The sequence below is a fragment of the Rhineura floridana genome, chromosome 5 (genome assembly GCF_030035675.1).
Source record: "Rhineura floridana isolate rRhiFlo1 chromosome 5, rRhiFlo1.hap2, whole genome shotgun sequence".
Taxonomy (NCBI): Eukaryota; Metazoa; Chordata; class Lepidosauria; order Squamata; family Rhineuridae; genus Rhineura; species Rhineura floridana.
Window position 1 is genome coordinate 1,782,226 of NC_084484.1, and position 71,314 is coordinate 1,853,539.

General features: G+C 43.3%; 2 protein-coding genes across 7 annotated transcripts; one reads left to right on the forward strand and one right to left on the reverse strand.

Moving 5' to 3' along the window:
- Positions 1–7,661: 7,661 nt before the first annotated feature.
- TACC3 (transforming acidic coiled-coil containing protein 3) lies at positions 7,662–31,014 on the reverse strand. Of its 3 annotated transcripts, none has more exons than XM_061629820.1 (17): positions 30,770–31,013; positions 28,549–28,605; positions 26,443–26,605; positions 25,621–25,763; positions 24,372–25,376; positions 23,545–23,629; positions 22,514–22,652; positions 20,503–20,555; positions 18,811–18,929; positions 18,637–18,730; positions 18,096–18,266; positions 17,009–17,085; positions 15,258–15,301; positions 11,697–11,857; positions 8,731–8,837; positions 8,498–8,618; positions 7,662–7,937 (listed from the first exon to the last, which is right to left on the reverse strand). In XM_061629820.1, the coding sequence occupies exons 2-17, from the start codon at positions 28,602–28,604 to the stop codon at positions 7,869–7,871; spliced, it is 2,607 nt and encodes an 868-aa protein (XP_061485804.1). In that variant the 5' UTR covers position 28,605; positions 30,770–31,013; the 3' UTR covers positions 7,662–7,868. The 3 variants fall into 3 exon arrangements, with proteins under 3 accessions (XP_061485804.1, XP_061485803.1, XP_061485805.1); XM_061629819.1 differs by lacking the exon at positions 30,770–31,013 and adding an exon at positions 30,351–30,640; XM_061629821.1 differs by lacking the exon at positions 28,549–28,605 and having other exon boundaries at positions 30,770–31,014.
- Positions 31,015–49,699: 18,685 nt separating this feature from the next.
- TMEM129 (transmembrane protein 129, E3 ubiquitin ligase) lies at positions 49,700–58,994 on the forward strand. 4 transcript variants are annotated; one of them, XM_061629823.1, is made up of 4 exons: positions 49,700–49,886; positions 50,927–51,401; positions 54,331–54,490; positions 57,733–58,994. In XM_061629823.1, the coding sequence occupies exons 1-4, from the start codon at positions 49,751–49,753 to the stop codon at positions 57,979–57,981; spliced, it is 1,020 nt and encodes a 339-aa protein (XP_061485807.1). In that variant the 5' UTR covers positions 49,700–49,750; the 3' UTR covers positions 57,982–58,994. The 4 variants fall into 4 exon arrangements, with proteins under 4 accessions (XP_061485807.1, XP_061485806.1, XP_061485810.1 ...); XM_061629822.1 differs by lacking the exon at positions 49,700–49,886 and adding an exon at positions 49,896–50,322; XM_061629825.1 differs by lacking the exon at positions 49,700–49,886 and adding an exon at positions 50,482–50,566.
- Positions 58,995–71,314: the final 12,320 nt, after the last annotated feature.

Here is a 71,314-nt window from a genome sequence, read left to right on the forward strand (position 1 = left end):
AGTAGATGTGGATGGGGCATCAAGATTGCTATGCAGGTGAGCAACTTTACCCTCACAGTGCCTTGCAAACAGTTCACAGTGGGCCTCCGAATGGTCTGAAACTCCATTTCCTGGAGTTGATGTCAATAGACCCCTGACAAGTAGCCACTGGACAGCTACTTGAGGATGCGATGGAGGCAGAGAAGTGGGCCTTCTTCACTGCCCTCACCACCGCACAATAGGCACGGTTATGATGTTTTACTCATGCCCAATCAGCCTCCCAGCATGTCTTTCGCCACTTGCACTCTAGCCATCATCAAGCCTGTTTCATTGCCCTTAACTCACTGGTGTACCAAGGAGCAGACTGGGCTCCACAATGCCGGAGAGAGTGCTCATGGGCAACCATGTCTACAGCCCAATGGACCTCACTGTTCTACAGTGTGACAAGGGCTCCAACAGAGTCATCTGCTCTATCTACTGGAAACTCCCCCAGAGCATTCAGGAATCCAGTGGATTGCATTAGTCTCTGGGGGTGGATGATCTTAATCTGTCCACCACCCCTGCAGGGAAGGATCAGAGCTACACGTCTAAACTTCGTAGTCTGACCGTGACAATGGGGTGACATCCATCCTCCTGTCTCCAGACCACCCCTTCCTCCATCTGGAGCAAAAAACAAATCTAGAGTGTGCCCTGCCCTATGTGCCAGGCCGGTGACAACTTGAGACAGCCCCATGGTCAACATGGAGGCCATGAAGTCCCGAGCCGGAACACTAGAGGCAACCTCAGCATGGACATTGAAATCACTGAGGACTATCGTTCTGGGCTGTTCCAATACCACAGCCGAGATGGCCTCTACCAGCTCAGTCAGAGAAGCTGCTGGGCAGCAGGGTGGACAGTACACCAGCAGCAACCCTAGTTTACTGTCTCCTCGGCCCAACACCAGGTGCAGACCCTCACAGCCAGCTCCAAGACAAAGTGCTTTCCTGGTGTCAGAGATGGAAGTTCTGTAGGCCACAGCAACTCCTCCCCATCTCTGCAGCCTGTGCTGGTGTTGCACCGAGTATCCAGGTGGGCAAAGCTGGGTCAGATCAACTCCTCCCAGCTCACCCACTCAGGTCTCGGTAATGCACACCAAATCGGCACTTTCATCCACGATCAAATCATGGATGAGTGTGGTCTTATGGTGTACCAGTCTGGCATTAAACAACACCACACACGTGATACTGATGAAACCGCAAGGAGAGTTGATCTACTAAATGCAGCAGAACAGGCCAAACAGTGGCATGAGAATTGGCAGAATTGAGCACTTGACTATACAGACTTTCAAAAAAAAAATTGTTTGAGAAAAAAGCGTACTTGAATGTGGCCAGCACAAAAACCCCTGGATCTCCCCAACTGAAATTTGGCATGGTTAATCCTAAATTGAGGAGCTATCTTGTCTCCAAATGTCATGCACCTTTTTTGGTTTCTCACTGCAAGTGAATGGGAATACTGAAGATTTGGGTTCCAAATCTAGGTTGATTTGTGGCTGGATCTGCATCACTAAATCAGATAAACGGGTGGGGCTTGCAGAATCATACTGCCAAATAGAAATGGAAGAATATGAACTGTTGTGGATGAATGAGAATACACATCCTTGAGGTTCAGCAAAGCGAACCAGGAAGCGTTGTCAAGGAAGAGGAAATGTTGTCAAAAGAAAGTATTCAAAGTCTGAGTGTAAATAAACACTGATTCCCCAAAGGTCTAAGCTGGAACATAGTCCTCCATCCTTCCTTGATATCATAAGTACCAGGAACAGAACCCTTCATAATTGAGTGGAGGATCAAGTTGAATGCATCCTTCCAAAGAGAAGCAATGTCTAGGTTAAGCAATTGTTCTGGAAAGACTGTGCAGAGAGAAGGGAGAAAGTATGTCAAAAATGATGTAATTCAGTTATAGAAGCCTCCCATCTGTAGTTACATGGCCTCATGAATGCGCTTCAAATGTCAAATATTTTGTCAGATTGGGGTGGGTGAGGGAAGCAGCAAAGACTTTCTGCTCTCCCCCCAACTCTGTCAAGCAGAGTATATAGATTTTGCCTTCAGCTTCTGAAAGCAGTGCCAGTTGCAAGTTTTGAAGTCAGTTATGACTCTGGTGGCCTTTGTTGATAATTATCCACTTACAGGTATGTTGAATTTGATAGCACTATGGTGCCTATTCTGAACTGTTTCAACACATCTCTCACCAGGTCCTTGGCGCCATTTAAATCTATGGTTGCTTCTCCTCTGGTCAGTTCTATGGCAAAGTGTTCTAAAGCACAATCATTTTAGACCATCTTGAATTTTGTTGTGACTGGAACATGCACTTAACCACTTGATATGAGAAATCCCTCAAATACACCCCCCATTTGGCGTGCCCAATCTTCCTGCTACCTTTTACTTCCAAACTCTTGAAGCATGTTGCTTACTGCACTGACTTGACTCTTTCCTACAACTCAACTTTCCCCTCGCACCGCAAAAAAAAAAATCTGACTGCTGCCCCAGGACTCCACTGAAACTGCCCTCATGGAAGTCACTGATGACCTCTCCTCTGCAAAATCCTGAAAGTCTCTCAATGATCCTCCCTGATCTTTGTAGTGCCTTTGAAACAGTTGATAATCCTTTTCTACTTTATTCCTTTTATGCCCCAGGTTCGCATTTCTGTCCTCATTTGGATTTTCTTCCCCATTCTTTCAGTGTTTCCATAATGGACAGTTCTTCCTCTGGTTTCCCTCTCTATTGAGGTCTCAGGGTCCTAACTGGGTATCTCTATATACACTGTTCATAGATTATTACATCCCCTGGCTTTCAGTATCAGCTATAGTAGAGATAGAGAACCTGTGGCTATCTAGATGCTGGACTACATCTCCCATTAGCAACATCTGGAGAGCCTGCCCTATAGCACTACCTCAGAAATATTCTTCATCTAATTCTGCATCTCCAAGAACCTCTTGGATGCTGCAAGTTCAAGATCAATACATTCTAGACAGAACACTACTAACGCCAAATTTTACTATTTTTAAATTGGTTTTGATTCCTTTTTATCTAGCAGTATGATTGGTTTTAATATTGGATGTATTTGCTGGTCATTGACCAAAATAAACTTATTTACAATATTGGATGTAGTTTAATTTCATTTTAATGTAGATTCTGTATGTTTTAATTATATGTGCTTTTATCTGGAAGCCGCCACAAGTTCCAGTATTGGAAGGATGGCGGGATATAAATAAAGAATAACTAACTTCTCATCTTTTCTCCCAAGCCCACCTCTTCTTCACTCTTATCCACTAACATCACTATCCACCCTGATGATCAGTACAAAGCCTTGGATTTCTCCAGCTTCTCTTCTTTGCCCTCAATATTCACTCTGTCACCAAATCAGGGCAGTTTTCTTTACAGCATTGCTATAATAGAGCTCTTCCTCTGTCCCCTCAGGAAAAAATATGCCTCCGTCTTTCCTTTATCAACTCATGTCCATCCAGCATTTTGCTTCCAAAAATTACCAGTTGTGTAGCTCCAATGATTTGGTGCCCCTTTCCTTAAGCCCGATACCAGTTTCTGGCCCTGAAGTGCAAAGCCCTCCCATGGCCATGCTCCCCTTATTTTTCCCTCAACACACCCCTTTCCTGTCCTTCACCAACTCCAACATCATCAGCTGTCCAAAAATCTCCTACTTCTTGAAATGGCGCTGCTTTTTCTTCCCTACCGCCTCTTATGCTTGGAACTGGCTCCCAGAACACCTCCATGTGAACACCTTACTTGCTTCACAACTTCTCAAAACCTACCCTTTCTGTAATCCACTAGTCCCGATACTACTAACTAGAGCTGATGTACATGTACATGAAATAATCACATTCTTCCCCCGTTTAGTCCTGCATCAGCTTCCCTACCCTTCTTTTTTCTCCATGTCTGTCTTTAAACGTTAAGCCCCTTGGGGTAGGGACCTATCAAACATGTACAAGCGGTAAGGACAGCAAAGAAGCTCTATTTTGCTGCCTCTATTAGATCATCTTTATGCCGCCCAGCGGAGCTTTTTAAAGTCGTGCGAGGGCTCTTACACTCTGGCCCCCACGATACTATGGAAACATCTGAGACCCGCTGCAACGAAATTGCTGGACACTTTCAAGATAAGATCGCATGTATCCGCAGGGACCTTGACTCTGATGTTGTGACAGATGAATCCATTGAAGTGTCCGGAGCATGGCCTTGTCCTTCTTTATTGGATGAGTTTCAGTTGGTGCAGCTCGAGGAAGTGGACAAGGTGCTTGGAATGGTTCGGGCAACCACGTCTGTTCTGGATCCTTGCCAATCTTGGCTAGTGAAAGCTAGCAGGGCTGGGACCACCGGTTGGGCCAAGGAAGTGGTTAACGCCTCCTTGAGGGAGGGAGTAGTCCCTGGTAGCCTCAAGGAGGCAGTAGTGAGACCTCTTTTAAAGAAACCCTCCTTGGACCCAGATAATCTGAATAACTATAGACCGGTGGCGAATGTCCCTTTTTTGGGCAAGGTTTTGGAGCGGGTGGTTGCCAGCCAACTCCAGGCGCTCTTGGATGAAACCGATTATCTAGATCCGTTTCAATCCGGTTTCAGGCCCGGTTTTGGCACCGAAACAGCCTTGGTTGCCCTGTATGATGACCTTTGTCGGGAGAGGGACAGGGGGAGTGTGACTCTGTTGATTCTCCTTGATCTCTCAGCGGCGTTTGATACCATCGACCATGGTATCCTTCTGGGGAGACTCGCGGAGTTGGGTGTCGGGGGCACTGCTTGGCAGTGGTTCCGCTCCTACTTCACGGATCGTCACCAGAAGGTAGGGCTTGGGGAACATCACTCGACACCATGGACTCTCCATTGTGGAGTCCCCCAGGGATCGGTCTTGTCCCCCATGCTTTTCAACATCTACATGCAGCCGCTGGGTGCGGTCATCAGGAGTTTTGGAGTGCGTTGCCATCAGTACGCTGATGACACGCAGCTCTATTTCTCCTTTTCATCTTCCTCAGGTGAGTCTGTTGATGTGCTGAACCGTTGCCTGACCGTGATAATGGACTGGATGAGAGCTAATAAACTGAGACTCAATCCAGACAAGACCGAGACATTGTTGGTGAACGCCTTCCCTGCTCAGATGGTGGATGCTTACCCTGTTCTGGATGGGGTTACACTCCCCCTGAAAGAACAGGTACGTAGTTTGGGGGTTCTTCTCGACTCTTCCTTGTCTCTCGAGGCCCAAGTGGCCTCAGTGGCACGGAATGCGTTTTACCATCTTCGTCTGGTAGCCCAACTACGCCCCTATCTGGACAGGGACGACCTCGCCTCCGTTGTCCATGCTCTGGTAACTTCAAGATTGGATTACTGTAATGCGCTCTACATAGGGCTGCCCTTGAAGACAGTTCGGAAGCTTCAGCTGGTGCAGAACGCAGCTGCCAGATTATTGGCGAGGACCAGTCGGTCTTCGCATATAACACCTGTCCTGGCGCGTCTGCACTGGCTTCCTATTTGCTTCTGGGCGAGATTCAAGGTGCTGGTTTTGACCTATAAAGCCTTACACGGCGTGGGACCTCAATACCTTGTGGAACGCCTCTCTCGCTACGAACCTACCCGTTCACTTCGTTCAGAATCTAAGGCCCTCCTCCGGGTACCAACCCATCGGGAAGCCTGGAGGGTGGTTACGAGATCTAGGGCCTTTTCTGTGGTGGCCCCTGAGTTGTGGAACAGCCTCCCCGAAGAGGTACGCCTGGCACCTACACTTCCATCTTTTCGGCGCCAGGTAAAGACCTTTTTATGCTCCCAGGCATTTTAATCTTCTTAACTTTTTAAATCTTTTAATCTGTATTTTAATTTTTGTATTTATTTTGTTATTGCTGTGCATTTCGTTGTTTGTTTGTATATGTTTTTGTATTTTTATTATGATATATTGTATTTTATTTTGTTTGTTCACCGCCCTGAGAGCTATTTCGCTAAGGGCGGTATATAAATTGAAATAATAAATAATAATAAATAATACATACGCTATTTCTTATTACACTTATATCACATCTTTCCTTCAAGAAGCTCAAAGTGGCCAACATGGCTCTCTTCCCTGTCCATTTGATCTTCACAACAACCCTGTGAGGAAGGGTAGGCTGAGAGGCAGTGACTGGCCAAAGGTCACCCCGCAAGCTCCATGGCTGAGTGGGGATTTGAAGACTGGTCTCCCAGGTCCTAGTCTGACACTGTAACCGCCACACCATTTATGGTACTATATTACTCGCAGTGTGCATGTGTTGCATGCAGAAGGTCCCTGGTTCAATCTCTGGCATCTTGAGTTAGAAGGACCAGGTAGCGGGCAATGAGAGAGACACTGGAGACACTAGAATAATGTCTAGTTGCGAAGCTAAAGGAGCCATCTACTGGACTAGATGGAAACATTGGAAGTGGTAAAAGGCAGCTTCCAATGGAAGGGAACCTCTGATGCAAGTCTATGGAAGAGGAAGTTACTCCTTCCTAGCCCACTGGTTCCACTGGGTGTAGGACAGTTATATTGATGTAACTTACTTATTACATGCATATTTGTGAGGGCAGGACAACTGAGCTCCACTTTATGGAACAGCAAATGCTATTTTTTGTGGGTGGGGAATGTCAGTATTATATCAGACTACAGACATCATTTTCCATCTGTTTTGTATATCTTTTATTGGGTGATCATGCAGTAGATCATTTTAACATCAAGCTCTATACATGACATTTATTCACACGAGTAAGTGAGTCAAAATAGCTAAGTAGCAGTCTCAAACAACATGCAGATGCAAACCTGTGTTTTACCAGAAAACTGAACCTGAAAGTCTGTCAGCCTAGCAAAGGTGTCAAGGGTAGTGACTAATACAGTAGGGCCCCACTTCTCGGAGTTCCACTAATATGGTGCCAGCGGGGCAATCAGCTGGAGGGGGAGCTGGAGCTCCCTGTGCTTGAGCTGATCGCACCCGAGGAGGGGAAGATCAGCTGTAGTGCGCTCCAGCCGATCTTCTCTTCCTCTGGCGCGATCAGCGGGTGAGGTTCCAGACCCCCGCGCTACAGCTGATCCGCTTTTCGGCGGGGGTCTGGAACCTAACCTGCCGTATGAGTGGGGCCCTACTGTACACCAATTTAAAATAATTTCTAATGTTCGATAAGCTATGCAGGTTAGGTGTGCATTATATTGAAAATGATGCTGATAAGCCTTTAAGAAGGCAATAGATATTTTGTTAACTGAAAACATGCCATAGCTTAGTCAAAAATGGGGGGGGGGGCTTAACAGAAAACATTTCCATTTAAGTGGACTGTGTATCAGAAGGTTAGTTCTGAAAGAATTCCCAACTTAGATGATTCCCATAGAGCTGTACTAATGGAACACACTGCAGACTGGCCGTTCACACATCCCACTTCCCAAGATCACTCAGACCCTCATACATAGCCAATGCTACTCTCTAGTAAGCTGGAAGTATCAAAAAGAGGTTGTTCATTTGGTTTTCTGTGAAGAAAAAAAAACTTCTCGCAATTTGTTCCACATGGGGAGAAATATATTTTGAAGTTGTCTAGATCTATTAGCTAATTAGAGACAAATTTCAGCATGAGGAGGAAGAGGAAGGCAACCTGTAGAGCGCTTGTCATCTGAGTACTTACAGGAGTCTTAAAAACAAATACACTAAAACCTTAAAATAAAAGTGCATCAGAAATTTTATTTACAAAAGACTATGTGCCTTTGACAGGTGCTCAGTTATTTTTTTATTCCCAGTTACTTTTTCCAAAACTATTTCATACAGACCAACAATATTAGTCAAATTAGTGGAAGTAAAGCCTAGTAGTTACCTTTTATAATAAAACCATTCCAAGACTTGTGAAGTTAGAAATGGTATGATGCAACATTTAGCACATCTTTTCCATCTTAGAAATCAAGTCATCACAGATTTTTGTGAGTTCATCATTTTCCTTTGTCTGTTAAGGAAATGAAAGGGAGACTTGTCACAGATTGTTGGAGTTGCACGAACATAGTCACCCATAATTTAGGTTTTTTTACACATTAAAAAGGTTTGTGCAGTGGGCCTTATTTTTAAGTAGTAAAATACAAGATGAAGGAAAAGCCTGTGAAATGCAAGCAGCTAGGGGGTGTACATGTATGAATACCCTGTTGAAGTAGGGGCTGGGGACTCAATGTCAGGTTGGAATGAGGCTTTGCTTTAGCCATTATGAGGTGCTTTTCTACACAAGAGTGAATAGTAGCCACTTATTTGCAAGTAATAAAAGGGGGGACTCAGGACCTCACTGTCTGCCTACGTCTGGTGTATATCAATTATAGTATGTCTGTTTCCTTTCTGGAAACTCAGCAAGACCTAATCAGTAGCCTGCTCGTCACATAATTTGAGTCCAGCAGATCTTCATAAAGTTTGCAGCTACAGATTTTTTATGACAAAGCTTTTGGAAGGGAGCTTCTCTACCTTTCTGCTTGAACCACCACTAACAGCCCCAAGAAGCAACTAGGATGATTTAAGACTGACCTTCTGCTCAATACTTCTCTCTAGAGACTGGATTTTCATTTGTTCTTTGCGCAGACTGGCTTGGAGGGCCACCACTTCTGCTTTGGCTTTGCTTCTTACTTGGGCAATCTCTTCATTTGCTCTGCATCAAAAAGTCATCCAGGGACATTAGCTTCTTTTAAAGAACACTGATGCTTTAACTCAGGAGGACTGTAATCTTAAGGACAGCCTGATCTCAACACCACATTACTCACTGGCATAGCTTTTCTTCTGCATGGGCCTTCAATGCTTGGTATCTCTGCTCTTCCTTCTTAATTCTTGCAAGGTAATCCTCAACACATTTCTTCAGAGCCTCTTCATTCTAGATGGGGGGGCAGAGAAGCAAGCCATTTCAGTTTAGTGGGGGAGTCGATATCTTAAAAATAAAAAAAATTGCCAATGCAAGCCCTGATCATGAAGTTTTGGGATTTTCTTGTCAAAAAGCAAGTAGAATTTTTCAACACCTTAAATTACACATTCAACAAAATTCTGTAAGTCCTCAATAAATACAATACTATATATTGGTTTGTATGTTCAGAAAGCTAAATTGCTTGGCATCAGAACAGAACAGCTTGAAAGCATGTTTGTCACCTGGGCTAGTAAGTAATAGCACATCAGAAAAAGGAAAAGGAGAGTGTAAGACACTTGTGATAACTAAGAGGCTCCAACACCCTTCTTTAGTTCCTGTCCTGCACCAATGTCTTCACAAACACTACATTTCTTTTAATAATCCCTCCTCCTCCTGTTAGGTACAAGTGCTTTACCAAGAGAGGAAGAAGAGAGATTCACTTCCTTTCAAGTGGCAAAACTTCAGAACTATTCCTTCAAAAGCACATTTGTTCCCGAAATGCTTGCTGGTGAACTTTTTGCAGAGATTAATTTTTATAATGTTATTGATGTATGGTCCTTTACAGCAAGGAACACCAACCTGGCACCTATGGGCACTAGGCTAATGGCTCTCGTGTATTTGAGGGGGGGAGAGGATTTTTTTTTTTAATTTGGGGTGGGAAATGGCACTTTTCTGAATGTTGGGGAGGTTATTCAAGTCTGCTGTGCGCGCACATCATTAAGAAAGATGTTGTTGGGCAGAGAGAGGTAGAGGTAGGGGTGTGTATGAAAGAGAGAAAGGAGAGATGTGTGGCTTATGTGAGTGAGAGTATATAGCTTTCCTGCCATTGTGGAATTGTTTATTTATTATTTATTTATTAGATTTATATCCTGCCCTTCCTTCTAGTAGGAGCCCAGGGTGGCAATTAGACACCTGTTATTAGACAGTAACACCATAGTTGTGTGTATGGAATCAATGGTGTGTGCTGGGCTCCTGCTGGGAGGAAGGGTGGGATATAAATCAGATAATAAATAAATAAAAATCTCTGCAATTTGGACCAGCAGGATATAGGCCACTTCCCAAAGCAAGCTTGAGGTTGCCCACAGGTAGGAATGCAGCAGTGACTGTACTCTAAATGTGTTATTCCATGCACCCCTTGGCAGACATGTTGTGACTGACACCCACAGCTCTTTCTCAAAATTCAAGATATGCCTGCTGCTCTAAAAAAGTTGGCCACCCACTTTCTAGAGTAAGGCAAGCAAAAGTAAGATTCCTGTCCCGAAGAACATATAATCAAAATTTCAACTCTGAAAAAGAGAAGGGATTAATATCAGCAAATGCAGTCTTACCTATTTCAGATAGTTTCATTTCTAAGGTTTAAACCAAAAGCTTCAAAGTTTAGGAGAGAGTTTGAGGGATTAGGAAGAAAGATGGCATTATATAGAGCAGGAGTGGGGAACCTTATCCAGGTGGCTGGCTATTTTGCAAGCTCCCCCAGCCCAAATAAGCCATTCTGACAGGTGGGCAGGGTCATCCGCCTTTCAAGTCACCTGACATCATTATAACACCAGGGGACCCAAAGTAATTTTCATACGAGGGCATAGCTTGGCCCACAAACCTGAACTTCACTCTGTAGGATCACCCTGTCCATCTTATGGTGGGAAACCAGTGTCTTTATCCATCTAGGTCTGGAATTCTCTTCCCTCTTCTGACCTTCTTCACTTTCAAGTAACCCCTTACTTCAGAAAGCCAAGTCTTCAAGTGTTTGTCCAAGGTAGCATATTGGTCAGTCTGCTTAACCTTTGTGGGGACTCCACAAGAGCAGAGTCGTGTGTGTCTACATATGCCAGGGGGTCACAAAGGGCTTCTTCTCAATGCAATTCTTCTATTTTTGGAGTCATATTGGGAGAGTTGTAATAACCCAGGTAACTCTTCAGGTCCTGCACTGTGCAGGGCTCAAGACAATCTACAAAGACATGCCTACCTTCAGTCCCCTTGCTACCCTGAGCTCCTTTTGAGAGGAAGGGCAGCGTATAAATTGAGTAATAATAAATAATTATCACTAGTTCCCTAAATCTGGCTCTCAATGCTTGCAGAGCAAATGGCATTCAGGAGTTCAGTCAGCCACAATATATAAGCCTTAGTATCCAGTCCAAGCCCTCAACCCTAGTATCACTGTGAACCTTAGGAAACCTGCTCCTCTCCTCCTTGGAACAGATCATTATTAGGGCTCCAACTCTTCCATTTACCACTATTTCCATTTCCCAGATCTTACTGTCATTTCTTAGTTTGTTGCATTGCAAACTTCCCCAAATGTATCTAAGCCTCCATTGCCTGCCAAATCCCTAGTGCCATTCCCTGCTTTGTATACAGCAACAGTAATGTTTTCCATCACCATCTAACTCACTCACTGTCATAAGAACAAGTGTGAGCTATTGGTTTCGGCAGAGCGGGGGTTTTCAGCCTGTGTGTACGTTTTACTCAAACTAACCATTTTACTTTTCTGCAATTATTTCATTTTGATGATTCAAGCTGCAGACTATTTTACTTTCAGATGCCTTTTGATGCTTATGGTAGTAAATTAGTTTCTTTTGAGCCTATTTCCTAGTACAGTGCAACAGTTTCTTGCCAATTCCCTCAGTACATTGCAACATTTTTAGCAGCTTTAGGCTCAAGATCTCAAAATATCATGCCTCCATGGTGATATTTGTTACTTATGTATTAAAGTATAATGCGTGGTCAGGGAAAAACATAGGCTTGGAATCAGGAGCTACAGGCACAAGATGATGCAAAAGAGTGGCCAATATTTAAAGATACGAGATGGCTGAGAATGGCAAAGTTGGAAATGCTCACCCTCTGAAATCCTTCTATTGCCTCCTTCTGTTTTTCAAATCGTTTGAAGAGATCAGAGAAAGATTTTTCCATGGAACTCAGATCAGAGGTAACTTGCTGTTTTTCATCCAGTACTTTCTGCAGTTCTTTTTGTGCAAGCTCCTTTTGGTTCTGGGAATCCTCTAGAGAAATAGATAGGTACAACTGACACACTGCTTTTTAGCTTTGAAGACAGACAGAAGCCTAGAGATATTTGTGCAGAAGTCCCCATTCCCCATGTCTTAGAGGAGGGAGCTTTCAAGCAACAAGAAAGGCTACAGATCTTCAGAAGTGTCAGATATAGATTCTATGGTGTATCAGAATCTAGGCCACAGTGTGCAGCACACTAGATCATGGTTCAAGCAGTCTCCTCTTAAGTTTATATTCCAGTAATGAGTAAAACTGGCTTCCGTCAGTAGCTAGGGCTCCACTAGCTTCCAGGACCTTAACAAAAAATAGGCTGGCTGTCCTCTTAAGAATGAAGTATACAAATTAGTGCCTTCTCCTAGAACAGGTGTTCCCAAACTGCGGCCCATGGACCCACAGAGGACCACAAGCTTTACTCAGGTGAGCCACAGCATGACCACATTAAATACTCATATGGATTTTAATTGCATTCTTATTGCTTCTTTTGTTTCTAATTGTCAAAGTTTGCCCCCTGGGGCCCTTTGACCTCAGCAACCCCAAGGGGGTCTTTGCTTCCGAGAACAGTCCCAATTCCCTGGGCCACTGGTTCCCAGGCAAACACTCACTTTCCCAGGGTGAGTTTATACCCAAAGCCAACCCTAGAAGGTAGACTGCCACCATCCCTTTACTAGCCCACACTGAGTAAGGGGAACTCAGAGCATTAATATAAATCCTAGAGCAGACCAGTTGTTAAACTCTTCCTTCTGGAGCATTCACCTAAATTAACTAACAGTAGTCAGTAGCTTCGTGGTCAAGAACTGAATTTAGAGTCATTAACTCCAAGTAATACATACCAAATAGAGAAGGTAGTTTATTTAAAAAGAAAAGATACATGTAAAAAAAGAGAGTGGCATTACTTTCCTTTAAAGTCAATTACCCTCAACAGGGCTGAGCAAGAGATACATTTATATAACACTGGGAGAGATTCAAACAAAGAATTAAACAAAGCGACCTATCCTAGCTAATGCTCACTTCGCAGCCTGATAACCTGGTTCCCGAAGGCTCTGACTGAAATCCATAGATGCATGGAGATGGATGAAATGGGGGAACAGGTAACTGAACAGGTAACCCTTCATTTTATGGGGTCTAGCTCAATCTCAACCAATCAAACTTTATTTTTACCCCGCCCTTTCCCCAAAACTGGAACTCAGGGCGGCTTACAAATAAAAACTACACATAGGTAAAAAACATACAAAAATATACAGGCAACAGGGAGGGGGCCAATTTGCCATTCTAGGCATCCCTTCCATGATCACCTTTTTGGACGATAACAAGGGCTAGACAGTTCACACCAAGCGGTCCCTGATCTGCAATACTCAAACTCATGACTTTGATCTCAGAAGGACCCAGCTGTATCTTCTTGACATTAACAATTTGCAGCTGTCTAGCACTAAAACACTTTCCCTAGCACAGAGTATCCTGGCGGTCTTTGCAACAAAGCCCCCCAGAATTCCCTCTGGTTGAGCCATTTTAGCTTGACCAAACTTAGCTATTCTTGACACTTATTTTATATTTTATTATGTTACAGTTTGAATTCTGTGGAATGTATATTGTAATACAGTAAAATACAATATATAAGAAATAAAAGAAGTGATAAAAATACAACTAACAATCATACAGCATCTAGCACAGTGCATTACAATTCCTACAACAGGCAAAAAATAATCAAGTGGTCCGCCAAGACCCTCAGCAATTTTCAGTGGTCTGCGGAGGAAAAGTTTGGGAACCACTGTCCTAGAACAGTAGTGGGGAACTGCGGCCTCTCCGATATTGCTGAAACACAACTCACATCATCCCCAGCCACAGACCATCCTGGCTAATGCCAATGGGAGTTGGAATCCAGTAACATCTGGAGGGGCAGATTCCCCACCTCCCCTAGAAAATAAACAAGGCACACATGCCCCAATTCAAGTGGCTGGGTTCACAGAAAATGTTTAGTAGAGAAATGCCTGCTAAAACCTAAAAATGCTGAAAACCAAGTTCTTCCAAATCAGATGACGGGCTAAGCCAAGGGTGGGGAACCTTTTTGGTTCCATGGGCCAGGTGCTTATCAGGATCAGTCTCACAAGCCCCCCTGCATGTGTCAGTCACATGGCATCATTATCACAAGTGGGCAGGGCCACGTACCTGTCACAGTTCCTTGCATAGGGTCTCCAAGCACTACACAGCCAGCTGGTTGTTGCATGCTTGGTAACCTGCAATACCTGCATTTCAACTTCCAGAGGTTCAGACGCAAGTGCTGTGGCTGTCTTAAAGAGCTTTGCAAAATCACTCTTTGAAACAGAGCCCTTCCTCTCTTTTAATCATCACTCTGGAGGCACAGAAAGGAGCACGGGGCCATCTTAAAACTGCAAAGCACTTTAAGACAGGCTCTCCACTCCCATTTGACACTCCAAAGGCTCAAATAGGAGTGCTTGGACTACCTTAAAGTGCTTTGCAGAAGTGCTCTTTGAAGCAGCTGCACACTTCCCCTTTAAGCAGGCAGTGGGCTGATGTTGACCCCCTGGCAGGCCAAGTTTGGCCTGTGGGCTGGAACTTCCCCACCCGTGGGCTAAGCCCAGGGCTGGCCCCAGGCATGCCGGGGCCCTTGGGCACCAGCCTGCCCTGGGCCCTGGCACACATGCCCCATCTACCTACCTACCAGGCAGGCAGGCGGGGGGGGAGAGTGGGCGGGTGGGCGGGCAGCTCTCTCCCTGTGATCCGCGGCAGGCTTGCCGCAGAAGTGGAACACTACTCCCCCACCACGAAGGGCCCTCAGGACGTCGAGCGGGCGGGTGATGACAGAGGGTGAGCAAGGGAGCTGGCAGGGGCAGAGGGTGAACGAGCGGGGGTGGGACAGCGGGGGAGAGAGAGAGAACGGGCATGGTTCGGGCCAAAAAGTTGGTGTGGGCAGGCTGGCAGGCAGCTCCCTCCCTGCTAACTGCAACAGAAGGGGAGTGCTACTCCCCCCACCATAATGAGGGGCCCCTGTGGGCCAAGGGGGCCTTGACCAGGGCCCCATCTGGCCACCCTTTGGAGCCAGCCCTGACTAAGCCAATATCCAGCCATATTCTGTATTCCCTGCTGATTTCCATACTTTCATGATTCTCACTTCCTGGGCTTTGAAAAGTTTGGCAATAATGGAGATAAACAGACACAAATTCTTGGAGCAGCCACACTCTATGTTAGAGTCCATGCTTTGCATGCAGTGTCCTAGGCTGAATCCCTTGCATCTCCAGTTGAAGGGCTTCATGTAGCAGGGCTCAGAAAGCTGTCTGCCTGTGACCCTTTGAAAGCTGCTGCTAGCCAACTTATCTGACCAAGAACAGATACCCTACAAGGCACCTCTGTCTTTATCCAATTGTAATTTGCACTTACCCATCACTTGTGTTATGGTACCTTCAAATTCTGCAACAATTTTTCTAAAGAGAGAAAAAGTTTGTTTTCATACGCACAGGCAGAAAATGAACAGGATTCCACAGTAGTGAAAATGTCCTTGGTTCCTATCACTAGTGACTCTGGATCACTGAACTTCCCATGAGGTTTTTTTTTACCTGAAGAAAAGACACCTTTCTTCTTTAATTTCCTGTCTCCACTGTGATGATGGGAATTCCCTCACCTTTTGAGACAAGCTGCAAATAAAAATGATTTGCCCTACCTAATACAGTCTAATGAAAAAGCTACCGACAGTTTATTTCAATATTTCCAATGAAACATATTTCATGATTTATTATGTGGCTCATTAAAGGATCATGCCAATTTTAAAGTAATTATGAATAACACTGGCAGAATTGTAGTAGATTTAGACATTCTAGGAGTGGGGGTCCTTCCTCATAACTACACAAGAGCCTGCTGGATCAGGCCAGAGGCCCATCTACTCCAGCATCCTGTTGTCAGCAGCCAATCAGATGCCCATGGGAAGCCCCCGAACAGAGACTGAGCGCAACAGCACTCTCTCCATCTGTAATTCACAGCAAATTGCATTTATTGCCTCTGGCAGTGGAGGTAGAACATAGCCATATCCTCCATGAATGTGTCTAATTCTCTCTTAATCCATGTTGGTGACTGTCACTACCTCTTGTGGGAGTGAATTCCATAGTTTTATCATGCACTGTCTGAAGAAGTACTTTCTTTTGCCTGTTCCAGATCTTCCAACATTCAGCTTCATTGGATGTCCCAAAGTTCTAGTATTTTATAATACTAGATACCTCTCGGTATCTACTTTCTCCACAAGATGCATAATTGTTCTACATCTCTATCATGTCTCCTTTTACATACCTTTTCTATAAACTAAAAAGCCCCCAAAGCTGTTGCATTTCCTTAGGCAAGTTGCTCCAGCCCCAATAAGTTGCTATGCTCTTTTCGGAACCTTTTCCAATATTCCTGGCAAGGTGAATGAGGATTCAGTTTAAAGTTTGGGGAAGGGCCATAGTTCAGTGGTAGAGCATCTGCTCTGCATGCAGAAAGTCCAAGGTTCAATTCCCAGCATCTCCAGATATAACACCTGTCTGAAGCCTTGGAGAGCTGCTGCCAGTCAGTGTAGACAAAACTAAGCAAGATGGAATGGACCAGTAGCCTGACATACTTTAAGGCAGCTTCTTATGTTCCTCATGTTTAAAGTTACTTTAGCAATTACTAAAGTTAATCATTTTTAAAAAGAATGCAGCCGCACAAGCACTCTCCTGGGCCACTTGGCCCAGAATGCCTTGCTCTGGAAAGGACCCCAGCTTTGTCTCAGAAGGAGGCCGAACAGGAGGCCGAACAGGAGGCCAAGGCAGGCCCAGCGCTTCTGCTATGCTAGCAGTGGCAAAACAGCTGAACAATTAAGTGGGCAGAAGGAAGAATCACAGCCATTGCAAGGTGAGGAGGCAGCAATAGCGATGCCTACCTCAGGGAGCACAATCACTTGCAGAGGCCCAGCTCTTACCCTTGTCAAGTCAGTTCAGTAGGACACCATGGACAACAGTATAAAGTGCTGCCAGGAGATCCAGAATATGTTGCCTACCAGCACTGAACAGAAAGTTTCCGTTCCAAAATTGGGTCAGGTGCCCAACTGGAATAGGTCTCCGTGATTGGTGGTATTTAGTCCTTTGAGAAAGCAGTCATGGAGTATGTCTGGTTGTACCTACCCCATTTCTTTACTTTCATTATACATTTTGTCATGCTTCCTTTTCCATTCCAAAGCTTCCCTCTGCTTTTCTTGTACCTGAAGCCGCAAGGTTCCCAAAATGAGAATACAACAAAAAACAATATATTTTTAGACCTAGGTCAGAATCAAAGCAACATCCGGAATAGTCCTTGGCTAGGTCTAATGCCTTAACAACAAATGTAGCATTTGATAAGCAAGATTGCTCATCTGGCTCACCTACAATTTTTCTTACTGGGCCCTGTGAAGAAAACATTTATTCAGCTCTAATTTAGCATGGCAACATTGTGGGACCCAACCAGAAACCTGGATTAAATCCAGTTTTTGGAAAGGGTAAAAAAGGTATACTTCTACACAGTACAGACCTACCTAGTTGAAAAGTCAACTTTAAATCAATACTGTAGGCTTAGCTTTCAGCCCAGGCTCAGTACAAGATTTAGTTTTAATGTATATGTTTCAGTTTGCAACTGAAGCAGAAGGGTAGATGTCAGATGAAGTAAGAAATTTCAGCGTTCCATTCAGTATAAAAACAGCTAAAATCTAACCCAGTTTCAATACTTCCACAGGAAGTCAAATTCCTGCATTCCCAGGGGGGATTCAGCTGCTCACACACTCACCCATCATCTACTCCGCCAACAAACGTACCCATTTCCAGGGACCTAAATTCCCTTTCAAATTTCTATTCACTCTAATTTTGTTCAACTCATTAGTTGAGCCACACTTCCTTGTGTTTTTCAAATGAGGCCCTCCTAATTCATCTGGCTACAGTAGAAACTGGGGAAAAGCTACCCAGGGTTATAGAATTAAAGACAATCTGGAGAAGGAGCCTGCTTTACAAGCAAGAGGAGAGCCCCAGCTTATGAAGCGTCTCTGCCCCAGTGATGAAGCATCAAGGTAATGTAAACTTAGCAGCTGTGCAAGTTGGGCAGCAGACTGAGGAAGCTTATCCTGTAAGTGAACTGGATGATTGTAAATATCTGAATTCTTTCTGATGGATGAACAGGCTGGAGAAATAACTCAAGGGACATTCTAAATGGTATCGAATCAAATGTTCCTTCCTATGCTCTTACCCCAGAAGTAAGTTTTTTGACAATAGCATCCTTCTCAAGTTGAACTTTTTCTACAGCTGCATCCATGTCTTTCTGACTGTATTTCAACACTTCTGTAATAGCCTCAGTAGACACAGCAGAAGAGAACAGTGAAAGATCCATATTGGTTGGCGTATCTGGAGAACCTTGGACCTGTGGGGAGCATCTTAATACATGTAAACATGCAGTAAAATACATTTGTGTTAACAGATACTGTATTTAAGATCTATTTAGTTCAGTCAGACTAACCAGTTCCCTGCGATATCTAAACTTAGGAAAAATGTACACACACACACACACATTTTCACAGTGGTTGAAACATTCGAATTAAAAAACTGGTTTCTGATCTCCTCTGGCACATGAAAGGAGAATCATGCAAACCAGAGATATACCATGGCTCATTCACACAGCAGGAAACCATAATTTCCCATTATTTCTGAACTGGGTCAATGTGTCTATTCTCCTTTTTAAAACTATAAACAGCCCATATTTGCAGATCACCAGATATTTAGATGGCACTTACCAGATTTGGAAAAGTTCCTAATAGGTCTAGTCCCAATGGCTTTTCTTCATGTTTGGATGTTTTTGCTTCATACACTGCCATTTCTGTAGAAGGTCTATTTTAAAATCAAAAATCACACTGAAACAATCCTATATAGGCTCTAAAATTGAAGAACATTATAAACATAATGCCTACCTATTTTGAGCTGCAAGCTTTGCTTCATTAGCAGCAGGATCACTTTTCTTAGGGCTTTCACTAAGCAGAGGGTCAAATTTCAAGTATAGAGATTGCTTTCTCAGGACGGATTCCTTAAACTATGGGAAAGGAATATGTAAATATTTAAAACCACCTTCTCCTAACACAGTGACTTTGTCACATTCTAGTGTCACTTGGAACTATTTGGCTTAGTGCCATGCTTAAAAAGTCTACAAGGTCTGCAGTGAAGGATTGTAAGGTGATGGGATGGAAGAAGCAGAGTAATGTGCTTTGATGTCAGTGTCATGTAGCAGGGATTGGACGATGGCCCCCTCACTCAAGAAAGAGGAGTTAGCCTATTGCTATAAAGACAACAAGATCTGAAGATATGAAACTATGCCCAGCTGCAAGCATTTAGCACAAATTGATATAAAGTTTGTACACTTGGCCAACTGCAGTAGTTTGGAATAGAAACTTTAATATTTTATTTTTTACTTTACAAATGCATTGTTTCATAAAACTATTTAGTAACATACTGAATGAACACAAATCAAATTGGTTAACTGGAATGGATATTACTCAAATCAAAAGAGTAATTAAAACTTTTTCCTTAGAAAATATTTTCAAATGTTTACAGAGCACATAAAATTAGTATGGAATATAAAACTAAATTAGGCCAGGTCTTTATTTTCCAGAAAACACAGTCACCAAGTATGAAGTTCTTTTATTCATATTTTTGTGCAGATGTGTGTTCTGGAACACCTGGCTCTAAGGGCTGGTCAAGGTAATTTCCTTAGCAAATAGCAAACGCTGAATATCTAACCCAGCTACAGACACAAGTAACTGTCAGCCAAAGGTCTGCTTACAATACAATTTTATTAAAAATCATCCAAGAGCCAAGGAAGCGTTCATACATAAAACTGAACCCAATAAAAGCATCTTGTGCTATATCTATGTTTGTGATATAGTGCAAGTGGAAGAGAAAAGAGAAAGCAGGGTAAGAAACCTTTTTGGCTCCATGTGACAGGTCTTTATCAGGCCTTGAGGGCCAAATCTGACAGGAGAATAGGGTCATTTGAATTGCAGGCTTCTTTCCCTTGCTTCCCGCACAGCAGCTGTGACGGGAGGGAGGGACAAAGAGAGAACTGAGAATCAAACCAATCCCCCCCATGACAGGAGGTGCAAAACCCACCCTACAATATTGGAGGTTGAAAGAGGGATCACAAGAAAGGCCTTTGCAACCCATCCCATGCCTCACCTTTCCACCTCTACTTTAAGCTTCCGATTGCACCTTTGAAGCCCCACCCTTACCTGCCCCACACCTGATGTCAGGTGTAGGGCCGGAGGCATGGATCCCCCAAAATGGCCTCACAGGGCAAATGGAGAGGCCTGGTGGGCGAAGTGTGGCCTGTGGGCCAGAGGTTTCCCAATCCTTTCATAAAGGAAGTTGTTAGCTCTTGTGTAAATGAGGAAGGATACTGTTCCTTACTTTACTGTTCCTTATTGTGCTTATACTGCCAGGTAGGAGTTTGAGCATCCCTCAGTAATTGCCTGCAGATCCTAAGAAGTATCTACTCCACCTTAAGCATCCTCAACTTGAGAGAAATGCTTTTACTCTCCATTATAGGCCATTCTGGGATACTAACCTAACACTGTAAAATCCTACAACTTGCTCACATATCAATTACTCACCGAGGCCATTCCAAATTGTTCCAGGTAGTCCACTTCTATGTCCAGTCCTAGAACTAGAAGAAAATCAGTGCAGAAACCAATGTAGTTATGAAAGTAGGAGCAAAGAGTCCAAAGACAAGGCAGTCGTTTCTGGAGATGAGAAGGGCAGAAAGCTTTTCCTGCAGCTTGCAGTAGCCTGTGCGTCTTCTGGGAACTACTAGGCAGCCTTCAGTTCTTTCCACCTTTTGTTTAAATTGAGTTAACATGATTTAATAATAAGAAAACAGATAATTTGCCAAAGGTTCAGATGTAATGGTATTCTGAATGGTTGTTGCTTAGGACTGACATGTGCCTAGATCAGGAATGGCAACCTGTGGCACTCCAGATGTTGCTGGACTCCCAACTCCCATTGACCCCATCCAGCATGGTCAATGATCAGAATTAAGGGAATCGTAATCCAACAATATCTGGAGGGCCACACGTTACCCACCCCTGGCCTTGGTAGACATATTTACTGGGTCCATTGCTGTGTCTGGACCTCAGTAATAGCAAGAAGCACTTCTTGGCAAAGCACTTAGTGTTGTTGTTGTTTTAGAATTAAGCAGCATACCAATTCTGTTGAATAAAAATAAATGCAACAAATATTTATCTAGGGTTCTCACCTGCCATTCATAAGATAGATTAGGCCTCCTGAATAGTGTATTATAAGACTTTGAGAATGACAGTAATATCTCTTCCAATCAGGGCAGGACACTGAGATCTGGTCACAACAGTGCTTTACCTTCAAATATTTTCAAACTAAGGGGGATGGGGAATCCTTAGGCAGCCAAAGCAGCCTTCATCTTTGTCAAAGATTGTCCCCTGGGGTCTTTTGACCTCTGCAACCCCAAAGGGGTGTCTCTGCTTCCGAGAACAGTCCCAATTCCCTGGGCCACTGCTTCCCAGGCAAACACTCACTTTCCCAGGGTTAGTTTATACCCAACACCAACCCTAGAAGGTATACTGCTATCACCCCTTTTAAATAGTCCTTCACTCTCTCCGAGTAAGGGGAAACTCAGAGCACTATCTGAAATCGTAGAGCAGATCTATTGTTAAACTCCTTGCTCTGGAGCATTAACCTAAATTAATCAACAGTAGTCAGTGGTGTGTGGTCAAGGACTAGATTTAGAGTCATTAACTCCAAGCAATACACACCATTAAGAAAAGGTAGTTTATTTAAAAGAAAAGAAAGGTACATATAAACAAGAACAGCATTACTTTCCTTTAAAGCCAATTACCCACAACTGGGCTGAGCAAGAGATACATTTACATAACACTGTGAGAGGTTCAAAACAGACAAAGAAAAATAACAAAGCTTACCTATCCTAGCTAATGCTCACTTTGTAGTCTAATAGCCTGGTTCCCGAAGGCTCTGACTGAAATCCATAGACGAAACGAGATAGATGAAATGGGGAACAAGTAACTGAAGGATCACCCTTCATTTTTATGGGGCTGGGGTGTCAACAGGAATGGGGCAATTAGCCATCCTAGGCGCCCCTTCTGTGATCACCTTCTTTGAAGGTAAGAAGGGCTAGATAGTCACACCAAGTGGTCCCTGGTCTGCAATACCCAAACTCCTGACTGATCTCAGGAAGTAGACAAGAGATAACAGATAGGACTCAGCTACATCTTCTTGACATTAGCAATTTGCAGCTGTCTGGCACTAAACTACTTGGGTTTCCTCAGTACAGAGTATCCCGGAGGTCTTTGCAACAAAGCCCCCCCAGAATTCCTGAGCCATTTTAGCTTGACCAAACTTAACTATTCTTGACAGCCTTAATAGTAAATCAATAGTGAATCAAGTCTTCAACTTAATAGTGAATGGTGTTTTTGGTAAGTAAGTCTTGTAGAGTACTTGTAATGTCAGTTTCCCTGTGCTCCAAGCCTCCTATCTGAAGCATAACCAATAAAGCTAGCATGGCTATAACTCAAAAAATATGTACACTATTTAGAAAGGCCTAAAAGGAAACTAATTGGTTCCCACTACTCTTACCTTCTGTGGGTGATCGGAACTCGTCATTTTCTTTATTTGCAATCTGGTAGTTTTCATCCACTGCTGTTCCAGTCTTCCCACAATGGGATGTGAGCAATAAGTCATCTACAAGTAACTGTCCATTTAAAGACAAGTCTCCCTAAAAAGCAAGAGTTTTATGAAAATGTTCCATAAGATAGAGTAATGAGATAAATACCAACAGCACATGTAGTGCAACTTGTTTCTCTTCATTTTACTGAACAGTTCTGTGGTAGTATAGTGGCCCCAATTATACCACTGTATCAAATAGGACGACTTACAGACTTCAATGGCAGCAGGATTATTTGGTTCTGCAAGACAGGATTTTGCCTAGAAGAGCCTTTTAAGTACTTTGCTGCTCACTGCAACCCTATTCCCACTTACCTGGGAATTAGACCCACTGAGAGCAATGGGACTTCCAAGTAAACTTAGGATTGCACTACAGGGTTATCACTTACACAGCCAAGCTCAGTTTTACAAGAAGTCACACAGAACACACAAAGGAGGAACATAAATTTAATGCCCACTAGAGCGCTTCAAAATAATTTTGCTTTTGGCATCTGAAGGAAGGAACTGGGGAGGAATTTATTTTGGAAATGTGATGCTCAGTTAAGAATAGAGGAACCATTTACTATTCCAAACATACAGAATTCTGTGCAGAATCCTGACAGCCTCAGCTTTCCAGGAGGAAAAGGCAGCATTTTCAGCCCTTAAGGCTACACAGATTGAAAATGCCTAGTCAATACATCTTTTGAAATCTCAGAGGTAGGCTAAATTGACTTCCAATGGCAAAAATTGGGATGGGCTTTCCTGCTCTGCAGTCCTTTCCCACTTACCATGACTAGCAGGGGTGATGCAAGCACCACAAGTATATGCAAAGCTTGCACAATTCATGCAGCTAATAGAATTCAGTTTTGATACTGAATGCTGGTACTCAGGAGGTTTTTTTCCTTGTTTTGCTGAATATTCACAGCTTTGAATGTAGGTGTTATGCACACAGGGCCATACAATACCATCAATTCCCTTGACAGTTCAGCTTGAGTTTCTGCTTTAGCCATGGCTTGATCTTCAGTTATAATCTGCTTCTCAATTTCTTTCCTATAGGGAACCAAAAGTGCTTGATAAATAACTTATCTTTCATAACTTTATCATTCAGTTTTGTGCACATATTTAAGTAGTACACCTTTAAACAAGAGCAAATATTACAGCTTATCAAACACTACACAAATACTAAGACACCACAAGACAATTTAGGAATATTGTTTTCCTTGTAGGACTGGGTAAAGTTCACGTATGAAGCACTTTATAGCCAGTTTCATTACACACCAGAACTGAGTGGCTTGAAATGATGCCGAAGCCTGAATAGTTGTAGTGTATGTTCCATTCATCCCATACCCGTCTCCAGTTCATCACACATCTTTAGATTAATACCAAAAAATTGTAAGACTTTTTTCATTAATTTGTACTACAGTAGGGGCCAGATTTTTGGCGTTCTGCTAATAAGGCGGCACCAGCGTGGCGATCAGCTGTAGCGCGGGGAGTTACAGCTGTCAGCTCCCTGCGCTACAGCCGACTGTTGTCAGCTGGAGAGTGGCGGCTGGAGCTCCCCACACTACAGCTGATAGCACACTACAGCTGATCGCTGTCAGCTGCAGTGCAGCGGCTGGAGCTCCCCGCACTACAGCTGATCGCTGTCAGCTGGAGAAGGCGGCTGGAATACAGTAGGGCCCCACTTTCCAGCGGTTTTCGCTTTTTGGCAGGGGCCTGTAACGTAACCTGCCCTACTGTATGTCATTTCTCAAGACCTGGACTGCTTTAGATTTAGTGTTAGAATACTTACAGTTTCTCGGGTGTTATTTCTACAGCTCCAAATTCATCTGGTAGATTATGCAGTGGTATTTGAAAAGAGCCTGCTTTAAATGGGCTACTATCCTCTTGCATATTTGCTCTCTTAATGGTGGGGATAGGACACACAGGGGACTTCTGTATATTGGAATCACCTCCAAATGGATTGAAGTTAGGATCATCAAATTTATTCCAATCCAAGCTATAAGACGCTTTGGGGACAGAATTCTCTTCTATTCCAATGTTGGTTCTCTCTTCAGCTTTCTCCAGCACTTTGTGAGCTGAAGTTGGTTTCCTGGAATGAGTCTTAACTTCAATATTCTTGTCCGGTTGCCTTGGAAATATATTATCTGATATTTCAAGCATATCAGATTCTAGTTTTATGAACTCAGGTTTTGCTCTGCGGACATCTTCCTCACACTTTGGCAGGATTCTGTTCACCACTGTGGAGTTTTGCCACTCCGATTCCTCAGTTTGGAAATGTTTTATTTCACCACAGCTAAGAGTCTCAAAGCTACAGGATTCTTGCACTTGTTGCAAAGGAGAATTTTGTATGTGCAATATTGACAAAACATCAGCTTTGCAGACTTTGTTACGAACTGGTTTTGTAGCCCAGTCAGAGCTTAGAAATCGCTTTGTGGCATATTCATCTTGCAGTGAGATGAAGGATGTTTTTGTTTCACAACCTGTTTCTTCTGGTAGATTATTTTCAGTAGCAGTTTGAGGCAGGCAAACTACACCAAGTGACAGAGAATCTCCATCCTGTTTTTCAGCTCCAGTGAACACTTCCAAAGGAGACATTTTTAAACTTTTAGGAGAATTCAGAAAGTCATCGGAGCTTTTGAATGAATGAACATAATTTGCAGTAGGCAAGTCGGGGATATATGTTCCATTGCTTTTTGCTGGCAATACATCATCTGGATGATCACAACTAACATTTTTTTCCATCTCGATCCCCTCTCTTGCAATATCAGTATCTACAATAACTGTTTGTTGACTCCTGTTGAAAGACAGACCCATCACTAGTTAGTTAATTCAGCCATTGAAGAATGATTAAAATAAAGAAGGGCACATCTGTCTCTTAGGACAAAAGGTTTTACTCAGTGTGGTCTGCTGTTTATGATCAGGGCATCCATTACCTCTCTGTCAGAAAAGACAGCTTTCTAGGAAAGAGTGGCAATGACACAATCTCTTCTAGGCTTAACCTTTTAAAAATACATCAAAAAAGGATCTGTTTTACTCACACAGCATTGGATGGAGGCAAGACAAGATCCTCTGGTACGTCTGTGCAGTCATCTCCTATAATAGGATTTTTAGGATTCTTCCTTTTATCTGAACTCAGGATTCTGCGAGTCTCAGGATCCCGCATAGGAGTTTGAAAGGTTACCTTAGAAAAGAAAATCTCCAAGATCACTTCAGCTAACACACACAAAAATTAAGAGTACACACATGCACACCCTTTATATGCATACACATTTGGGCATTTATACCCCTCCTTTCCACTGCTAATAAAAGGAGGCACTCAAAGCAGCTTACAAAAAATAATAATAAAGGCACCAATAAATATGCCAATTAATATGACTATTAGTCATACAAACTAATGACATACATATACACACAAATCAATTAAAAGCACAAAAAAGCAGCAATTAAAAACTGAAAAGAACACAAACACAAAGCGTACTAAACATTAGAGATTCTGGCTATCCGCCCACGTCCCCACTATTGCAAGGGAACAGAACTGCAAAATGGTAACAGCAGAAAAATCTTGTGTGCAAAAAGCAACACATTCTACTATCCTTATCCCATAACAAGATTACACCTAAATATCAAATGCCTGGACCGTGCAGCCCCCTTGCCCAGTTCTGTATCACACATTCCAACACCTACAACAGTGGACACTGCCAGTGTACAAACTAAACATGCTGCTGTATCATTACAACCCTTGAGGGGTCAGCTCAGTTGTTAGTGTAGCTGGTGACGCACCGTTAAATATTTGTCATCATAGGAACTCGTTAGACCAGCTGTTTAAGTTATAAAGCTTCTGTGTTAAGACATTAACATACCTTCATAGGCTTCACTATCCCCTTTGGTGGCACATTTTCTTTCTGTGATGGACGAAGAATAGAAGGCCTGCCTGTAGCCTCTGGAGATGTAAAATGTATTGCATGGCTTTCAGCAACTATGTCATCACTAATATTTTCTCCATTTAGGGTCTGCAGACTCATTCTAGAAATGAAAACAGTGTAAACAAGCCTACTCATGCAGACAGTGTGGCTTTAACGTAACTGGATGGTTGTCCAGTAGGGCCCCGCTTTACGGCGCTTCCCTTTACAGCACTTTGCTAATGCAGTGGTCTCAATTAGGCGGTTTTCGGGCGTCGGGCACCATTCAATGAGTTTCACTTTTCGGTGGTTTTTGCTTTTCAGCGGGGGTCCGGAACGTAACCCGCCGTATGAGTGGGGCCCTGCTGTCATAGCCTTCTAGAGAGGGGTGGGGAACTTGTGGCCCTCCATCAGCCCAGTCAGCATGGCCTGTGGTCAGGGAGTTGTAGTCCAGCAAACATCTAGAGGTGTGGAGATGTTGTAAATAACATTTAGGTTTACCCAGGCTCCATTTCTATGAATAGGTTACCATTTTACACTTTTCTAGGCCACAATGAAGTATAAGCTCTGCTGTCAAAAACAGGAGTACTGGTGTTCAAGCATGAAAACAGAATTAAGTATCCCCTCCAACGCAAGATGTGAAGCACTTTTAAATGGTCAGGCTGAAAGTTTAGGATATTTTAAGACTGTAGGTGTGGAAGTAGAGGAATAAAAAACAATGATCAAGAACATGGGGTGCTGCAATACATAGCTGATAGGCTGCATGTGGCTTGATGTCAGATTCGTATAGACCAACACCCAGCCCAAGATGTGGACAAAGAGGAATCTAGTTTAGGAAAAGCAGAACCGCAGAACCTAAAGTTAGAGAAGGCTAATACAGAGGCTGGATGCAGATGCAACACCGTTCTGTTTCCAATGATGGCTTGGCAACTGGCAGAACCCTGACTTTTCATACTTCACACAGAATTCCCACTTTTTGACATTAACACTGGGACAAAACTGGCTCTAGGTAGTTATTACTATCCAAAATTATGAACATCTGATCATGGATTGATGTTATATCCAGGGCTGTGGAGTCGGAAGCAATTTTGGGTGGAGTCGGAAGAAATGTACCGACTCTGACTTCAAAATAAATTTTGATTGACAAATTTTTAAAAATATAAATTCAAAATGTCAACGAAGCTTCCCCTGAAGTCAGCTGTAGTTCAGCATTTCACCATAACTCAAGATGGAAAACATGTTGTGTGTCAGTGTATGACACAGGATCCAGATGAAGACAAATGCTGTGATGCCAAGTTCAGCGCATATTCAGGCAGCGATAAAAATGCTCCTACGTGAGCTTCCAATTTAAAAAGACATTTACAGCCCTTTCCAGGGCTGTGGAGTTGGAAGCAATTTTGGGTGGAGTCGGAGTCAGACAGTAGAAAAATAGAGGAGTCGGAGTCGAAGGTTTGGCGTACCGACTCCACAGCCCTGGTTATATCTATACTATAGTAACCAACATAGTGCCTGTAATTGCATGTCACAATAAACCAGGGATTCTGGCTTATTATGGTTTATCAGTGTTGAAGAGCGTACCAATGCATGCTGACTTATTACTCAAGTTTCATTCCTTCCTGGATGTAAATGAGAGAAAGAAACTTGGAAACCTTGGTTCCTGTTTTGTCTGAACCCAGGATCATGGTTTTAAGTTTGTTTCTCCTTAACAAGCCAGTCACTAGACAACTTTAAACCATGGTTTGTTATTGGCTTATGGATTGCAGCTTGTAGAGCAACAAACCACTAGATCCTGGGTATAAACATAATGGGAAGCAGCAGCTCCTAGATTTGCTTATCCTGTTTGTGCTGGGAGGCTTTGAATATAGTTATCCTTTACTGGAATGGTTGAAAGGGAGGGGAAAGAGAGAAGGCCCTCACAAAGGGAAAACTATGGTTTGGCATCAGAGTATGTTACATCTGCACCAAGTTAGACAAAATAGCCATGGAGTTTTCTGGAATGATACAAATGCAATCAATCAATCAATCATTATGAAATAACGGCAGGGCAGATGAAATGTCACTATTTACCTCTCTCTTGCTGTACCCCCTCCAAAAAGAAGAGAGCAGGAACTATGTAATTCCATTCTAATAAAAACAGAAACAGATCATGGTTTTAGAGACCTAGGTGAGAGCCTGGAAGCCTCCAGATTAAGTTGCATCACAGCCAAAGACTCACTAACAATTTAATCCTATTCATGTTTACTTGGAAGTTGTACTGTGTTCTGTGAGGTTTATTCCCTTTTAAGTATGGACAGAATTGCAGCCTAAGCAGCACTAGCAAACCAGCTTCTCAGCCAGTTTACTTACATGGCTGCTGTAAGGCTTATAGACAGAATCTGCCAGTCCAACCTTCTGTCCAAGCCAGGTCCATGTAAATATCTGTACTGATCCCTACAGATTAGTCAATGTACCAAAGAACACAGGACCCCCACCCCATTTTTAAACTTGCTCAGGAGAATTGAACTCCAAAACTTCACAGAACGTTCTTTTAGGTCACAAATGGGCTCCTACTGGGAAGAAGGGAAGGATATAAATCTAATTAACAACAACAACACAGCATTATTACAATGTGCTCAGATCCATGATTAGGCAGGCAAACTAATCTTGAAAAAACTCTGGCTCAGGCACAGCAACTCTACTCAGGGCAAAGCTGGAGTTACTACCTTTCATGGTATAGGGCAACTTTCCCCAACCTGGCACCCTCCAGATGTTTTGGATTACAATTTCTCCCAGCCAGTGTGACCAATGGTCAGGGATGACAGGAGTTGTAGTACAATACACCTGCAGGCATCAGTTTGGGAAAGGCTGGTTTAAGGGCTTTTTAGTTTAGGGTGTGGACAGCTATCAAGCAACAGGGCTCTTGAAAGCCTGGTCCATACATTCAGCAGATTGATGAGGGAGACTAGACCAAGTCGCTAATGACGGGAGACGCAACGTAATGCTCTCCTGTGTATTAAAAACTCTCTCACAGATATTATGATTGCAGTCCTACAGCCTCTTACTTGGGAGTAATCCCCACTGAACTCAGTGCACATCTACAGGATCGCACTGTAGGTCATGCACGAGTTCAGGTCAGTTTCAGTACACACCAGGGCAGGCAGCTCAGAGCAGCAGGAATAACATCCATCTAACAGTCAGTCACAGAATAGCGTTTTGGTGTACAAACTGTAGCAGAGGAAACCTAACTCGTTTATCAAGAGCATTTCAAGGGGAGTAGCTGGTCCTGCTCTTACTGTGAATACACAACAGGGAGGAAAAGGAAAAAGTGGTCGGTTGAACGGCACTTAGGATAGAGGCAAAACCTCTTCTCCCTCTCTCATAATACTAGAACTCGTGGACATTCAAAGCAGCTGAATGTTGGAAGATTCAGGACAGACAAAAGGAAGTACTTCTTTACTCAGCGCATAGTTAAACTATGGAATTTGCTCCCACAAGATGCAGTAATGGCCGCCAGCTTGGACGGCTTTAAAAGAAGATTAGACAAATTCATGGACAGGGCTATCAATGGCTACTAGCCGTGATGGCTGTGCTCTGCCACCCTAGTCAGAGGCAGCATGCTTCTGAAAACCAGTTGCCGGAAGCCTCAGGAGGGGAGAGTGTTCTTGCACTCGAGTCCTGCTTGCGGGCTTCCCCCAGGCACCTGGTTGGCCACTGTGAGAACAGGATGCTGGACTAGATGGGCCACTGGCCTGATCCAGCAGGCTCTTCTGATGTTCTTATGAAGGGAAGGTCTTTTTTCGAGTGTACGCCTGGCATCGTTCGCTCTTCCCTGCCATTCCCCGTTACTAAAGCAGCTCCGCGGCGGCTACGTGGCAGTGGCACCCTCTTACCCCATCACGTCACCCTGAGTGGTGCGGGCCTACTGTTGACGGGCCGCTGAAAGAGGGGCTAGATCAGACCACCCCACTTCACGCGCAGTCTGCGGCGAGACTGTCCGGTCTCCCGCCCCATTCTTTCCAGAGGCTAGGCCAGGCCTTAAGCCACTTCAAAGAGCAGAGAGCGAAGGACAACCCTCCGCTACTGCCTCTGGAGACGCTCCCAGGGACTCAGCCGCAGGAGTGACAAAGCACGGTCGCCGGGGAGCGGGACGTCTTCGACCGACGGCAGCGGGCAGGCTCAGGTTGCCTTCACGGCCAGTGTGCCCGACGCCAGCAGCAACCGTCAGTTAATGGTCGGGCGGAGACAGAAAAGTGGAAGGAACCGCCGCCCCAATACATGAAGTACCGCCGGAATGCCCATTTCCTCTCACCTGCTTTGTCGCGAAGTTAATTTCCAGTCTCCTTTCTCATACTAGAACAAGCTCTCTAACGCCTGCCCGAAGCTGTAACCGCAGTTCAAATTTTAACGCTGGTTCATCTCCGCCAATAAGGAGCCGAGTGCTAAACTACATCACAGATCACATGGCCTCATAGATTCTGATGATCTTAACAGAGCCGTAGCAGCGGCGCAGGCGTCCTGGAATATGACGCGTGCAGATACTGCGCTCCAAATATTCACAATTACCCTCAGAAATTTAGTTCGTTCACCCGTCACTTGAACAAAAGTAGGCTGCTACCTAGAAACAAATGGATTTAATTCGGGGTGTGTGTGTTTGTCGCTGGATCCGAATCAGATCCAAAAACAATTTACTCTGAAGCAAGTCCCTCTGAGTTAAATTAGATTTACAGTGCAATCCTAACCATGTCTCTTCAATGTACTTGGAGACAGATCAGGCGAGTTAGTGATGACTGGTAAAAACTGGGCGTGGCGGGGCTCCTAGGAGGTCAGGGTGGCGTGTCCATTGAGGTCAAGGAAACTTAGCCAGGGTGGTTTTCTCTCCCTCCTCCTCCATTGCAAATATATTGTGGACGCTTAAGTACTGCAGTTGTACAAATACAGTACTTTGCACCTAAGAAAACTGAAAAGTGTCTTATTTTGGTTCAGAACGGATCACTACTGCCACAGTCAGTAGCACAGTGACAAATTCAGAAGTTCAGGGGCCCCTTACGGAGAGTCAAGCCACGCCTCCTCCCTCGCTTGGCGGCTCTCCGTTGCCATCTCCCGTCCTTCCTGTGTAACCCTTCCCCCATAACAGATGTCCCTAGGAGCCAATCAGCATGAAAGGGGAGTGTGTTACTTACCAAGAAGAGACTTCTCAGTGGCTGACTCACCTCAGGTCAAGCAGGAAAGGAGAAGGAATCATGTTACAAGATACTTAGTGGCAAACATGCTCCCTTTCAATGTTGATTGGCTGGTAGGATGCTGAAGACATAGGGACCTGGCTGGAACCCTGCTCCCAAAAAAGTAAGGGGGTCTAAGACACACACACACACACAGCTCCTGAACAACTACTCCCTGGTCACAGTTGCTTCTCTGCTGGGAGAAAAGTTATGTGGCCTCTACCTCTTCTTGTTTTCTCCTGCTGCTTCTCTGCAAAGAAACTAGACACTAGAACATGGTAGTTTTACCATGTGCCTGTCCCTGATTTTGAATTGGGAAAGGTGCACAGGGGTTAGGGGAGGGAGGTTTGGAATCATGAAAAAAATCAAGCTAAACATCAAGGAAAAAGTAATCTGGGAGACAGCCACAATATTCACGCCTACAAACATTGGACTTTACATGTAGGTCCTTGGCAAATCCAATGTATGGTTGACTGCTAGGACAAGCTTGCCTTGGTAGGATGTGCAATCAGGATGCAATCCATGATCCTATGTTACGCATAGGCTCTGCACACTGAGTTCTCACCTGAACCATCCTCTGCACGATCCCACTTTTGTAATGGGATTTTAAATTTGCTAAATTTACTTATTTATTTATTACATTTATATACCGCCCCATAGCCGAAGCTCTCTGTGAGGTTTACAACAATTAAAAACATTAAAAACAAATATACACATTTAAAAATACATTAAAAAAAACAATTTAAAAACACATGCTAAAATGCCTGGGAGAAGTATTTTATCCTCTCAACAACCTTGTAAAGTAGACCATAGGGCATTTTTAGCAAAGCAACAAAAAGAACAGTAGCAGCACCTTAAAGGCTAACAAATTTATTATAGCATGAGAGAGTTCATTTCATCAGATGCATAATTGTTGAGATAGATAGATGGATGGATGGATGGATGGATGGATGGATAGATAGATAGATAGATAGATAGATAGATAGATAGATAGATAGATAGATAGATAGATAGATAGATAGATAGATAGATAGATAGATAGATAGATAGATAGATAGATAGATAGATAGATAGATAGATAGATAGATAGATAGATAGATAGATAGATAGATAGATGGATGGATGGATGGATGGATGGATGGATGGATGGATGGATGGATGGATGGATGGATGGATGGATGGATGGATAGATAGATAGATTATCATATGGAATAATGTAATGAAATAGGTATGGATAGGTATATGTATTTTTATTTAATAAGGCCTAAGAAGGGTTAAAAGCAATTAACAGTGTTTACCAAAGTACTGATCTCATGAAGCCAGCCATATATTGCCTGCTTTGAGGAAAACAGTTACAAGAAAGGACAGAATGTGGATAAAATAATTGGCAAAGTGCCAGGGAAGCAAGTGTGCCTAGGAATCATTTTTTGCTAACTCAAGGAAAAAATGTACTACAATGGGGCATTGGATATGAAGAAGGAAAACAACAACCAAACCAACAGGACTGGTTAATGTGGTGTGGTACATAGAATCATAGAATCATAAGAGTTGGAAAGGGCCTATAAGGCCATCGAGTCCAACCCCCTGCAGAAATCCAAATTAAAGCATACCCGACAGGTGGCTGTTCAGCTGCCTCTTGAATGCCTCGTGTTGGAGAGCCCACTACCTCTCTAGGTCATTGGTTCTATTGTCATACCACTCTTAACAGTCAGGAAGTTTTTCCAAATGTTCAGCCGAAATCTGGCTTCCTGTAACTTGGGCCCATTATTCCGTGTCCTGCACTCTGGGGTGATTGAGACGAGATCCTGGCCCTTCTCTGTGTGGCAACCTTGCAAGTACTTGAAGAGTGCTATCATATCTTCCCTCAGTCTTCTCTTCTCCAGGCTAAACATGTCCAGTTCTTTCAGTCTCTCCTTATAGGGCTTTGTTTCCAGTCCCCTGATCATCTTTGTTGCCCTCCTGTGAACCTGTTCCAGTTTCTCTGCATTCCCCTTAAAGTGTGGTGTCCAGAACTGGACACAGTAGTCGACATGAGGCATAACCAGTGCCAAATAGGGGGGAACCAATACCGTACATGATTTGAAAGTTATACTTCTGTTAATGCAGCCTAAAATAGCATTTGCCTTTTTTGCAGCCACATCACACTGTTGGCCCATATTCAGCTTGTGATCAACAACAAGATCCTTCTCACTAAATATTGGCTAAGTATTCCCCATCTTATAAGTGTGTATTTGGCCTATTTTTCCTAGTTGTAGAACTTTGCACCTATCCCTGTTAAATTTCATTCTGTTGTCTTCAGCCCAATGTTCCAGACTATCAAGATCCCTTTGAATTTTATTTCTACCAAGGTATTAGCTACTCTTCCCAATTTTGTATCATCTGCAAATTTGATTATTCCTTGTACCTCCTCATCCAAGCCATTAATAAAAGTGTTGAAGAGCACTGGACCCAGGACTGAGTCCTGCGGGACCAAAGGCCGAGCCCTGCAGAACCCAGCTCATTACCTACCCCCAGTCTGAGAAGGAACCACTGATAAGCACTCTTTCAGTATGATTCTGTAGGCAACTGTGAATCCACCTGATAGTTGTTCCATCCACCCCACATTCAGCAAGCTTGTTAATCAGAATATCATGGGGCACTTTGTCAAAAGCTTTGCTGAAGTGGAGATATATTATGCCATAGCATTCCCACAGTCTACCAGGGAGGTTACCCAATCAAAAAAACGATATAAGAACAGTCTGGCAGAATTTGTTCTTGATAAATCCATGTTGGCTTCTAGTAATCACTGCATTGTTTTCAAGGTGCTAACAAAGTGACCACTTTTATAATCTGCTCCACAATTTTCCCAGGGATCAATGTCAGGCTGACTGGTCTGCAGTTCCCAGGTTCCTCCTTTCTGCCTTTTTTGAACATAGGGATAATATTAGCCCTCCTCCAGTCATCCGGCACTTCTCCCATCCTCCATGATTTCACAAATATAATAGACAGCAGTTCCGAGAGTTCTTCAGGCAGTTCCTTCAATACTCTAGGATGCAATTCATCAGGCCTTGCAGATTTGAAGTCGTCCAGAGTGATTAGGTATTCCTTGACTATTTGTCTATCAATCGCAAGCTGCAATCCTGCCCCTTCAATTTCACATTTCCCAAGGGGGTCATAGATCCTCTTTTAGGAGAAGACTGAGCCAAAGTAGGAATCAAGCACTTCTGCCTTTTCTTTGTCCTCTGTTATCATTTTGCCATCCTCATTGAGTAGCTGTTGCACCATTTTTTCTGTCTTTTACTATGGATGTACCTGAAGAAAAGCTTTTTTGTTGTTTTTGGCATATTTTGCTAACCTCAGCTCATTCTCAGCGTTAGCCTTCCTGACGCCATCCCTGCAATGCTGTGCTGTCTGTACTCTTCCTTTGTAGCTTGGCCTTCCTTCCACTTCCTGTATGTGTCCCTTTTTGTTTTTGTTTTCAGGTCATCTCCAAGCTTTCTGTGAAGCCACATCGGCTTCTTCTGCTGTCTTTCCCTTTTTTTCCTCATCGGAATTGTTTGTCATTGCACCATTTGCCACGGAACCTTAATTACCATTGTTCTGAGTTTATTAAAATCTGCTTTCCTGAACTCCAGGGTACACGTATGGCTACTCTCAGCTTTTGCTTCCTTTAAAATCAAGCAATCTAGTGTAGCGTGTTCACTTTTCCCCAGATTTCCGTAACTGCCACTTTATCCACCAAGTCATCTCTGTTGCTTAGAATCAAGTCAATGATAGCTGATCCTCTAGTTGCTTCATCCACTTTCTGTAGGAGAAAGTTATCTTGCACAGAAGTCAGGAATTTCTTGGAGGGGCCATGTTTGGCAGAATTTGTCTCCCAACAGATATCAGGGTAATTGAACTCCCCCATTACTACTACATCATGCCTCCTTGAAACAATGGCAATTTGCTTTGCAAAAGTTTCATCCTTGTTTTCTCCTTGATTGGGCAGTTGGTAGTACCGCTTCCGTCTCCCTTTCTATTCCTTCTGTTCTGTTTGAACAAGTTACATCCTTCAGTTGCTGTATTCCAGTCATGAGTGTCATGCCACCAAGTTTCAGTTATACCTATCAAGTTATATTTACTCTCCTGTATTAAGAGTTCAAGTTCGTCCTCTTTCTTTCTCATACTCTGGGTATTAGTATACAGACATCGAAGATCTACATTTTTATGAAGTCTGTTACTGGCCCCCATTAGAGCCATTCCCTCAGTTCCTCTTACTGTGCACAAGCCTTTGTTGGTTGTTACTGCCAAGTTTATGTCTCCTTCCCCCTTAGGATTCAGTTTAAAGCTCTCTAGATGAATTTCTCCATGCAGTGGCCAAACACATTCTTCCCAGGCTTTGTGAGGTGCAACCCATCACTTGCCAGCGGTCCATCTTCCAGGAAGCATAGCCCATGGTCCCAGAATTTCTAGCGCCGGCACCACCTTTGTAGCCAGTCATTCACTCACAGTATTTCCCATTCCCTTTCCACTCTCTTCTAAGTACTGGAAGGATGGATGAGAAAACTATTCAGGCTCCAAAGTCCTTCAGTTTCCTTCCCAGAGCTTCAAAGTCTGACATGAGATTTCCTCTTCTAAAAGACTAATTTACTGAAATTACTATATCTGATTGATGGGGGTCATTGAATTCTCTTGGTGGGCATGATCTGGAGCTTTGTCTCACTCAGTTCTTTTAAACTAGCCCCTTTTTCTATCTGACAATCCTCCCTGTCTATTTTCCCATATTAATCAACTGTTATATGAGACCTCTTTGATTTTAAGGGCCATAATTCCTGCATTTTTTTAGGAGGATCAGTTTCTCCAAATTGGTGGACAACCTGAACAATTTCATTAATTAGGACATCATAAATTTGAGGTTCCCCATGCTTCCATAAACCCAAACATTCTACTGACCTAATCTGGAACTTGGAAGCCATCTCTCTTAATTCTTTGGTAGTCCAGGGTATATCTCATACACTCGGCATTTCCTATAGCTTTAAAGTCCCCCAAAGTCATAGCTTTGTGGCACATTCCCACAATTTCCATTTTAGCGTCCCTGGATGGGGCATGGGCCAAAACATGCATTAACATGCAGAAAGTTACGACTTCCTGCTGCAATTGCTCTACTAAAAACAAATTGTTTATTTGGGGAGATAATTGGTAGCATTTCGGCCCACTTTGCTGTATTTAACTTAAATGATCTATTACAGTAAATGCCTTGACTATCCAATTTAAAGAGTCTTGGTTTTCTAAGGGCCCAACAGAATCTGAAACCTCCTTTAACTGAACCGGAGACATTTGAATAGTGGTGGTGGTGGTTCATCTTCCCTCATCAGTATTTTTTGATCTAGCCACTTGCATGATGGCTGCTGTTGGGTTGCAACAAGAACCCTCATTGCAACATGAAAAATCAAAACCTGCACAGGAATAATTGCTAGCTCCTGTAGGGGTTTTCCATCCTACACATGCAGTTTGAAAGGCTAGGCTTATTCCATTGTTTTAATTTAGCTATTTCTTGTTCATGTCCTTGACATTTATTTATGGTCATTTTCTGACCTTTTATTCCTAGATCTTGGACTAGGGCTTTTAATGAAGAAATTATTGCTCTTTCTCCTGCAGTTCTTAATTTTCTTGTTTATATTAATTTCCAGCCTAAATTCTCGAGCCAGTTCTTTGGTCTGAACCATAAGTATGTTAATACTCCCTAACTGGGTCTGAAATTCAATAATTTTTGGTTTTGCCTGGTCTAATAGGTCTTGTAAAGTTATTGCCTGGTCTTGTAGAAATTCTGCTGCAGCCATGAAGCACAATGCTGCCATGGCTGTCTGCTTTTTCATATCAGAATATTTCTTTTGCCTTCACCATGTTTCCTATAAGTGCTCTCCATCTGCAACTTTCATGAACTCTTCCATAACATTCTTCCAAGGGGAGAGACCTACTGTTTGCAGGGTCTGGCATTAAGTCCCTTGATAGGTATATCACCATTGTGGCCTTTGCACTGACTTTTCCAGAATTTGCCATTATTCCCTCGGTCTCATCTCCCTGTTTAGGCACTTGTACCCATTTTTAAAAGGAATCCATGTTGGAACTTTCCTCCCCTCCACAATTTTCAACTAAGATAAATGTTATCAGTTTTGTCTCTTAAATTACAGCTGGGCCCAAAACTACTGGCTATAGAGCAAGAATCTTACAGAGAAGGGAGTTCTAGACAACTGAGTTCTTTTACCTTTTATTATTATCTTAACAGCAACATGATAATTTTACTATGCATTATGATGACGATGATGATTTACATTTATTGCCTGCCCTTCACCCAGAGGTCCCAGGGCAGGTGTGTCATCTTCAAAGAGAGCCCCATGTAGAGTGCATTGCAATAATCCAATCTGGAAGTTACCAGAGCATGGAGTATTGTGGCTAAGTCATCTCTGCCCAAAAGGAACTGAACCTGGTGAACCAGCCTGAGGTGGAAAAGGGGACTCCTAGCCACTGAGGCCACCTGAGCCTCCAGGGCCAAGGTTGGATCCAGGGGTACCCCAAGCTGCGGATCTCTTCCTTCCAGGGGAGTACAACGCTGTCCAGGACAGGCCATGGAGACCTAACACTTTGTAAATGCTTTCCAACAGCAGCATTTGAGTAGCACTCAGTTCCAGAGCCTGGCCAGCATCCCACAGGCAAACCTGTCAGGTGGGAGGCAGTGCGAATCCCCCAATGGCAGTGTCACTCAGCAGTCAAGCATGTCAGAGACCTCGCTAATAAGCCGTTCACAGACCTCCAACACTAGTAGCAGCAGTCTTACCCAACAGACCGGCTGTTGCAGCAGCACAAGGACTACTGTGCTCAGACACAAAATCTGAAACAGCGACAGGAGACCCACTCTTAATAAATCCTTGCCTTTACTCCCAATTTATTTATTTTATTTTATTTAGTTAATTATGTGAATGTAGTTAATTAAAATTAACTGTGACATTTGTTGCTTTATTACTGCTGTTGTATTATTTTATTATGAAATTGTTTTTGTAATTGTTTGCTTTTGTTGTAAGCCACTTTCAGCACAATTTTTATTTTTGTAAGTCGCTTTGAGTTCCATTTTTGGAAAAAAGCGACTAATAAATATAAATAAATAAATAAATAAACACTTGCCTTTTCAGGATTAAGCCTCAATTTATTGGCCCACATCCAGCCCATCACTGCTTCCCAGCACCTCAAACACATCTCCCAATTCAAATAGATCAGAGAGATACATAATTACACAAGTACACAATGGGGGGAGGGGAGGTCATACCCTTTAGTAACTTAAGTCTTTTAGAAAGAGAAATCTGAGTGATACACCACACCACCTTAACTGCCCTTGTTGTTGTTATTGTTCACTTTCTGACTTAAGGCTCTGTCATTTCTTTTCTTCATTAGTTAGCAAAAAAATGATTCTCAGGCTCATGCAGGTTTGCAGCCAATTTTTTCCATATTCCATATTTGTATCCCCCCCCCCCCAAAAAAAGCATACAGTATCTTTGTCCTTCCTCATTCTGGCTGGTGTGTTTTGTTACCTTTTTACTGCTGGAATTCTGGTTTTATAAAGATTTCTTCAACCTTGAATGATATAGGAAACATACACACAGTATTCATTCATACTATATTTTATTTACACGAATTCACAGCAGTAGCGAATAGCATACAGTAAGCCTGTATTTTAAATTAGGTCTCCAGATCTTCTGGTGGCTTTGTTGTTTTAAAAAGCTGTAAAGACAAAGCTCTTGCCAACTGAGAAGGAAAATGTGCACGCAATATTTACTATTATTATTATTATTATTATTATTATTTCTTGTATTTATATACCGCCCCATAGCTGAAACTCTCTGGTTGGTTTACAACAATTAAAAACAAATATACAAATTTAAAAACACCTTTTTAAAAAGCAATTTAAAAACACATGCTAAAATGCCTGCAAGAAGAGGAAAGTCTTGACCCGACACCAAAAAGATAACAATGTTGGTGCCATGTGCACCTCGTCAGGAAGATCATTCCGTAATTTGGGGGCCACCACTGAGAAGGCCCTCTCCCTTGTTGCCAGACTCCCAGCTTCCCTTGGAGGAGGCACCTGGAGGAGGGCCTTTGATGTTGAGCGCAGTGTACGGGTGGGTTTGTGTTGGGAGAGGCGTTCCATTAGGTATTGTGGTCCCAAGCTGTGTAAGGCTTTATAGGTTAAAACCAGCACCTTGAATCAAGCTCAGAAGCATACAGGCAGCCAATGCAAGTGGGCCAGAATCGGTTTTATATGTTCGAACCATCTGGTCCCTGTTACCAATCTGGCCGCTGCATTTTGCACAAGCTGCAGTTTCCGAACTGTCTTTAAAAGCAGCCCCACATAGAGCGCATTGCAGTAATCTAACTTGTCTTGTCCGGATTCAGCCTCAGTTTATTAGCCCTCATCCATTGTCGCAGCCAGGCACTGGTTCAGCACATTAACAGCCTCACCTGAAGAAGATGAAAAGGAGAAATAGAGTTGCGTGTCATCGGCATACTGATGGCAATGCACTCCAAAACTCCGGATGACCGCACTCAATGGTTTCATGTAGATGTTGAACAGCATGGGGGACAGAACTGACCCCTACGGAACCCCATACTGGACAGTCCAGGGTGCCGATCAATGTTCCCCAAGCACCACCTTCTAGATCTGACCCACCAAGTAGGAGTGGAACCACCACCATGCAGTCCCTCCCACTCCCAACTCAGCCATTCTTCCCAGAAGGTTACTATGGTTGATGGTATCGAAAGCCGCTGAGAGATCAATGGGATTTATTTCTATGCAATCATGTTTGAAAATGGAAATGGACTGCCTTCAAGTCAATCCCCACCTATGGCGATGTGACGTCCTTCCCTGGCACCACCTGTGAAGCTCTCACTTGTGGCTGCCAGCAGACAGAAACGTCAGGTTTTCTTCTTACCCTTTACAGCTCTAGCACAGTTCTCAGAAGATCCCCCTGCTAGGCCTTACTACCCAACACTCTGTAACCCTTTTAGCCAATAGACTGTGCCTAGTCTCTGTCTGGCTATTCTGATATCTTGTGTCAATGGGTATAGGTAATTTGTAATTTGTCGTATCCAGGTTGGGACTCAGGAACCAGACCAGTTGGTGAAAGCAATTCAGTTTTTATTAAAGTAATATCCAGACAAAGACTACGCCTTCTCATGAAGTTTCACTACAAAACATAACCTGCGACTTGAAAGAAAGTTGACAGAACAAGGAACCACTATTCCCCCTGTCCCTTAAGAAGGAGGCAATCGAGCGCGAATTCTCTCACTCCGCCTCAAAGTGCTCTCATCCACTCCCCTCCTCTCCCCCTTCTTTTGTTGTCTCTTTTGCTGTCTCCTTGTACTACTGCCCCCTCCCCTTCTGAGGACTCTGATTCAGGTATGGGGGAAGCGGGGGGGGGCAAGGCCTAAACCATCTGGCTGCTTCTCTTTGCCTTTCCCAGGATCAGGAGGAGGTTGGATTCCCCCTCGCCCTCCCTCCTTCTCCAACTGCTCTGAGCTCGGAGGGGGAGAAGGCGTGGGAAGCTCACGGGAAGGATCTGTGTCTGTTGGACTTTCAAGGTCTTCGCTGCCAGACAGTTCTATCTCTGGGATTCCCTCCCCCTCTTCTGCTTCTTCTTCACACGGCTCTGGCCAAATGACCCCCTCCCTCTCCTCATCTTCTGAGACATCAGGGCCCCAATCCTGCATCCTGACACGCCCCCTGCAGCCCCTTGACTCTGAAGCATACAGCCCTGGGTTTCTCTGTGGGACTGGATACACTTTCCTCCGATCCGCCGCTGCCACCATTCGATACAACTGTTCAGCCTTGGTTACTTTGCTGTTCCCCCTGGTATGTGTATCCCAGCTGAAGGAATCAGGCTTTTATTTAACCAAGAAATATTTATTAAGAATTAGAAATAACAAGATTACTTAATTACTTTGTTGACAAACTTATGGTTTCATATATGTTCTGACATGTACTTTACTTCTCATTAATTGCCTCAGAACTCCGACTCACTCTCAACAACGACAACAACCTCCAAACACCACCAAAACCTCTCTTTCACCTCTCTAAACCTCCAACATCCACCTCCCAGATTCAACTATCATTCTTCCATTTATACTCCCCCTGTCTCTCTCCCGACGAGAGGGCGACCAAGGCTTCCAGCCACTGATTGCTCTTTCCACACAGAGCTTGCTGCTCCTGCCCCTGCTGACCCCCAATTACCATGAATATTAACTATTATTAATATTCATTAATTATTATATAATAATTAAATATAACCTCTACCTAACAATATATCTGAGTTTGGCTTCCATTGCCGTTCTGAATATTGGGAGTGGAGGCATTAGAAATTTCTCCTGGTTATCCATAATGTCCTGGGAAGAGGCCAAAGAGAAAAAAGGCAGTTATTTATTTTATTTTTTAATTTCATTTGTATCCCACCTTTCCTCCAGAAACTCAAAGTGGTGTACATGGTTCTCCCCTTCCCATTTTATCTTCACAACAACCCTGTGAGGTAGGTTAAGCTGAGAGACAGTAACTGGCCCAAGGTCACCCAGTGAGCTTCATGGATGAGTGGGGATTTGAACCCTCATCTACCAGGTCATAGCCCAACACTTTAACCATTGTACTATACAGGCTACTAGAGGGCTGCATCAGTCTCGAGGTCTGATTTAAGGCCCATTTGGAACACCTCTCTGCCATGCCCACAAGCTTTACGGAAGTAAACACAACTTTCCCCGAATGCCGTGCCCAGGCCTCCTGTCCAACTCCCCACTGGATTTCTCATGCGCAGAGATTGCCCCTTCCATCACTATTACACATCACATGTTGGGATGCCAAAGATGCCCACAAAGGAAAAAGCATGAAGCATTTAAAGGTGTCCTCAGCATAATCTTGAAGATAACCCCTTCATAGGGAGAGGCCCCTAGGAGTATCCTGAAAATATGAAGGTATAAGAGAAGATTGAATGGATGAATGTGGACAGCAGGGGAGTGTGATGGATCCTTGGTTGGAGTCAGAGTGAGTGACAGGTGAAGATAGTCTGTTGAGAATGACAGTTGAAGGGAAAAGTGGGTGAGAGTCATTATTAATATTGATATTAATATTTCAAAATACTGATATTTTGAAAGGAAATATTGATAAATGAAATACAATAACAATGTTTTGAAAGAAAATATCAATATTAGTATCAATGTTTTCCAAGCATGAGGAAGCAAGCCAAGTCTAGCCCACGTTAAGGACTCTAGGCTTACCAAGGTGGAGGTGGGCAGGCACTGAAAGCTACTTTCCTCCTTTCCTTTTCAAGAAGGAAATGCTTGCTAATGTGGAAACTGACCAGCCTGAATCCCAATGGAGAAGGAGGCAGCAACGTCACTTTCCTTTATCTATTGATAAAAGAAAAGAAAACCGCTTTGCCACTGCCACCTCCTCCACTGTGATTGAGGCTGGTAGGAAAGCAACATTCAGTGTCCCCTCACCTCCACTGCCTTGACAAGCCTAGAGTTATTAACATGGGCAAGACTTGGCTTGCTTCGTCTCACTTGGAGCTTGCATTATTCGAATGGAGAGTGTGTGGAGGATTATTCAAATGGGAGAGAGCGAGAGAAACCAGTACTGCTGTGCGTAAAAATCAATAAAATAACAATATATTCAAGAGAATATTCAAGGAGAAAAATCCGGTGTTGGGGGAAAGCTGCTGAAGGTCATAGAATCGTTGAGTTGGAAGGGGCCCATAAGGCATCGAATCCAACCTCCTGCTCAATGTAGGAATCCAAATTAAAGCATACCTGACAGGTGGCTGTCCAGCTGCCTCTTGAATGCCTCCAGTGTTGGAGACCCCACCACCTCCCTAGGTAATTGGTTCCATTGTTGTACCGCTGTAACAGGAAATTTTTCATGTTCAGTCAAATCTGGCTTCCTGCAACTTGAGCCCATTATTCCATGTTCTGCACTCTGGGATGATCGAGAAGAGATCCCGGCCCTCCTCTATGTGACAACCTTTCATGTACTTGAAGAGTGCTATCATACCTCCCCTCAGTCTTCTCTTCTCCAGGCTAAACATGCCCAGTTCTTTCAGTCTCTCCTCATAGGGCTTTGTTTCTAGTCCCCTGATCATCCTCATTGTCCTCTGCATTCTTCTTAAAGTGCGGTGTCCAGAACTGACTACTCAAGATGAGGCCTAACCAGTGCCAAATAGAGGGGAACCAATACTTCACATGATTTGGAAACTATACTTATGTTAATGCAGCCTAAAATAGCATTTGCCTTTTTTGCAGCCACATCATCGTGATGGTTCAACAACAATCCCAAGATCCTTCTTGCATGTAGTACTGGTGAGCCAAGTATCTCCCATCTTATAACTGTGCATTTGGGGTTTTTTTCCTAGGTGTAGAATCTTGCACTGATCCCTGTTAAATTTCATTCTGTTGTTTTCTGCCCAATGCTCCAGCCTATCAAGATCCTTTTGAATTTTGTTTCTGTCTTCCAAGGTATTAGCTATCCCTCACAATTTTGTATCATCTGCAAATTTGATAAGCATTCCCTGCACCTCTTTGCCACACCTGAAAAAGGATATAGCAGAGCTGTAAAAGATTCAGAAACAGGCGACCTAAATGATCAAGGGGCTAGAGCAACTGCCCTATGAAGAAAGGTTACAATATTTGGGCCTTTTTTATTTGGAAGAAAGATAAGGGAGGGGGGCACGAAAGAGGTGTTTAAAATTATGCATGATGTGAAGAAAGTGGATAGAGAGAAGTTCTCTCAATTGGACCATCTAATGAAGTTGAATTTTGGAATATCCAGGACAGACAAATGAAAGTACTTCTTCACACAATATATAAACTATGGTGTTCACTCTCCCAAGACATAGTGATGGCCACTAACTTGGATCGCTTCAAGAGGATTAGACAAATTCATGGAGCATAAGGCTATCAGTGGCTACTAGCTGCAGTAGTTATGTTCTACCTCCACTGTCAGAGGTAATAAGTCTCTGAGTACAAGTTGCTGGAATCACAAGTGGCAAGAGCACTCTTGCACTCAGGTCCTACTTGTGGGCTTCCCAGAGGCATCTGGTTGGCACTGCAAGGACAGGATGTTGGACTAGATAGGCCATTGGCCTGATCCAGCGAGGCTCTTATGTTCCACAATGATATTTCGTGACTGCCTGAGGTGTGCAGAGAGCAGATTGGCCACCACAGGAGATAAACAATTTAAGGGATTCTCTCAGATTACTCAATTTGTGGAAATTTAAGGACATGAGTGTAAGAGACAGGAGAGAGGCTGAGCTTTAGGGCTGGTCTACATTGACCTTTACTATGAGTTTGAGGCTGAGTCCAAACTTTCTGGGCATCATTCACAGAAGCCATCCCGTTTTTGTAGAGTGAATCTGCTGCTGATTGTGAAGTGTTGTCCTCAAGTGACAAACTACTTATGGGAAGGAGATGATGAATTCGACTGACTTTGACTCCCCTCTCCCTTTCAAGTGGCCTTTCGTTTTCATTCTTACAGGATACTATTTATACAGCCACTATAGCCAGCGGGGAGTTTTCACATTCCACAATGTTAAATTGAAAATACCCCCATGCCATTCTGAGGCTTCCTATAAGCTCATTTCAAAACAAAACCTTACAAAACTTAATAGTCGTGAACTCAGAAACACTTGCTTAACAACGCTGTCAATTTTCATGGTGATACACAAAACAGTCAGAGAGAATAGACAGTTCAAAGTGTAAAAAGAGAGAAAAAACTCAGAGCCCTTTTGGACTTTTTTCTCTGAGACTTCTCATAATCTGTTAAAATTCATTAAAAATCAGCCATGTTCACAGAGTACCTGTAATCCTAATAATGACCTTGCCCCATACTCTGACCTTCATCTACTGCAGTTCAAAAGTTGAAAAAATGCCTGGCTGATTTTTAATTAATTTAAGAAATTTTGGCTGGGGCCCTATGATAATGTGGGGCACGCTCAGTAAGGACCAACTGTCAGTGTTCTAAAAGCCTCACAGCTGCTGGCCTTGGCTAATCAGGGGGCCACACCCACACCAGACTTTGATTTCATGTGAGACAGTCATGGCTTCCCTCAGAGAACCCTGGGAAGTGTAGTTTGTGACGGGTGCTGAGAGGAGACTCCTATTTCCCTGAGAGAATGGTTTAACAGTCAGCCACTCTGATTGAAGGTCTGTGAGGGGAACAAGGCGTCTCCTAGCAACTCTTAGCACCCTTCACTAACTACACTTCCCAGGATTCTCTGAGAGACGCCATGGCTGTTCAAAGTGAAATAAAGGCCTGGTGTGGATGTGGCCAGGAGCAGCTTTGGTTTAAACGTTGGTGGGAGGCTACATGCGCCTGCAGTAGAATAAAAAGGTGGGGGAAAGCCTGAAAAAGAATGATACTATTTACAATGTTTTCCTTTTAGAAAGGAAAGGGGCTTCCCTTCTGCTCAGTGCCCACACACCCAATCTCCTCCCCGCCTCTTCCCTGGGTCAGTGTTGGACTACGACCTGGGAGAGCAGGGTTCGAATCCCCACACAGCCATGCAGCTGACTGGGTGACCTTGGGCTGGTCACTGCCTCTCAGCCTCAGAGGAAGGCAATGGTGAAACTGTTGCAAAAACTCTTGCTAGTTCGTTTACCTGGTGGGATGCCCAAATTCCCAACAAGACGAGAGGCGAGTCGGTCAGAAGTTCAAAAGTTTTACTATACTTTGCAAAGCAGAGGCACTGACCCACACGTGAAAGCGCCAAGAGTGAGCTGCCTGCTTACATCAGGACAGACTTGCATTTTTATACCTCATCGGAGCTAAAGCACATGATCAGTGGAAAAGTACAGAACTCTTGCAGTTTTGCCCCAAACAAACAGCCAACGCCTTTTGGAAATCTGCCAGCAACATCTGCCTCAAACCATTAAAACAGGAAACCCCAGTCCCCTCCCCTGATCTGCACCATGTTTCTCTGAGGCCCAGGTCAGGGTTATAGATGTGCATAACAGCAAGCTTTGCAGCAAGATCCCTGGTCATTCCAATTCAACATAATATTTCTTAATTTTCATAACAAAACCACCTCTGAATACCTTTTACCATGAAAACCCTGATGTTCCGGCTTATATTGTAAATATGGTAAGTGCTGGTTATATAGAAGACATATGGTAAGTGGAGTGAAAGAGGAGGGGGGAGTACATGAGCAGTAGAATGCTGGATGATTGGCTGAGCGTTTGAATGGCTGGGAGTATAAATGGAAGAATGACAGTTGAATCTGGGAGGTGGATGTTGGAGGTTTAGAGAGGTGAAAGAGAGGTTTTGGTGGTGTTTGGAGGTTGTTGTCGTTGCTGAGAGTGAGTCGGAGTTCTGAGGCAATTAATGAGAAGTAAAGTACATGTCAGAACATATATGAAACCATAAGCTTGTCAACAAAGTAATTAAGTAATCTTGTTATTTCTAATTCTTAATAAATATTTCTTGGTTAAATAAAAGCCTGATTCCTTCAGCTGGGATACACATACCAGGAGGAACAGCAAAGTAACCAAGGCTGAACAGTTGTATCGAATGGTGGCAGCGGCGGATCGGAGGAAAGTGTATCCAGTCCCACAGAGAAACCCAGGGCTGTATGCTTCAGAGTCAAGGGGCTGCAGGGGGGCTTACAAATTACCTATACCCATTGACACAAGGTATCAGAATAGCCAGACAGAGACTAGGCACAGTCTATTGGCTAAAAGGGTTACAGAGTTTGGGTAGTAAGGCCTAGCAGGGGGATCTTCTGAGAACTGTGCTAGAGCTGTAAAGGGTAAGAAGAAAACCTGACGTTCCTGTCTGCTGGTAGCCACAAGTGAGAGCTTCACAGGTGGTGCTGGGGAAGGACATCACATCGCCATAGGTGGGGACTGACTTGAAGGCAGTCCATTTCCATTTTCAAACAAGATAGCATAGAAATAAATCCCATTGAACTCAAAAAGTATGCAAATGATCAAACCCACCCTCCCGTCTCCTCCTTCCTATCCCCTCCCTTTTGCCCCTCCCCTCCCCCTTCGTTTGCTCCTCCATCCCCCTCCCCTTCCAATCCCCTCCTTCCCCTTCCCCCTCCCCTTCCTCCTCCCCATGGTCAGTTTTACCTATCTTAAGCATGATTGCACAGAAGTAAATACCATTGAACTCTATAAGCATGGAAATGATCAAACCTGCCCTCCCCTCCACCTTCCTTTGACCCCCTCCAATACGCTCCTTCCCACTCCCACTCCTCCTCCCCCATGGTCAGTGTTTCCTATCCTAACCAAGATTGCATAGGAGTAAATCCCATTGAAAATAAGCATGCAAACGATCAGACCTGCTTTTCCCCTCCTTCCCCTCTCCCTTCCTCCTCCCCTCCCCTCTTCCTTCTTCCTCCTCCCCTGCCCACTCCAGCCCTCCCTTCCTCCCCCAGTCAGTTTTACCTATCCTAAGCATGATTGCATGGGAGTAAATTCAATAAACATGCAAATGATCCAACCTGTCCATCTACACCCCTCCCCCTCCTGCCTGCTCCCATCCCAGTCCTCACCTCTGCATTTCCTCCCCTCCCTCGTCCTCCCCCCCTCCACATCCTCTGTAGTCAGTTTCACCTATCCTAAGCATGATTGCAGGGGAGTAAATCCCATTGAACTCAATAAGCATGCAAATGATCAACCCATTCTCAGCAAACTTGGACAGGATCCTATTTCTTACCTGCCGGATTAAAAAGCAGGGAAATTCACTCATAGGCAAAAAACCTTGCAGTTTAAGAATATACCTATAGCCCACAGCTATTTCTATCAAACTTTAAAAAGCAGGGAAATTGGGCAGCTATAGTGAATGTACCAGGGGAGCAGGAGACCTGAACTCCTCTCTGAGATATTGTACTGCCCTACAAATTGGTCAAAATGCAAACACCATTTGGGTTGGTCTTTCACAGTCCAATCCACTTCCTGTGTAGCTTGGAAGAATTTGGCAACATGTGCCTCTGAGCATATGGTGAGTGGTGGCAACACCTGCAATCAGCCCAAATAATAGAAAGAAGACATGTGCTGTGCTGATCTTGTTTTAGCAGGGAGGAAGCAACATTATTAAGACAGTTGATATGGTTCAGATGGTCACTTTGAATATGTCTGATTTCCTTTGCAATTTTAGTGAAGTTTCCTATAGGAAATCATTTTCTTTTGTTTCTATTTCTGTGAATATGTGAAGTACAGCAACTCTTTGCAAAATTTAGACTAAAAAAACTCCAAACAGAATTGTGGAATAATGGCACTGACTTCTGCAGAATAGTCTCCAGTTGACCTCAGGAGTGTCTCAATTTGCACAAGATAAAACAGTGTTAGGTGAAATATATTCTAGCAACATGTTAGGTGTGCTCTATGTTTTTAATTGACTGTGCCCACCTTGCCTTAAATGAAGTGGTTGAAACATAGCAGGCTGAAAATATGCATCCTCTTTTTTCCAACAGCTAGAGTCATTCCTGAAGGCGCAACATGTTGTAATCAGTCTGATTTTACATCAAACTGCAGTTTCAGATTCAACTGTTAATGCACCCAAAATAGAAATAGAACATAACCTCCAGTTTGAAACACAAAAGGCTGTCTTTACCATCATATGACACTGACCAATAAAAAGGCTTTGAAATTAATAAAAATAAATTTGACACAGATTTCTAGGATGAATAAGGAGGGAAATAAAATTTTCTAGTGTAGATTATCTGTAGAAACATTAATAACACAGGAAAGAAGCAAAGTAAGAAGAACACCAGCAAACATACAAAAATATAATTCTCTATCTTTGGAGATGGCAAGTGTTGCCACCACTCACCATATGCTCAGAGGCACGTTACCAAATTCTTCCAAGCTACACAGGAAGTGTGGACTGTGAAAGACCAACCCAAACTGTGTTTACATTTGGACAACTTTGTAGGGCAGTACAATATCTCAGAGAGGAGTTCAGGACTCCTGCTCTCCTGGTGCATTCACTATAGCTGCCCAATTTCCCTGCTTTTTAAAGTTTGGTAGAAATAGCTGTGGGCTACAGGCACATTCTTAAACCGGAAGGTTTTTTGGCTATGAGTGAATTAGATTACGCGCGTGAAAAGCACTCTGAGCCCAGCTTTGCGCAGCAGTCAAACAGCTATGGAGTTGAAAAGTCGTCTGCAGCCTATCTTGCTTTGTTGCTGACGGACTATCATCAAGGGACGGAGGGTAAGAAGGCACACTTTCGGAGAGATAATAACCGCGTACTCTGACAGGATATTGTAGGTCCGTCAGCTTTCCCGACGAGCTTGCCTCGGCTTCTGAACTACAATTCCCAGAATGTAGTGCGGGGAATTCCGCCCTTGGAGCTAAGAAAGACGGAGCAGTCGGCGGGCAATCTGGGGCTTCTGACAGCCGGGGCTGCTGGTTGACACGTTCCGTTGTTTCCCGGGCGCGTCCATGGAGAGCTCTACGGCTACCTTCACCCTGGCCTACGTGGTGCTAGCCGTGTGCTTCGTCTTCCCACCTAACGAGTTCCATTTGGCTGGGTTGACGGTGCAGAACCTGCTGGGAGGCTGGCTGGGCAGCGAAGACGCGGCCTTCGTCCAGTACCACCTGCGGCGGGGCACCAGCACTCTCCTGGCTCACGCCCTCCTGCCCCTTGGTGAGCGGGAAAAGAAGGTTGGAGCAGAAGGTGGGGGGGGACTGGGAGGAAAAACGCTGTGGACGCTGAAATAGGACTGGGGAGCGAGACAGCGGAGAGACAGGGCTTGTGGCAGCGGAAAGAGGTTCTGTGTCTTTAATAGCTGTGTTCCAGGAAGACATTTAACACGTTCCCCTTTTCTGTCTCTCTCCCCTTCCACTTCCCATCATGACACCTGTATTCCTGGCAAAGCTGTGCCTGTCATGTAAGGGTTTTTTTAACCAATTCCATGATGCATCCTATTATTACAGCTGTATATTTTGCACTAGCTGCAGCTTCAAAAACAGGTGTAAGGGTAGTCCCCAAAGAGGTGGTGGCCTTATATGAAGGATGGTTGGAAGAGAAGGGGCTCCTTAGCCTCCCCCCTTCTATCTTACTCGTGATGGAAGTGCAACAGAAAAAAAAGTGAGGGATATAAGAGGGATATGTGGGGTTCAGTGTCTCTGAAATGTGATCTATGTATGCCTTTTAAGTTCTAGTAATTTGCAAGATAAAAAATTTAAGTCATGTATGCATGTATGGGGTTTGCTTTATTTTCTAAAACTACTCCCCCCCCCCTTTGCAGGTTACTATGTTGGCATGTGTTTTGCCGCACCTGAGAAACAACTCTGCAGTTTTTATCAGGCCCCTGAAAGCTGGAAAGTCTTTTTCTTGTTGGCTGTTCTTGCCCCAACAATTGTTGGTAGCCTAGCATATTACTGGTCAATAAATGATTGGAATAACCATCCCCTAGTCAAGACAATTTCCCTTTATGCCCTCCCACAGTCAGGTTGGAGGGCAGTGGCTTCTTCCATCAACACAGAATTCAGAAGGATTGACAAGTTTGCTACTGGTGCCCCTGGAGCCCGAGTAATTGTTACAGACACCTGGATAATGAAAGTGACTACATACTGCTTCCATGTTGCCCAGCAAAGGGACATCTATCTCACCGTGGTAGACTCCAGACAGCATGAACTCTTGCCAGACTCGAATATGCCTGCACAGTTCCTCACAATCCGTGTTGCAAGTGTTAATCTTCATGTGAAACCTTTTGATATCCGGTAAAGTAGGCCCTAGTTTTTAGCTTGTTGGGTATGTGCAATGAAGAATGCCAAGGGGAGTCGATTTTAAGTACAATATTCCATGATACACCACGTTGTTAGAGCTGTATTTTTAAAGCAAAACAACCTAAATATGATATTTGGGCAATTTATTTTACTTAAATATGTTTTCCATATGTGACAAATAATGTACTGCAAGAACAACAAAGAATCTTATAGTGCCAGAAAGGTCTAGCACATTTTTTACATTTTATTTATTTTAGTGTATAAAACTGATATAATAAAAATACTAAATAATAAAAACACAACATTCAATAAAATTTCTTTAAAACTAGATAAACTATATCTCAAAAATAAAACAGTGTAGAAAACAATCAATTAAAAATTAAGAGTCAGAGTCCAAGAAAGCTTGGATAAACATCAGAGTTTAAGAGGTTTTAAAGGTCACTACTGTCTCTTGCTTGCACGTTGAGGTAGAGCATTCCAGAGGGTGGGTATTATCACTAAGAAGGCCTACTTTCCTGTTGTAACCAAGTGACAATCTGCTGGCCATGAAATGATCAGCAGGGTCTCTTCTAAAGATCATAAAGATTGGCTTGGTCTGTATCAGGGGAGACAGTCAGCTAGGTATCCTTGCCCCAAGTTGTTCAAAACTTTGAACTTGCCTTAGTAGATAATAGGCAGCCAGCTCAGATCTTTTAAAACTGGTGTAATCTGTGCAAAGATGGGTGCCCTGCTAAGGACCCCAGCAGCTGTAATTTGCATTAGCTGAAGCTTCCAAACCAAGTGTTAGGGTAATCCTACATATAACACACACACATCATATCAGTCTAATTGTGAGTTTGCCAGTGTATGGACCACTGTGGCAAGGCTATCTCTGTCCAGAAACAGTTGTAGTTGGCACGTAACTGAAGCTGGTAATCTGGGCATCCAGTGACTGATGGATTTAGGAGCACGCCCAAACTATGCATCTGCACCTTCAAAAGGAGTGTAATTCCATCCAGAGCTGGTACATAGTCCAGTTCCTGGTCCTGGGAACTGTCCGTCCATAGGGCCTCCATTTTTCAGGATTCTTAACATCCATCTCATGCCTGCATACAGGCACTAGTTTAGGTTTAGCATATGCACTGCCTCTCTGATACAGATGGTACAGAGAAATGGAGCTGAGCATTATCAGCATACTGGTGACACTGCCCCAAATCTCCTAATGACTGCCCCCCAGCAGCTTCCTGTAGGTGTTTCAAGCTTTCATGGGCCAAGTTCAAGGTTCTAGTTTTGGTGTACAAAGCCCTATACAGCTTGGGACCAGGATACCTGAAAGACTGTCTTACCCCTATATACCCAGTTGATCACTGTGCTCTGCAGGTGAGGGCCTCCTGCAGATACCATCTTATCAGGAGGTCCGTTCTGCACAACATAGGAAGCGGACCTTTAGTGTGGCGGCACCTACCCTGTGGAACTCCCTCCCCTTAGATATTAGGATATCTGTTGTCTTTTTGGCGCCTATTGAAGACTTTCCTCTTTCAACAAGCCATTTAAGTTGAGACCTATCCCAGTCTGCATCTGTGCTGGAATTGCTTTTTAATATTTTTTTAAAAAAACCTTTTTTCCCCTAAACAATATGTTTTTTAAGCCTTTTTAACGATGTTTTTAAAGCTTTTTTTTAAAAAATGTTTTTAAAGTTGTTTTGTTTTAATGTATTTTAAGGTCTGTTTTTGTGATGTTTTAAAGTGTTTTTGGTGCTTTTGTTTGCCACCCTGGGCTCCTGCTCAGAGGAAGGGCGGAATATAAATCAAATAATAAATAAATAAAATGAACTACAGTCCACTTTGTCAGATGCAGCTGATGAAGTGGATTCTAGTTCAAAAAAGCCTATCTTCCTGTAGTTAACAGATTAGCATGTCTATCTCTGGAAGTTATTAACAAAGTTATTAACAAGGGATCATTGGGTAGCATTTGATCATAAAACCACACCTTCACCATTTCTTTTCAGACTAGGGAAAAAAGATTAAACCAAAGTACTGGTACTGCTATTTCCCATATATAGTCAATCAGGAGATTTCCCAGAGAAGCTGTGATACCCATATTTCTGTAACCCCTTCACTTACCCAGATTGGGCATGGGGAACCAAGGGCATTAACCATTATTACAGCCCTTAATGGAGTCTCCTTGCTATGTGAATTTTTTTGTCATAGTATGGAAAGAATGTATCGCTCTGCTAAATTGTTTTATATAATGCAACTATGTTTAATATTTTTAATGTTGTGTTTTGTTAGCTGCTCTGAGCCTCTGAGCAGCATACAAATTTCAGAGTTCCTTCTTAATAGCGAACCTAGATAGTTGAGTGCCTATCAAATGAAAGCAGACACATGAAAGCGGATAAGGGGACACATTTTTCTCCTGCAACCAAGGCCTTCCCTTGTTATAGGGCTGCTAGTCCCAAATGTCAGGATTTCATACGTTTTTAACAAGAAATACTATTTTGGAGATGGGAAGGGCTTGAACCACTTAACTACATGGTAGTCATTTAACCTAGTCATTTTATATATGCTTTTCAGCTAAATGAAGGAAATATGCACAAAACAGTTCACTCCAGTGTGGGGAGGCACAAATGAAACTGGCTTACATAAAATGTTGTGAGTCATATGCAAATTCATTTGAGGCCAGTGACAATTGTCAGTCATTTAAGAGATTTAAATAGTCCACTGTAAAACAAAAGTTATCGTTGAAAGGTTAATCATTTATATAATATGCTGCAAAAACAGCATGGCGTTTGTTCCTAGTCTGTAATAAAAATGCTATCAAAGAAGTCCAGGATTTCCAGGATTTGAGGCCATGGCTACTTCCCATAAACCTGACATTTAAAAGAGAAAAGTACAATTTCTTTTATACTTGCAAATGGCTGACATGAAATTCTGTCTTGTCTTAGGCTGAATTCAACAGAATACGGGGAACTGCGAGAAAAGCTCCATGCTCCCATTCGTAATGCTGCTAATGTAGTAATACATCAGAGCCTCAGTGACTTGTTTCTAGAAACCTTTACTTCACTGGTAGAGACTAATCAGACATACTCTGTTCCAAGCAATCAGGTGGGACTGTTCAAGATTGGAGATTATAACTCATTTTTTCGTATTGCCAATACATATTTATTGCTTCCAGATTGAATGTTACTGCAGTTTATTTCAATGAAGAAGATACTGCCTTTTTTTACAATAAGCCTTGATGGATGACTTATTTAATGGTTGAGGGTAGGTGGGCAAAGTTGGTGGGTTATCACTAAACTTAGAGTAGGTTTGCCACTACCCAGTTTCCTAGTAAATATAAATTGTCCCAGGTAACAAGGTCTGACCCATACCTTCTGAAATGTATCTTGAGCATCTGGCCCTTTAAAAACAAATGTATTCTATGATTTTAAATCTTTTGCACATATGAAGTCTAGCACTGAGGGTGGTATCCAACTAAACAGTTCCGCTATCTCAAGCACTTTTGGTTGCACAGCAGAACTTCCCCTCAGATTCTTCTTCCCATGTGCTCCCTAAGTCTGCTCTGGAACATTGGAGGAAACCCAGTACATATTTAGGGGCAAGTAGGGGTGTGCGAGGAGAGGGAGAAGAAGTTCCATTGCACAGCCAAAGCACTTGCACTAGTGGAACTGACTGAAATTGGTCCTTTCCTATTTGTGCTAAAATCCTTTACTTTAATTTACAAATATATAATTTAATTTATATACCGCCCTAAGCCTGAAGGCTCTCTGGGCGGTGTACAAAAAGATAAAAACAAGCACAATATATAAATACAATAAATACAATAAATCAAGAAACAAAACAAACAAACAACAAAAGAACCAAACAACGTCCAAAATACAGAAATGCTGTTAAAATACACTTTAAAATGCCTGGGAGTATAAAAAGGTTTTCACCTGGCGCCGAAAAGATAGTAGCGTCGGCACCAGGCGCACCTCATCGGGGAGACTGTTCCACAGTTCGGGGGCCACCACTGAAAAGGCCCTAGATCTAGTCACCACCCTCCAAGCTTCTCGATGGGATGGTACTCGGAGGAGGGCCTTAGATGTTGAGCGCAGTGTACGGGTATAAGATGCCTTTGTGTTGGCTTTTATATTAATTCAGATCTAGTAATGTGTCAGTCAGCATGATTCTGTGGGCATTTAATTGCATAGGATGGTATTTAATGCCAGACCTACTCAGAGTAGATCCACTGAAGTTAACAGACATGATTCAGTTCATTAATTTCAATAGGTCTACTCCAGAACTTAATTGAATGCAATCCATAAGCTTAGGTTTTTCTGTTTACCTTTTTCTACATACCCTGATGCAGAATCAGTTGGAATTGGTGTAAACGTTATTTCTTGTAATCTGAAGGAGCTGCAGCAGTTATTTCTCTCTGAAGAGGAAATGCCCTGGAAAATGCTTTATTTGTGCTGTTTATTTGCAGGCTCTCTGGTTTTGATCCTAAAATGTTTACTTAAGGAAGTTCATGGAAGGAACTTTTCCCACTTCCCTTTCCCATACAGCCACCTGCAACCCCTGAAAACCCTCTTTGGAGGGTTGGGAGCCCTCTTAAACGATGTGGTGCATGGGGAATTCTGGAGGGGAAAGAGGTGATGGGAGATTTGTTCTATGAAATTCTTTAAGTTTGCTTATCTGTGGATCCAAGCCTATTTCTGGATGTGTGTGGAGTTTTGTGATGCCTTCCTCTGGCATTGACAATCCAGGAATGTTTACTTTCAGTGTCAAAGCCCTGCTGTGAACATTTCTTAAGGTAAAAGGTAAATAAGTGTCAATTTGGGCAAAAGGAAGAATATTTTTGTCTTTGCCCTCTTTTGGGGAGGAAAGGAGAAAGAATGGTTCCTTTTAAAGTTACCTCAAGGAACAATGCTAAATATGTTACCTTTAGTTTTTTAATCTTCCAATATTAGTTTTAATTTTTTCAAAAATTAACCATTGTGTTTAATTTTTTGTTTTTTAAAACTGCACATATGCATAGCCAGACTTGTAAAACTTATGCAGCCTTCATGGACTAATGTACAAGTCTGACAGGGTGTGATCCTAAGCATGTTTACTAAGCATGTTTACTCCCTGTGGTTTCTTGGGTTTTACTTCCAAGGAAATGTGTTTTGGATAACAGTTCTTAAGGCCTTAAAAACACTTTCAGAGTCATACTTTGAAATACTGTTTCTGGAAATTCAGTTGATGGGAGGAGTTCTGTTTCAGTGAGTGTCAAAAGTAGCAGGAACCCTGTTGCTTGCTACAGACATGACACTTTGGAAACATTGTCAAGTTCAATGGAAATATGCATGTTGCTGATGATGATAATTAAATTTGTTACCCACCGTTCACCAGGGCAAGTCACAGTATAAAATACATTACTAAAAACAGTTTAAAACAAATTACATTTGCAACTATGATATGCATGTTACCTTTTTGTAAGCTCCTTTCTTGTACTGTAAAAAGAGTACTGCACACATTCATCTCCAAATGTTTTTAACAGCAAAAGCCCTGCTCTGCATCCAACTACTTCCAGAAGCATGTTTGCTTGGGACATGAGATGGTGTGATTGGCTCCTCCTCTGAGCTTTAGATGTGCTGCTAAGACCTTTTTATTCTGCGAGGCTTTCAGTGTGGGTTAATATTTTTATGTCTCTGCTCTTAATCTTAACCTGCTCTTTTATTATATACATTTTAGGTAACTTTTGGGTTGTTTTGTGTTTTCATAATTCTGTAAGTGCTTTGTTCAAAGAAAACGGGTTAAATATGACTCAGTAGGGGGGGGGAAGTGCCTTTTTTCAAGGCGCACAAGACTGAACAGATATGTGTAAGATGCTATGTTTTCTGGGAATGTACAATTAATAACACAGTGTGTGTGGGGGGGGGTCTGCCATCCCTCTGGTCCCATCCAGTGAAACTTAGTTGCACAGACATCATATTGAAATCAATAGGTCAGCTTAGTTGTGACTAACTTAGAGATCCATTGGTTTCAACTGGACTTACTGTGAGATTTTCTCTGTATTGAGGCCTGTTCCTTGACAGTCATAAAAATGCAGTCTGTCTTCCATTGGGAGCTATAAGTGCTGTAAGTGTGAATAAAGCAGATCATATCATGCCACTTTGTGCAGTTTATAGGTAAAGAGTTAGTGTTTAAATCTGTGGCAATTATTTGTGTTAACAGTGACAGAAAACTTATAGTTGGCTGCTTTAGATCCTTCTGTAGCTGCCTGTTCCCCCCCTCCCCCTTGACATCCTGTAAAGTGCCATGTACATTGATGGTATTGTATAAATAACACATAATGATCTTGTGCCTTTTTTTCTCTGTAGGAGCTTGACCCATGTGTTGGATGTATGCAAACTAATGCAAATGTCAAGCTTTTGAAGAACTGTCAAGAGCCAAATGAAGGAGAGTGCCAACAATGCTACTGTCGTCCCATGTGGTGCCTGACGTGCATGGGTAAATGGTTTGCCAGTCGGCAGGACCAGCAGCACCCAGAAACCTGGCTTTCAAGCTGTGTGCCTTGTCCAACCTGCCGAGCCAAATTCTGTATTTTAGATGTTTGTGTTATACGATGAACAGATCCTAAAACACTCTATCTTTTAATCTGTGTGTACTTCAACAGTGGATGAATGGCATATCCATCTGTTTATTTTTTGCTATTCTGTTCGTGGGGACTTCTCTGTAGTGCCATGCTAGTCTTCGTATTTTTGCCTTTGTTTATTTTTCTTTTGTTCAAACATACTTTTAATTGCTGTAACAAAACAACTGAGTGGCATTTTCACCAACCTTTGTGACTCCCTTCAGTTCCATTAAATCTTGGGTAATAATCTAGAACAGGGGTGGGGAACCTCCTTCCTGTGGGCCAAACATGACCCGCCAGGCCTCCCCATTTGGTGTGGGGTATATAAGAGTAGAGTTTCCAAGGAACAATCTTGCAATAATATATGTTCTGTTGGCTTTTCTCCTTTTAAGGTTAATTAAATAAAATGGATAAGTAACATTATTGGCCAGGATTCTATAAACCATGGAGCAACAAGTTCTATTCAGCAAGGAACATAAAAGTTTTCCTCTCAGTATCATATAGTCTGTGGGTCACTACTTTGTAATGTTTGTTGCCCAAGCACTAGACGAGATTAAAATGAGACACCAGTTAGATTAATTGTATGTGAGATTATACAAAATTATTGACTAGAGTGTGTTATCTTGTCTTACACGTCTTATGTTGTCACTAAGAAAAAGTGAAGACAGAACTAGATTTTATGTCTGGGCCCAACTCCAGTTTCTCCAACCCCAACCCCTATTTCCAAATACGTGACTACATATCCAGTGCAGTTAGGTGTCCCCAAAAAGTGGCATTAAAAATGTCTGAGCTTTTTCAACAACAGAATTGGTTGCCTCAATCTATATAGAAATACTATATAGTAATTGTGCCAATGGCTTAGTACTAAAGCAGTATGTTAGCAAGGCAAACATTCTTTAAAATGTAGAGGTTAACTTCACTATAAACCAATATGCTATTGTAGATCAGTGTCCTAAAATACAATCCTATATTGCTTTGTAAATTATTAAACTTTATGGGATGTCTGTACTTGACTTTCTTGGTCTTCAGAAGTTTCCTCATATTAAATGAGAAGAATCATAGTTCAGTTTCCCTTAATATGTATGAAATTCAACTTCATTTATTTAAAATGTCTGCTGGTAGGATCTCCCCTATTCTGCTTCAGTAATTGTTGTCGTCTTTTTAAGATATGTTCTTAAATTTGCTAACTATGGCTAGTATAGCTGCCATGTAGTTAACATTTCTCTTAATATTATTACTATGTGGAAAAATACAATTAGCCACAACAGAGTGTTTACAGCCATTAGTCCAGTACCCAAGGACCCTTGACACTGTCTCATGAATTGATACATAATTCTGAGATGATACTCATATTAAGGCAGTTTTCTTTTTGATGACGATATTTCAAAACTTTTGCCAGCTATAACATTTATGTACCTTAGCCAAGTCCTACTATTTTGACAGCATTATTTTAGACACCATTAAATAAGCAGTCTTTAAATCGATTGCCTTTGATTTAACTGATTCTTTCAAATAACATTACAGTTTTAAGCCTGTAACCACAATTTGTTCCATTATATACAAAATCCACAGGGTTGACTGTTAATCTTTCTTTACAAATGTGCACATGCATACTCCACTAATATGTATATTTCACTTGCAAGTCCAGCAATTATATCTGTTCTCTTACCTTGTTTGTTTCCAGATTAAATAAGATCATACAAATATTTTACAGTGTTTTTCTCTTAGATTCAAACATAGAATGTGTATGTTATATGAAATTCCACCCTTAATATTTCTGTTCAGCTTGTTCTTAAAACAGTGCTTGTCACTATTGATTTCTAACAGTGCATAAACATCATAGTAATCTTTTAAATCTTAGCTCATAAGTAATCTATTTCTGTTAAACGTCTCAGATGCAGAATATTGTGAAGATATAACAAACAGTAGTATTTATTGAATTCTAGATATTTCTCAGTATGTTTTTTATTGTTGAAAGCATAGCTATGTACTTAGAAATTACATCAAGTGTTCCTGCACACACCCAAAAGGAACTTCTGTCTGAATAACTGTGCTCTGAATCAGGGCTGTGGAGTTGAAGTCGGTAGAAATGTACCGACTCCGGCTTCAAAATAAAATTAATATTTTTTATTATTATTATTATTATTATTAAACAATAATAATAATAAATTAATATACATTTGCCATTTATGAAGGAGTTGGAGTCGGACAGTAGAAAAATAGAGGAGTCGGAGTCGAAGGTTTGATGTACTGACTCCGCAGCCCTGCTCTGAATTTGTCTTGCATACTTCACTGTAGGTCAAACTAAGATCTAGATTTTATCGTTATTAATTTCTATAGGGTAGATTCACAATTTATTAGGAGTAGGAGAGTAGGAGAAACAGCAATCTAATATGCAAATCAAAGTATTTTCATTTTGAAGGTTTACATCCCTGATAACCACTGCAAAGTATTGTCTCAGCAGATAACTTCACAGTGGTTATCGGGGTTGTAAACCTCCACACACTCTTGCAAGGGGCCACCTACCTTGTTATGTTGTTAGAAGTATGCTCTGGATATTGTCCTTGATAGATGCACCTGCCTAGCTGTCTTACAAAAACTGTCCACCTTGTGTCTTTGCTAGTTTGTTTATTTATTTATTAAACTTGTATAGCGCCCCATAGCCGAAGCTCTCTGGGCGGTTTACAGTAACTAAAAACAAATACAATTTAAAATACATCTTTTAAAAAACAATTTAAAACACAATTTAAAAATTTAAAAACAATATAAAACACATGCTAAAGTGCCTGGGAGAAGAGGAAAGTCTTGACCTGGTGCCGAAAAGATAACAGTGTTGGCGCCAGGCGCACCTCGTCAAAAACATCATTCCATAATTTGGGGGCCACCACTGAGAAGGCCCTCTCTCTTGTTCATACAGCTGCTGATTGGAGCTGGACCAGAAGCAGGGTATTTAACTGCAGATACAACTATTTTTGTTTTCCACTGACTTGCTGCTGCTGTACCTTCAGGTCTTGCTTATGGAATCACCTGCTACTGTTTTTGCTGGAAGGTTATTCAAGTTTTATGTTTAGGGGGACATCTGTTATTTCACCATTGTACACTATTTCCTCAACTGCCCCCATGGAGATTGGACAAATCTCATTCTTGTACTCTGTGAAGACAGCAGCAATTCTAGGTCATAACTGTATTGATAGTACTACCATGGGGCAATTGTCTGCTTCCTCAGTGCTGATCCTTCACTGCTGTAGTTCGCTCATGTTGTGATCTTTTACTGCATCTTTGAGGATGCTCTGAAGGAGTATCCCTTCTGGGGGATGGGTCATAATATTCCATAAACATTTCTGCAGCTTCTGTTGCCTTTATGGGTATTTACTAAGATCCATGGATAGCATCTTGTTTGCTGCTATCTCCTTTGTCTCTGGATGTATTGCCAACTGCCCTCTATACAGCAAGACTACATTTTTACACTTGCTTTGTTGTGCATAACTCACCAGGTTTTGTAGCATCTAACACACAGAGGTTAGCTTAGCGAGCAGGCAGGCAGTTAATCTTTAGCTGTCTGTCATAAAAAATATATGCCAGCAATGTGTATCCTGCTTCACTAGGGTCTGGTGGCTAGACGTCTTGGGGTCTGATTGCAGATTTCCTCTCATCCTTTGCTTGCTGGGCATCTTTTGACCTTGTCACCAACTCTGGTCTCTCTGGAACCTTTCTCTGAAACTTAGTTTCTGCAATCGCTCTCCTTGCCTGACTTGTATGAAGGTCTTATGGCTTCTTTCCATGAGGCCTGTACTACTTTTTGCCTAATTGTACAGACATGACTTGGTAGTCATGATTGTGGTGTCATGGAGACTGGGAAATATGCCTGCACCCATCTCCAAATTGGTCAGCTCGCTTATTCCCATATGTGACTGTACAGACACTATGTAGAAGGGGAAAAAATTGCTCAGTGTAACAGGCTGAGTGGTCATCTATGCAGACACACTACCCAGTCTCCTTTCCTGCTGTGGGCCTTCCTTGAAATTGGCTTGAAATTGTAGCAGTCTCAAAGGAACTCAGAAAAGCAAGCCTTGGTCTTGCACTTGAGCTATATGGAACCACGTTTTCTCTGCTCAAGAGTAGGGAATGAATTATTTTCTGTGCTCGAGCAGCCTTTCCCAACCAGTGTGGCTCCAGATGTTGGACCACAACTCCCATCAGCCTGCCATTGGCCATGCTGGCTGAGGCTGATGGGAGTTGTGGTCCAACAACAGCTGGAGGCACACTGGTTGGGAAAGGCTGCTCTAGAGCTTTCCAAATGCCCTCATTAGACAAGAGGGCAATGGCCGGGTCCCTGTGACATCTATATGAAGACTCCAGCCTGGCAGTGACAAGATGGGTATTGTTTGTTGTGACAGAACTATAAGCACAGTTCTATTTATAAACTTATTTCTGGGTACTGTGGTCTTTTTAATTATTGGAAAGCTCCTGTTCTAAATATTGGGGCTACACTGTTTTGTTCTCAGCGAGGCTAGTTATATGGGAACGGAGGAATTTGTGTTCAGGCCAGTGGAAGGGACACCATAGGTATGATTAAGGACAGAGGGTGCTATGGTAGTGGTAAAATATGTTGGAATTAGTACGTACATTTCCATCTCCTTTTTCATTCTGTCCTCCAATTGTGGTAACACTTGTGGATTGTCTGTGTGGATTGTGGATTGCCCCTGGAGTCTGAAAGTACTGCTAATGAATGATAAAGAGGTGGTGTCCTATTTATGGAATATCTTCCTCTTACAATTACGAGGCACCAACATTGTTGTCATTTTGATGGCAAGTGAAGACATAGCTGCTTAAACAGGCTTTTTTTTTTTAAGAGTGACTGCCGTAGCCTTGTCTGCTTAGCTGCTTTTGTTTGATGGGTTTTAAAGTATTGGATCTCTCAGCGTTCTCTTAGATCTCTCAGCGGCCTTTGACACTGTTGACCACAGTATCTTGTTAGATCGCATAGAGAGTTTAGGTATTGGAGGCACCGTTTTACGGTGGTTCCGTTCCTTCTCTCGGGGACATGCCAGAGGGTAGTGCTGGGAGAAGAGGTCTCTGAGCCCTGGCCTTTCACTTGTGGGGGTCCATTCTCTCCCCAATGTTATTCAATGTCTATATAAGGCCACTGGGAGACATTACAGGAACACCCCGCTTTACATACCTTCATTTTACGGACCCTCACCAGTACGGGCATGCTCCATACACCACCATACCCCACTTGAGGTGTCTGGAGCACAATCTTGTCATGTTTTATTGGATGACTTTCAGTTTGTTCAGCTCGAGGACGTGGACAAGGTGCTTGGACAGGTACGGGCAACCACTTCGATAGTGGATCCTTGCCCCTCTTGGCTAATAAAATCTAGCAGGGATGGAACAGCTAGTTGGGCCAAGGAGATGATAAATGCCTCTTTACGAGAGGGAGTGGTCCCTGGCCCTCTGAAAGAGGCGGCAGTGAGACCACTACTGAAAAAACCTTCCTTGGACCCAGATAATTTCAACAGCTACAGACCAGTAGCGCATGTTCCATTCCTGGGCAAGGTCTTGGAACGAGTGGTTGCTGGCCAGCTCCAGGCACTGTTGGATGAAACCGATTTTCTAGATCCATTTCAATCGGGTTTCAGGCCTGGTTTCGGCACCGAGACAGCCTTGCTCGCCCTGTACGATGACCTATGTCGGGAGAGAGACGGAGGGAGTGTAACTCTGTTGATTCTCCTAGATCTCTCAGCGGCTTTTGATACCATTGACCATGGTATCCTTCTGGAGAGGCTCGCGGAGTTGGGAGTTGGGGGTACTGCTTGGCAGTGGTTCCGCTCCTACTTGGCAGGTCGTCTCCAGAAGGTAGTGCTTGGGGAACATTGCTCGACACCGTGGGCTCTCCAATGTGGAGTCCCGCAGGGGTCGGTCTTGTCTCCAATGCTTTTCAACATCTACATGAAGCTGTTGGGTGCAGTCATCAGGAGTTTTGGAGTGCGTTGTCATCAGTATGCTGATGACACGCAGCTCTACTTCTCCTTTTCATCTTCTGCAGGTGAGGCTGTCGATATGCTAAACCGTTGCCTGACCTCGATAATGGACTGGATGAGAGCTAACAAACTCAGACTCAATCCTGACAAGACTGAGATGCTGTTGGTGAGGGGTTTCTCTCATCAGATGGTGGATATATACCCTGTCCTGGATGGGGTTACACTCCCCCTAAAGGAGCGAGTTCGTAGCTTGGGAGTTCTTTTAGATCCTTCCTTGCCACTAGAGGATCAAGTAGCCTCAGTGGCAAGGAATGCGTTCTACCATCTTCGGTTGGTAGCCCAGCTACGTCCCTATCTGAGCAGAGAGGACCTTACATCAGTGGTACATGCTCTGGTAACCTTGCGACTGGACTACTGCAATGCGCTCTACGTAGGGCTGCCTTTGAAGACAGTTCGGAAGCTTCAGCTAGTGCAAAATGCGGCTGCCAGACTGATAACAAGAACTAAGCGGTCCGAACACATAACACCTGTTCTGGCCCGCTTGCACTGGCTTCCAATTTGCTTCCGGGCTAAATTCGAAGTGCTGGTTTTGACCTATGAAGACTTATACGGCGCGGGACCACAATACCTGTTGGAACGCCTCTCCCAATATGAACCTGCCCGTACACTGCACTCTTCATCGAAGGCCATCCTCCGAGCTCCGTCCCACAGGGAGGCTCGGAGGGTGGTTACAAGAACTAGGGCCTTTTCGGTGGTGGCCCCCGAACTGTGGAACAGTCTCCCCGATGAGGTACGCCTGGCGCCGACGCTGCTGTCTTTTCGGCGCCAGGTTAAAACCTTTCTCTTTTCCAGGGCTTTTAATCTAACTTAATTCTGTTTAAAATTGTATTGTAATTGTTTTTAGATCTCCCATTCTCTGTACTTTGTGGTTCGTTTTATTGGATTTTATTGTATTTTGTATTAATCTGTTGTTCACCGCCCAGAGAGCTATGCTAGTCGGGCGGTATATAAATTTAATAAATAATAATAATAATTAACGTACTTGCGCTTACGGACACTGACAGAATGCCCAAACTTGCGTTCCACGTGCCTCGTGCGTTGCGAAGCGTCGTCTCCCCGTAGCGATCAGAGCGATCTGAATGACTCCTGACCTGAAGGTTCTCATTTAAGTACTCATTTAAGATCTTTACAGTACATTTAAGTTCTTAACAGTACTTTACTACTGCGATCGGAGCTCTGCCTGCCTCGGCCTAGGTCAGTGGCGGCAGTGTGTGTGGGGGGGGGCACCTCGTGCTCTTTAGATCACCTTGATCTCATTTTTTTACCTCTCCATTGTCCCATTTTATACCTCTCCATTGTCCCATCTTCCTTTCCTGCTTTAATTGATACAAAAAAATAAAATAAAAAATTTTCCCTATTTTTATGACTTCCCTCCCCCACCAGTTGAGAAAAAAACACAGTTGTGTTCACTTCTTTCCAAAAGAATTGCTGCATTGGTCTACAGTATTGTAATTTTAAAATACCATCTCTGGGACCTACTTCTAAGTAGACTTGCATAGGATTGGGAATTTTTCCCTAGTGAAAATTGCAGCAGGGCAGTCTTTATTCTGAATTAATTAATCCAGAATACTTTTCTCTCTGTCTCTGCCCATCATTAGTTCTGGCTTTTGCCACTGCTGGCTTGTGACTCCCAACAGCGTGTGTGTGTGTGTGGGGGGGATGCCTCTTGGTATTGGTATTGTTTTCCTTGCCTTCAATTGTTTGGCTTCACAATTTCATACAGTACAGTACAGCAGAGTGCAGTTCAGTACAGTATTACAGTATTACAGTACTGTACATAATGGCAGATACAAAGAAAAGTCGTAAATCTATCACCTTAGATATGAAGCTTAAAATGATTAAACTGTCTGATGAAGGTGTTTCTCAAGCTGAGATAGGCCGAAGGCTAGGCTTCACTCGAACGACAGCACAGTCATTAGGAGCAAAGAAAAAATTATTGCGGATGTTAAGAGTGCTACGCCAGTTAACACAACAACAATTAGAAAAAGGAATAGCCTTGTTGCAGACATGGAGAGACTCTTAATAGTTTGGATAGAAAATCAGACTGCACGCCAGGCTCCTGTAAGCCAGGCACTGATTCAAAATAAAGCTTTAAGCCTACTCAATGACCTGAAGGCTAAGAAAGGTGAGGCAGCGGAGGATGCCGAATTTGTTGCAAGCCGTGGATGGTTTGACAGGTTCAAGAAGAGGTCTAACCTACATAACATCAGAGTGTAAGGAGAGGCAGCTGCTGCAGGTACTGAGGCTGCAGAAAGCTATCCACGCGACCGTGCCAGAATTATTGAAGAGGGAGGCTACTCCAAGGAACACATTTTTAATGTGGATGAGACTGGGCTGTTCTGGAAAAAGATGCCTGCAAGAACCTTCATCGCCAGAGAGGAGAAAACAATGCCAGGCTACAAGGCAGCTAAAGATAGAATAACCCTTCTGTTAGGTGGCAATGCTTCTGGTACCTTAAAGCTAAAGCCTATACTAATTTATCGTTAGCAAACCCCTAGAGCTTTGAAGAACTACGTTAAAACTACACTTCCAGTGCATTGGAGGTCTAATAGAAAAGCATGGGTGACTGCAGCCATTTTGGAAGAATGGTTTGACACCTGCTTTGTACCAGAGGTGAAAGCCTATTGCAGGGACAACAATATCCCTTTTAACATTTTGCTCCTTGCAGACAATGCTCCTGGCCACCCTCAAACGTTAGATGAGCTGAATCCTAACATTCGAGTGGAATTCCTACCACCGAATACCACCTCACTACTGCAGCCCATGGATCAATGTGTCATAGCCACCTTCAAGTTGAACTACTTGAAAAGAACATTCAGTACGTGTATTGCAGCAATAGAAAATGAAGAGGGGACAGGGGAAGAAGTCCTAAAAAAATTCTGGAAAAGCTACGACATCTTGGATTGCATCAAAGCTATAAGAGATGCTTGGAGTGACATAAAGGAAACAACAATGAAAGGGGCCTGGAAAAAACGATGCCCATAGTTAGTTGATGATTCCAAAGGTTTTGAAGATCCTGTAGTTAATGTTACTGAAAATATTGTAGAGATGGCAAAGCAGTTAGAGCTGGAAGTGGAGCCAGAAGAAGTTGCTGAACTTCTGGCATCCCATACTGAACCCCTCAGCAATGAAGATCTTCTGGAACTTGAAGAGGAGAGAGAAGAAAATGTGCGGGATGAGGATGAGACCATGGAACAGCCTGAAGGCCTAACTTCAAAAATTCTCTTGGAAGCTTTCTGTCATCTTGATAGTGCCATGGCTCTTTTTGAAAAGCATGATAGGGACTTTGAAATAAGTTCCAAAGTCAATGCTATCAAATCTACAGGGAAAAGAAAAGAGCTACAGTTCAAACCTCCTTAGACACCTACTTTCATAAAAGGCCAGCAGCAGCAGCCAGTCAATCTCCCAGACCATCAACATCCACTGAGCCATCTCTAGCATCGACATCAGCCCCAAGCCCTACTCCTACTTCAAATAGTCCATCCAAATCGCCAGCAAGAAAACGTCTAGCCCTTGATGACTCGCTTATGAAATAGAAGATATGCCCTCTCCTTCATCCTTCCTACAATACATGTAAATTTTCGTTCATCCATTTCGCATCTGCCAGCCGACATTAAAGGTAAGCTTACCCTTTTTCTTAAAGGGTTTATTTTATTTTTATTTTAGTTATAAATGTGTTATTTACATCAGTTATGCCCGTATATGACGATTGCAGTGCAAGTACATGCATCGATAAGTGGGAAAAAAAGTAGTGCTTCACGTTAAGTACATTTTCACTTTACATACTCGCTCCGGACCCATTGCGTATGTTAATGTGGGGTATTCCTGTATTAGATCTGGTATGCAATTCCACCAATATGCAGACGACACGCAGATTTTCCTCTCATTTAAATCTTCCCCACTGGCGGTGATAGGAATGTTATCTAAGTGTCTGGAGTTGGTGAGGGACTGGATGAGCAGGAATAAGCTTAGGCTGAATCCTGATAAAACCGAGGTACTGCTGGTGGGTGATAAAGACAGGTTGGGGATCACTGACCTGGTGCTCAACGGGGTACAACTGCCCCTGAGACCAGGTCCGGAGTTTGGGGGTCATTCTTGACTCCCAGTTATCTATGGAAGCACAGGTGGCGGCCGTTACTCGGGCGGCGCTTTATCAACTTCACCTTATACGTAGGATACGCCCTTACCTTCCGAGCCGCCTACTCCCTTCAGTAGTTCATGCCTTCGTTCTGTCTCAGTTGGATTATTGTAATGCTTTATATATGGGTCTTCCCTGGAAAACTGTCCGTAAGCTGCAGCTGGTGCAGAATGCGGTGGCTTGCCTGATTAAAGACAGTCGTCGCCAAGAGCATATTACCCCAGTCCTCAAGAAGCTGCACTGGTTCCCGGTGGCTGCTTGGGCCACATTTAAGGTCTTGGCTTTAACCTTTAATAATAATAATAATAATAAAATTTTATTTCTGAGTCACCTATCTGGCCGGGTTAGCGGCCACTCTAGGCGACGTACATAATAAGATAAAATACAACATATAAATTACACATATAAACCAGGAGCTTCAACTATAATTAAGCTGAAACCACCCACAACTGTAACAGGATAAGACTAGTCCACCCCAGGAAGCTTGTATGCCCGCCTAAATAGCCAGGTTTTCAAGGCTTGGCGGAAACTTGGCAGGGAGGGGGCATGGCGGAGGTCATAGGGCAGGGAATTCTAGAGGGTGGGGGCCACAATCGAAAATGCCCTCTCTCTAGTCCGCACCAGCCTAGCTGTTCTAACTGGTGGGACTGAGAGAAGGTCTTGTGTGGCTGATCTCGTCAGGCGGCATATTTGGTGATGCTGGAGGCGCTCCTTCAGATAAACTGGGCCGAAACCGTATAGGGCTTTAAAGGTTAATACCAACACCTTGAATTGGGCCCGGTAAACAACTGGCAACCAGTGTAGATCTTCTAACACCGGAGTGATGTGATCACGGCGACGGCTGTTCTTAATTAAACGTGCCGCCGCATTCTGTACCAGCTGTAGTTTCCGGACCGTTTTCAAGGGTAACCCAACGTAGAGCGCATTGCAGTAGTCTAAGCGAGAGGAGACCAGGGCATGTACCACCCGTGGGAGCAGATGGACAGGAAGGTAGGGTCGCAGCCTCTGTATTAGATGTAATTGATACCAAGCTGCCCGGCTCACTGCCAAAACCTGAGCCTGCATGGACAGCTGGGAGTGAAGGATGACCCCGAGGCTGCGGACCTGGTCCTTCAGGGGCAATTTTACCCCATTAAACACCAGGTCTATATCTCCTAACCTTCTCTTATCTCCCACGAGCAGCACCTCGGTCTTGTCGGGGTTCAGTTTCAGCTTATTACCTCCCATCCATTCACTTACGGACTCCAGGCACTTGGAAATGGTATCCACAGCCAACTCTGGTGAGGACTTGAACGAGAGATAGAGCTGAGTGTCATCCGCATATTGATGACACTGCAACCCAAATCTCCTGATGATGGCCCCCAGCGGCTTTACATAGATGTTATATAGCATGGGAGAGAGGATAGAACCCTGTGGCACACCACAACTGAGAGGCCAAGGGTCTGAAACCTCATCTCCCAATGCTACCCGTTGATTCCTGTCTGAGAGATAGGAACGGAACCACCGTAAAACAGTGCCCCCTATTCCCATTCCCCCCAGGCAATCTAAAAGGATACCGTGGTTGACGGTATCGAAAGCCGCTGAGAGATCCAGGAGGACGAGGAAAGCATATTCTCCCCTATCCAACGCCCTCCTTAAATCATCCACCAGAGAGACCAAGGCTGTTTCAGTTCCATGTCCAGTCCTGAAGCCCGATTGGAATGGATCTAAATAATCTGCTTCATCCAAGTGTGTCTGTAACTGTTTGGCCACCACTCGCTCAATCACCTTGCCCAAGAATGGTAGATTAGAGACTGGGCGAAAGTTATTCAACTCTTGGGGATCCAAGGAGGACTTTTTCAAGATGGGCTTTATCACTGCCTCCTTGAGGGCTGATGGCATTGCACCCTCTTCCAAGGATGCATTTACCACTGCCTTGATCCCTTTGCTCAGTCTCTTTGCAGCCCATAATGAGCCACGTGGGGCAAGGATCAACTAGACAGGTGGTTGGCCTCACAGTAGAGAGCACCTTGTCCACTTCCTCAGACGGAAGAGGCTGAAACCGATCCCACCGGACCGGAATGCAACTGGCCAACTCTGGCCCACTTCCTGTATTTGAAGCTGGCCCACTCTACCTAAAGGGACGCCTTCACTCTCACCAAGGGCGCCAGCTAACAAGGTCATCCACAAATGGTCTACTTCTCATTCCCCTCATAAAAGCAGCTAGATTGGTGAGGACCAGGTCTAGAGCCTTCTCAGTCCTTGCCAACTGACCTCCGCCGGGCCCCCTCCCTCCTGTGTTTTTGACGGGCCTTGAAGACCTGGCCCTTTAACCAGGCATGGGAGGGGGGTTAGGCTGTCAGAGTGCAATTCTGGGGTTTTTTAATTTTTAATCTTTTAATGTTTTCTGTCTATGTTTTTATATGGATTGTATTTGTGGTTTTGTTGTATGTCGCCCAGAGTGGCAGACTAATCTCTGCCAGATGGGTGTCTAACAAATCTAATAAATAATAATATTTTTTGTTTGATTTATGGCTTTTATAACTTGTTTTATGTTGCATCCTACACTGGTATAATTACTGGTGAAGGTTGGGTTATAAATCTTTTAAATAAATATATCAGTGATCTTTATTGAAGAAAAACAAGGAGTCTTGTGGAACGTTAAAGATGAAGCATTCATGGACTTAGGAGACAATCCAATACTTGCTTACCTGGGAGTAAGTCCTATTGAACCCAATGGAGTTTCTTACTGAGTAGACATGTATTGGATTGTACCCTTGGTCACCAGATATATGAAGTGTTATCCTGAGTTGCAGGGGTGAAACAAACAGGCAAGGCTTTTTTTTTAGGGGGGAAGTTAAGTGTGAAAGAAGGGGAGAAGAAACAACAGATGAATAAAAAACACTTCTGAGACATGCAGAGGGAACATAAGCCTTTTCTGCTTCATCTCTGGATCAGCAAAATCTGCCTAAAACGTGGAGACCTTGCCACAATATTTCCTTTTCCCTTGCACTGCCTTTTTTGTGACTAATAGGTCTCAATAATTCTCAAGTGGACCCTACAACGATTGTAATAAATAAATACTAACAGGGATCTCAATTCTCCTAGTGTCAATACTTACATAGCAAAAATAGTAAAATACATGCACAAGAGGGAGGTATTGGCAT

Excerpts from the sequence above, each read along its gene's own strand:
- TACC3 (XM_061629819.1), bottom strand. Across the intron at positions 25,377-25,620 it reads TTGCCTCCATCCAATGCTGT|GAGTCAACAAACAGTTATTG; the intron begins GTGAGTAAAACA and ends GTCTTTCAACAG. Across the intron at positions 22,653-23,544 it reads AACTGTCAAGGGAATTGATG|GGAGACTTGTCTTTAAATGG; the intron begins GTATTGTATGGC and ends CTTGCTTTTTAG.
- TMEM129 (XM_061629822.1), top strand. The coding sequence starts at position 50,118 with ATGGAGAGCTCTACGGCTACCTTCACCCTGGCCTACGTGGTGCTAGCC. Across the intron at positions 50,323-50,926 it reads TCACGCCCTCCTGCCCCTTG|GTTACTATGTTGGCATGTGT; the intron begins GTGAGCGGGAAA and ends CCCCCTTTGCAG. Across the intron at positions 54,491-57,732 it reads ACTCTGTTCCAAGCAATCAG|GAGCTTGACCCATGTGTTGG; the intron begins GTGGGACTGTTC and ends TTTTCTCTGTAG.